The following is a 72,089-nucleotide window of genomic DNA, read 5'->3' on the forward strand; positions in this document are numbered from 1 at the left end:
CCTACAGTGGTGGTCCATTCGGGTTTGCGAGTTGTACTTGCTCACTATCTGTTGGATTTCATTTGGGAAATCCCCTAGATTGAGCTCTTCATTGCATTTGCGGTTTGTGCTGGTCTCTGCCATATCTACGGTCTCTTGTTTCACCAGGGTGTCAATGAGGCTGATTAAATCGAGTAGATTCACATTTGCAATGATGTCAGACCTCCGATTCATCTAGCTCATGTGTCGCGTCTTCCTCTCAATCCTACCACTTGGGGTTCTCGATTACCTATCCAAGTTTCAGGGTCTTCTCCTACTGGTGGGTTCGTTCAGTTTCCTAAGTCTGAGTGAGCTCCTTCTTGTTTACAGACAATCCTCAATTGAAGTTCACTCAGTGTATGTGGTGCTCTTTTCTGTGCAATGTGTGCAAAATCAAGCTTTTGGCTTTTCAGTGCACTTCAAGTGATGAACTCAATGTGGGATGCGAATGCAAAATGGAAAATGTGGCTCACACTATTTCCTTTTACATTCACAGCCTAATGTGGCTCTAAGTGCATTCTCTGGCTATTCCTAAGAATTGTCTAGGGCCTTTATTTCTCCTTTCTACTGGGTTGGTGGAATTGGGGTCTATGAGTTGGTTTTGGCTCTAAGTGGGGTTGGACTCTTGAGTAGGCTACTAGAGGTTGCCTCTAGGCCATAGTTCATAATTTTCCATGTTCTTGGCTTCTGTAAGCCGGGTCGTTGATCTCGATGGGTTTCAGGGTTTGATTCAACTGGTTCTGGTTAGAGGCTAGGTGATTTGTCCCTATTTTTGTTCTGCCCTGTTGGTCCAATTCGTAGAATCGGATGGTCTGATTCTGACTCTAGGAGTCAGATGGTCCGAGTCCAATTGGGTATGTCCGATTGGATGGCAGTTCGATTGAACCAAGGTGGTCTGATTGGGGTTTTTTTTATTGGTGGACACAAGGTGGTTTTGGGCTTTTAGAGTCTCGTCTAGCCACCCTTAACCTTCAAACCCCGAAGATCCCTCACCCTCACACACTCACACTCCCTCACACTCTCACACTCCCTCACTCCCTCACTTAAGCACAAGCAAGAAGAAGAAGAAGAAGAAGAAGAAGAAGAATTTTTGCCACACACCAAAGAATGAGCTTCTCATTCACTTTTTAGTTTATATACAAAACCCTTATCCCTTTTGGGCAGTCATCCCCTCTTTTACATGGCTATTGTCCTCCTATCTTCCTAGCTTCCTTTTTACCACCCATCTACCCTTACAATTTGCACAGGAGGAAGCTTGGCGCTCTTTTACAAGGATTTTGGCTGCACCTTTATATTCAAAGGTGCACCTTCTCTTTTTTAGCACTTTTTGGGCTTCGATGGTGGCTGCGTGTTGGACTTTTTGTGGCAATGCATGCACTTTTGGGCTCTTCCAAGTTCGATTTCCTTTTAGGCCACCTCTTTCAGCTCTAGACTTGTGCTTTTCCATTTTTTTCACTTTTTCTACTTTTTCTTATGCTGAGGTTAACATTCGTGTCTTGCTTGTGCTCGGGCCGTTGCTTGCACCTACTCCAAGGATGCCTCCTCATCCATTGCACGTGCTCTAGCTACGTGCAGCTAGGGCCATTATTGGCCATCACCACCCAATTGGTTCATTGCCACCTCGTCTCCTTGGCTCATGATAGATTTCAAGTGGGGTTTTTTGTCCCACATACAGCTTAGCTAGAGAAGGCAATAGAGGCAGAACCCACATGGTAAAATGAAGGGATGATTCATAATTCATGATGGGATGATGCGCATCATAGCTCTGCCATCACAATCACAAGCTTGAGCATGGTGGGGTCTACGTTGATAGAGTTCGGCTTGAAATTCAAGATGTTATGCGTTTTAGTGAGACAAAATATTAAATAATTAAAACCGAGCACTTTCAGAGTCTACCTAACCCAAAACTGAAATAGTTAAATTCTTCCTAGTTCTAATGAAGAAGATTCATTCTTCAAGCTCTTTCCCTACTCCATTCAGCAACATGCTTGCCTTCTCCATTCCTCTCCATTTTTTATGTAATCCTTTTTTCAAGTTCCCTTTTCTAAGCTTCTCCCCTTCTCCATTCAACAACATGCTCCCCCCCCCCAATGTAACATTGCAAAGCTATCACTTCTACCATTTTTTAAGCAATCCTTTCTTCAAGTTCCCTTTTTTGAAAGTCTTAGCAAAGTTAGCCTTCACATTTAAAGCTATTTTTGCATGTGTTTACACAATTCTTCATTATTCCTATCATTCTCAAACATGCCACCCCTACTATCACAAATCCAAAAATTAATGTTCAAAAATCCTCATCTGGTCCATTTGATGCCTCAAATATTCAATGGGAGGCACAATCCATCATCAAAGTTTGAGGTCCAAAACATTGCCTACATTCCATGGGATTGGTTGGATGATTTCATATGTGGTGAATCCCAAAAAGAGGATGCACCTACTGGCTTTTGCAAGCAATGGACATCAAAGAACACACTAGGTAAAATATTACATCCGACGACAGATAGTCACATGCAACTTATCAGGTAAATCCATACTTCCAAAGCACAATGTAGCAACCTTTGTGAATGTATTTCTTGAAGGAGTTTTAGCCTAAAGTTGCTTTGAGGGATCAAGTAGACCTTCCCTTTGTACCATAAAAGTCAATTATGCCATTTGAAGTTTGGATATTCTTCATTTACCCTTTGCTATAATTTCTGCATTATTGTGGCAGCATGCTCCTCCATCATATATTCCTCTTGTATGTCATTTATCTAATCTTTATATAAAGTGGAGACGGTAGATACATTACATGCCCACATCCTAGAGAGCGCATTTGCTACTACATTGTCTTTTCCAGCCATGTATGCTATCTCAAAATCATATGATTGAAGAGTTGCCAACCACCTTCTTTGCTTAGGAGACAAGTTGGGATGAGAGAGGAAGTCTTCAACACCCTGTGATACCTTTTCACTTTAAAGTGACTTCCATAGAGGTAATGATGCCATTTTTTTACTGCATGTAGTATAACTAGCATCTCTTGCTCATATACATGCATTTGCCTCTCTTTATCATCAAATTTTTTGCTCTCATATGCAATGACACCATGTTCTTGGGCTAAAACAGCCCCCAATGCTCTCCCACTAGCATTTGCATAGATCACAAAGACCTTAGAAAAGTCGGGACAAACCAATATAGGTGCTAAAATGAGGAGTTGCTTCAGCTCATTGAAGATTTTGTCAGCTACTTCATCCCAAAAGAAAACTTCTTTCTTTAACCTATCGCTCAATGGTGCAGCAAGCATAATTCTTTGGAGCCTAATAGTATTCGAAATTGCCACAAGGAGATGCTTTATTACAAATTCAACATATGTTTATCTTGGACTATTTGCAATTAATATCTATCTTAAAGTTTAGCATCTTTCATATTACCTTTACATGTTTATCATCATTAAGATAAACAAAGTTAACCATTCTTCTCGCATTTGCAATCACCCTCCAGCCACAAGAATGGCTATCATCCTGATGGGGACACTGCAACCACCAACACAAAGTAAAACTATAAAGAGGACGGATGGTAGTTCATAGAATAAACTTATGTTTCAATTATTTTAATGAATAACTTACCGCAACTTGTCTATATTGCATTGTTGCAAGCAAATCAGACGGCATAGGGGGTCTTTTCTCTAGCTCTTCAATTAATCTTTTGGCACCTCTATATATAAAATATGTTGAAATTTAGAGTACTTACAAAAAAAAGAATTGAAATATCAAGGAGCCCTTGGATAATATAACTTACAATTCAGCATTTCCATGGCTTCCTTTCATAGAGTTGATTAAAAAACATTGCTTATCCACAAGGTCTATTGCAATCAAGCTCCAATGAGAACTAAAAGCAATCATATCTCAACAAATTAGTAGGATAAAATCTCAAAAACTCTAATAGAATATTGAATCACTTACTTTTCATTATATGGAATTATAAGGAGCTCCAAAGTATCGAAGTCAATCAGATTGAGCCAGTGCTCAATAAAACTTGTATCAAGCTCGTTCCTCATAAAGAATGAGATAGATGGATCAAGAACCTCAATTTTTTATTGTATATCCAAAGGAAACTCATGCATTATATACCTAGAAAAGACATATAAATAGTGAGTATAAACAAGAAAAATCTTATTGTTAAAAAAATATCAAAAAGTATAAGTAATTATGGATGGATATACCTTAGGCCAACAAGAATAATACTGTCATTTACTTCTCTTCTTTTATCCTTAAGAATCTGAACACATATAGTATCAAAGGAGATAACCTCGGTTCTTTTACCTAAGTCACCAGGTAAGAAACAAAACACACTGAATCCTTTTGGATTACTGCTTCAAGAAGGGTGGCTAGCTCATTTTCAAAGGACTCTAGTTGCTCTGTTTCCCTTTCTTCAACCCTTTGCCTCCTATACTCTCTCCATTTATTTGTCTGTTCCTCTTTAGCTTTCTCCTCTTTTTCATGTTGCCTTGTATCCCTCTCATGGGTGACATCCTCAACCCTGAGACTAGAATCTTCTTTCTTTCTCTTAGCTGGGGGCACATTAAGGATATTAAATGTCTTCACATAAGTGAGGGGAATTGGCTCAAGGACCTTTGAAAATCTATATCTTAGCCTCCTAAGAATTACCATGTCCTTGTCCATGAGTGTGAGCCTATGAGCATGAGCAACACAAATATAAGCATCTTGAAAAAACTCAACTAAAAAATCCTCTGTGGCTTCTTGTATACAATTAAGAGCTGTTCTTGTCCATTTGAAACTATCCAAACTATATTTGTCACAAATCTCCCTGACAAGCCTCTGAAAAGATAACTTTGGAATTGCATTGTCAAGAGCCTTTACTGCCTTCCTAATCTCCCTTAGGCACCTGACATTTTGAGAAAAATTTCTTTTTGGCTTTGACTTTCTAGAGAGCTTCTGAGGCTTTGAAGACTGATGAATCTTTGATGTTAAATCCCTAGGATCAATCTTCTCCTTTCTTGCTATTGCCTTAGTCCTAGCCATCTGCCAAAAAAAGACATGTTACTTCTTCTCCCGCATGTCCAGCGAAACGCGAGTTTCAGATAAGAGGTATCCATGCTGCATGTCGTTTTCACGTTTCAGCTGAATTTTTCTCGGAGCGTGTCCAGTGAAACGTGAGTGTCAAGCAAGGCGCCTCCTTGCAGCTGCTTCTTTTCGCGTTTCACCAGACTTGTTGTCCATTGTGTCCAGTGAAACGCGAATTTAAGACAGGAGGCCTCCTTGAAGCACGTTCTTTTTGCGTTTCACCGGACAACTCATGAATAGCAAAGAAATCGACAAAACCAAGAAAAAAGAGCTTTGATCTAAGGAAAGCTTTTAAAATTACATAAAATATCCATAGAATTAGGGAAGAAGTTTGAAGATTTCCTTAAATCTCCACAACATTAAGGAATGCTCCCACTGTGGAAAAAATTCTTTTGTAGTACTGATAAGCTCATAATAACATAAAGGATTAAGGAAAAGTATCAAAAGAATGCATTGAATGGAGCCTGTTATTGAAAAGCAAGATGCAAAAAACCATACCTTCTTTTTAGCTTGTTCTTCACAATCTCAGCCTAATGACGAGAATATGCTCGAAGGTTTCCTTTGTTGGGGAAGCAGTGAAATGCTTGGAGATTGGAAGGAACACCAAAGGTAAAGGCGGAGTAGCAATGTTTTCTGCTTGCTGGAAATGTGGTGAAAGGCGAAGGCGGTGAATTTGCATGGACTCAACGTTCTTGGCAAAGTGTTAAGTAACACACGTGTGACGTATTCTCGCTTGCCGGAATTTTTTAATCCATGGTACAAGCATTACTTGGAAAAGTGTTATGTAACACACGTGTGACGTATTTTCCAAAAAAGGGAGTGCGCACTTCTTCTGAGGAGTTTGATACAGTGTATTAAGTGAGACACGTGTGCACGTATTCTGAGGCATTTTGTGCATGTAAAAATATTGGAAATTTCATCCAAATTTGCGGTCCTGTTTATTTTTTCATCATTACATAAACTTTTTGTTGGAACTATCACCACATGCTTAACGGTCAATATAAAAGCATTTCGAAGCCATTTCTCCGACATTGTCTTCTTTTCTACCGAAATTTCGTCTCGACTTCCCTTCAAGGTCCTTGCTTCTTGTGTGAAGAGCAGTTCAATAATCTTTGATAGGTAACAAATTGTTTTTATTACAAGTATTTTAACAAAATAAAATTGATTAATATAGAAAGAATTTTTAATAACACTTGAATAATTACAGATCATAAATTTCTGTGTTTCCATAGAATTAATTTATAGTTCATGTTTCTCTTCTTGATTTGCATATTTTGACCGGTGAAACGCGAAATAATGTCCTTGTTAGTGATATTTTGCTAAGTATCGCATTTCACTGGTGAGATATTGAAATAATTTTCATCTTCAAGGTAGTGTCCGGTGAAATGCGATTTCTTCACAGCATTTACCTTGGACACTTTAATTTTCGCGTTTCACCAGTCAACTAAAAAAATTTCTCCTTTTTTGATTTTTTTGTCTTGAAAAATGCAATTTTGGGGCCTCTTTCCATGGTTCCATCTTGTTTTATTGGATATTGTTGCCATTCTACTTTGTTTTCAAGAATAAATCTTTTCCTGGTCAAGATGACAAAGAGGAAGCTATCTCTGGAAGGAACGGATGAGGAGGAGCTAATGGAGACATCTGATGATAGGCTCTTTGATTTCTTACACACCACTGGAAATTCTTCCAAGTTTGGCTATATCAGGGAAATTTTCAATGTTCCTTTTGATTTGAAGGAGTTATTGGAGGATCTTGAAGATAAACTTAAGGAGTACAGATGTTTTTATGATAGACATGTGCAAGGTTTGGAAGTCAATGGATTTGTTCATTATAGTGATGTCATGGGAGCCACCAGTACATCCAGGTCAACTTTGCTAGGCAGGTTCAACCTCATTGATGAGGAATTCAGAAATAAAGAAACATGTTGCCCTTTCCACAGGTATCAAGACCAATGCCTTCTGATCCACAAGGACGTTGGATTTATTGTGTATCTTCAGTACATGGAAAATTCTTCTCCAAATATAGGCCAACAAGGAAAGCTAGAGGATATTGCAAGTATGGATAAGGAGGTCGAAGAGAAGGAGGAGATGTTCCAAGAAGATGTTGAGAATCAACTTGTCCAAGGTTTTGATGTAGGTTTGTTCAAGAGCGACAATATCACAATGGTGGAAGAAAAGGAGATCGAGCCAAGCGCACAGGTTGATGAAGAAGGTTCTCTTGTATGTGTTCCAACATTTCCCACTTATCTTATCAACAAGAAGAGATATGTGTTGCTAAATGATATTCAACATCTTTTTGATCTTAGAGAAGATTATTGCTTAGCAATCCTTGCAGGTTGAGGCAAAAATGACATGAATTTTATAGGTTATGAACAAGAACCACTAGCAAGTCTTGATGTTGAGGGAGAGAATTTCCAAGATAGCTCCATAGCCTTACATACATGTATTAATTAGATCATAGAATACGAAAAGGGGGGGCTACCTACAGAAGAAGAGTTCTTGCAGGTCCAGAAGAAACTTCATATTGATGATGTAGGGTATGAAGAGAGATTGAAGTCTCCATCAGATGAGAAGCCCAAGAGTTCAATAAATCTTTATGATGATAGTCTTCTTGAAGAAGACGAACACCCTAAGGTATGAAATATAATTCAAAGTTACCCATTGAGTTTATGTTAGACTTTATTATGCATTATAGATATCTTATATCTTGTACTGTTGTGGTTTGTTCTGTAGATTGAGATTGAAGATCTGGACAACTTTCTTGGAAGGGCCAAGGGCTCTAGGCCAATGAAGCTTGGAAAAAATCAAAGCCTTGGCCATTATATTGGAAACTTAAACAATCAAACAATTGTAATATATCATAGTAGATTGTCAAGCTCTCCAAGTCGACCAAGGATGGCTCTGAGAGCTATCTCAAAGGTAATTGGATCTCAAGTTTTCAGCAGAGGTTTGGACAAGATCATTTTAGTGGAGAAGGAAGAAGCCATAAGAGTTTTTGGCTTCATGCCTTGATACAGTGGATCTAGAGCTGGATATTTTGGAGTTCTTGGCTCCTATTTGCTCTCTTATATAGGAGATAGTAAGAATTTGAAGCTTCTTCCAGGCTATCGGAAACAAGAGTTTTTGAAATACAGAGGTCTTATTGAGTGGGATGAAACAAAAGATTCCTCTAGAGGTCGTGTCGAGCTACCTGAAACCAAGGACTCCTCTGAAGGCCCTGTTGAGGTGTCTGAAACTAAGGACTCTTCTGCAACACAATCAGACTAGAAGATGCCAAAGATTAAGGGTTTCTTGAAACCCATCTTTTCTCAACTCTTTGTTTGGTTTGTAACCATTCTGTAAATCTTTGCTTTGCGCAAGAATTTAAATATCTATCTTTTCTTCTTTCGGTAACAATTTGTATAGTCCTTGCTAAAGATGATGTATTGCTTGATGTGGTTGTATCTTTAAGCTTGAATTTATGCCAAATTTGTCGATACAACCATTGAAAGACCTCTAATAAACTGTTAGCTTTGTGACTTCCACCTCCATATCTTGTGTGTCTGAAATATTTTGTTCTTGCTTGATAATGTGATTTTTCCATACCTTGGGTTGACCAGATAGATAGAGATCCATATTGTTTAATAAAGTATGGAGCATGGTTGTATAGAATATGCTGCATATTCAACAAATAAAGAAAGTTATTAAAAAACATTATATGAGTTCGACAATGAAGAAACAAACATATACAAACTTCTTACCATATAGTGAGTAAAGTGTTGATCACCCCAAGCTTCTGTCATCGCCTTTTTGAAAAGGTTCAATTGGTTTTTAAAGTCTTTGAGATCATCATCATTCCATTCAGTCTTATCACAATAAAAAACACTTTGTCTAGTGTTTCCCAAACTTTAGCTTTTCTATTTCGAGCTTGTCCATTATCAGTGTGATCCTTAACTGCATTATGTAGGGATTTCCACTGATTAAATTTAATAGTGAGCCACCATTTCTCGAGTTTATCTTGCCAAGTCTCCCATGAAAGCCTAGAAACCTTCTAGCCTTCACTTGACCAATAGATGGTTTTTTTGGGACACAATTACCATCCTTAGACTTTTGAAGATATGGTTCAATAACAACATTGCCACCATGCAAACCAATTGTAGAGAGAACTTTTTCAACCTTTATTATAGCATTTGTTCTAGTTGATAATGGCTTCAACTTCCATGCAAATCCTATATAGAGATGAACAAGCTTTTCAATTATCCTGCAAAGTGCATGAAGTGTACAAATATGGGCATTCGCTAAAGGAATGTCCAAGACTGGTTTAAACTGTGGATCCTTATTGTGCTTAGAGAGAGCTCTATTCCAATTGCTTGAGTTTAACTCTGCAGCTGGTGACATGCAGTATAAGCCAGGAGATCTCGAGTTAGCTCCCTTTGATACATTATACATACATTTGAGTGTCTTTAGGTCACCAGCTATGTGCCACTCAATCCTGTAGTTCCCAAATCCTTCAACAAATAGCTCTTCTCCTGCTTGTTGCCTTTGAATAACATTAGGTATTGATGTTTGATGAAAAACCCAATATAGTATATCAAAATTCTCAGTATCTACCTCAAATGCTCCTAGCCACCATATGTTATATTTAGATTGAACACTAAATGATGTTGAGTGATTGCAATGACCTGACGAAAGTGCTCTATTCATCAAGGTGATAGAGATTCTCTCCAATTTTTTACATTTCAGAATCTCACTTTCATCAAGTTTAATCACAAATCTAGCCACTCCATGTGCCTCTGCTTACTGACAAGTCATAAAATTTGATCATTAAGCATTTTAGGGTAGGCAAGTCAAGGAAAATATTGTTAAATTCATTGAATGTAACCTCCTTTTTCTTGCCCTTGAAGCTAGCCTTGATATGAAAAGGCTCACCTAGAATCTCCATCACTTTGTTATTAACTCTCTGTCTGATAATCCTAACCACAAATGGATTCGGAAGTATGCAATTGCGTACCTGTCCTTGCTTCATATTTGATTGTAAAAGCTGGAAAAGTTGCATATAAGCATTTCGACTGATACCAATACTATCCAGTGTCTTCTGTACTAACTCAGAATCCAAAGAATGATCCTTTACAAATGACTCCAAGCATTTTTTCTTTGCCTTTTTAAATTTCTTCTTCTCCAAAATATCCTTTGAATTTACTAAAGGAAGAAGATGATAATAAAACTGAGCTGCTTTTAAAGAATCTCTTTCACTTGCATTTGGTTGTAGAAGAGATCTAAGCAAAATTAGCATCACAAATCAATGCAAGTAGTTTAAATAAAGCCATATTTAAGATTTTTCAAGTGAAAAAAATTATACCTTGCTTCTTGGATTCTTTTACCACAGCCTCCTCCTCCTTGTTTGAGATTCTCAATAATTTTAAGAGCTCTTTGTCGATTTCGAAGGCCTAATAAAGTTTGCTTTCATTGATAAGCTTTGATACGCTTTTCCAATGAATGAATTTTTTGTTGACAATCCTCTAGCTTCTGCAACAACTCTATATTGTATTTCATCAAAAGATAATTCTCTAGTCCAAGGATATCCTTTTCTGCAACAAGATTAAGTGTATAACCTAAAAATCCATTGTAGCCATCACCAATAAACCTCATTAATGATGAGCTATTATAGAAAGGAGGAGTGCTATTTCTGCTAGGATCTTTGGCATATAGCTTTCCATCTAACCAAAGATCAATATTCTTCTTTCCTTCAAACCTCAGTATATGTTTCATAGACTCTATAATCGTGATAGATTTTGTTCTCTTTCTTATTGGTTCATACTCACTATCTAACTCAATATGAAGATGATAGAGAGGTCTTTTATGAGAGCTACATAGATCATTAGATGATTGATCCATAGCTGAGTTACAGAGATCATTGGGTGATTGATCCATAGCTAAGGATATGATTAGAAGCAAGAACGAAAACAAAGAAGAGACTACTAAGGAGGAGAAAAAAAGAAGAGAGAAACGATGGAGGGAGGCAATCGAGTATCCACCAAAATTCAAATTGAATATTACTTTTCACTTTAATGAGGAGAGGTAAGATCTTCATTATGACAACCTTGCCAACTTTATGGCGACCTAGATTTCTAGGTTTGATGTGACCACGAGAATATCACGACAATGACTTATTAACGAATTTTGATATTTTAACTTACCAAAATATAAACCTTTTAAAATTCTATAAAATGATTTTATTTTTTAAATTGTTTTCTCTCTCTAGGATCTCTTACAGGGCATTTTCGAGACCTCAAAACTCCCCTAATGATAGCCAAGAGTACTCAAGTTTTTTCCTATTCTTCATTTTCTCTCTCCTACCATGGACTAAGTCTTTGTCACTCAAGTCCACTATCAAACCAGACCAACATCAAATCAAGGAGGGGATTCGGAAGATTTGGAGCAGATTTCTGAAAATTCTTGAAGACCTCAAGACTAACAAGGCAAGCAACACTCAGTTAGTCACAACTAGTATCTCTTGATATTACTCATCTAGTGTCTCTTGACACTTATGCACACTCAAGATCAACCTTTGGGCTAAAAATTGAGAATTCTTGGAGTTGATTTGCTGCTACCTTTGCAACTCCAACGTGGGAAAAGGCTCACCAACCATCAAGTTCAAAGGGGTTGGGTTTCATACCTGGCAAACTCGCATCAAGCTTATCCTAATGAAGAAGGGTCTATGGGCCATCACAAGTGGCAAAGAAAAGAAGCCTCGTGATGCAAACTTGGCAGTCACTTGGCAAAAGAATGATGATAAGGCTCAGGCCATTATCAAACTGGAGCTAGATGATAGCTATATCCACCATGTGGATAACTGTGATACTTCACAAGATACATGGAACAGACTTGACACTTTGTTTGGTACACAGTCTAAGTCATCAAAGTATGGTCTCTTGATTGAATTTTTTAGGCTTGAAATGAATTCCAGCACATCACTTGCCACACAACTAAATTACATGAAAGGACCTCTAACCTAGTTTGCAAGAATCAACATTAAATGAAAGAAGATGTTTGCATTGGTGTTCTACTCAAAAGTTTGCCTCCTGAATATAATAACGTGTCAACAACTCTAATCAATATGCCAAACCCTAAGCTTGTTGATGTCCAAGCATCACTGTTAGAGGAGGAAAAGAAGCTAAAAAATAAGGAAGAACCAACCACCTCTAGAGATGAACAAGCATTAGATGTTGGCAGCAGGTACAAAGGCAAGAAGGACCAGCTTTTCTATGACTTTTGCAAAAGGACTAGACACACTGAGAAGTTCTACCACACCAGAAAGAGGTCCCAAAAGTCCTATCTAGTTGCTATTAAAGAAGAAGAAGAACATGGAGCAAAAGAAGAAGAAAACCACCAGGAGAAGGACAAACCTCATCAGTCCTTCTATTCAGATAGACTTTTTTAGCCTTGTATTGCCTAGCCCTAATGCTTCAGACATAAACTTGTAAACTCCTCATGTAGCCTTGTACTACAGCCTCTATACACTTTGTGAGGCCCCTGTTACAGCCTCTAGATGTCCTCCATGTTTGTGGTACCCACACTTAGCCTTTTTTGCGAGACAGCCTCTAGTGTTTTGCCATGTTTATGATGTGCCCACACTTTGCGAGTGTTGCTCTCACTAAAGCCTCTACACACTTTGTACTTCTGGTTGTGATTGAGGAGGGGTGTTGAGATTTTTACAATCACACCTACTTAGCCTCTTTGTATGAAGCAGTGTGGGCTCAAGACTAGAATCCCATAAGCACAATAAGAGAAGTCCTACCATCCAATTTCCTATAAAGTATTGTACTTGCTCTCTTTTCTAATGCAATGTCATAGTACTTTTGTCCTTTAGTAAAGTCTCTATGTCATTGTCAGTCTATACACAAGATTGTGTTTATGAGTCCAAGCTTCCATCTTGGAACCTAATTCACTTGTGTAACAATCAGTCATAGTGTCTTCATGAACTCACTCTTTCTCTTCCAACCTCCATAGCTTCCGCCTCAAGCCATGTTCTAGATCCATGTTTTTATAGCTCCATATATTGTGGTACTACAATTGGCCATGGCCATCTAAATCTTGGTAGCAATACTTGGCTATTCTTGATCCAATAGATCAATAGGAACTCTATCGATGTTGGCAAATGCATTTTCCTTACCTCTCCTACCCTAGGAATTGAGGCGGTGCTTCTACTATTTTTGATTTGTAGATATCTTACCCAAGTACTCTTAGGGAGCTCCATCCTTTCCTTTGACCCTGTGTGCTTTCTCTTCCGATGATTGTTGATAGTTTTCCATTATCATCAACCTTCCCATTCTCATCCTTATTTGCTTGGCCTTCCATTTTCCTGCCAACTTTAGCCTTCGACCCAAGATGGATAATTAGCTTACATAGCATTATCTTCCTACTCTTCCTTTGTTTCAAGGCACTCCCTGTGGTAATGGCTTCATCGGCCACAATTGAAGCATGTACATGCAAACTTACTCCACGTGATTCTAAACTTGAGTTCTCCAATATGAGGTACATCCAACACAAGACACTTATGCTTTTCTTCTCTAGTATCCCAAAGTAGATAGACCCCATTTTTGAAGAGGCTCACAAATATTGGAATGCGTATTGTTCTCCAATGGTCTCTAGCAATTGTGGGTAGCATATTAGATATATATAGCATAAACATGCAAGGAGGTTCGGTATTTTGACCTAGGCTAGACAAACTTTCTTAATGCAATCACAACCCAACTCCATTAGTTGTTGCCATGGCATGTCATTTATGAGATCTAATCCCTAGAAAGTATGCCCCTTGAGCTAGTATTTTCTACACAACTTCACCATTATGAAATACCGCTTCATAAAAGCCTTCGCTACAGTAGTAGATTTGATTGATATTTGCCTTGCCCTTAAGAATTGTATTAAACCACCTAGGAGCATCCATGGCCTTTTACACCGTCCTATGAAAAAACCAAAGTTGCTTTAGAGTTGAAGTGCAACACATTTGCACATACCTTGTTCACATCAAGTGTGACCTTTTTGGAGGGCCCCTCAAGCTTCTCCATATTCTTGTTGATGTAGCTTGCTAGTAGATCAATGAGACTAGTAGGTTGGTTTCCAAACTAAGCTTCGCATCTCCTTCGATGTTGATCAAGGGCCTACCTAATTCTCATTTTTGCAACCACAACATAGTCTCACTTTCAATTGCATATAAGATATCTCTCTTTTCTCCCTCTTCGCCTTGAGCGAGTCTCCAAGACCACTTTTGGTTATGCTTGTATCCATCTCTTGATTCATGTTGCCTTTGGACATCCCCTCATCATCCTCTTACTTCTCCTTTGGTTTCTATAGGAGCTTGAAGGTTAAGTTCCATGCAAGATGTTGCATGGGCTACTTGTGCCACATGGTAGGGTAGCACTTAATGTGATTGTGCCACATGTGTAGCCCTCTAACCATGACTTATTCGTGTCATACTTCCTCTTCTCTCCTTACGCCTCTCTCTCTAGCAAAAACCATGGCCATCAAGGCAATTTTAGAAATTGGGATTTAAGTGGTTTGATTGCATTTCTAACACTCCAATACTCTAGTATGAGATTATGATTCTTTTATGTTTTTTGTGCTTATGGAGGTTGACCAAAAGACTTCTATAGGCTAGAAATATTCCCTCTCCTAAGCCTCAAGCTTAGCCACATTACATATGATAGTGTTCTAAGGGATTATTTATTTAAGATTCCCTAAAATTTGTCACAATTATATCTATTTGAAGAATTTTTAATGTGTAATATTTTCTCATGCAGAATAGAACGCTTGTTTAAAATTTCTTTACATGAAATAAGATGAACAATGACACCATTATAGGGTCCAAAATTTGATGTGTAGGTTGTTTGATGCTTTGCATTTTGGGAAGAATTAAAAGGTCTTTTTTTCCCCAAACAACCTAATAGGTTGAATGAAAAATGCCTCAAACCAAGCAATTGGATGTTTTTGTTGGACAACTCTATCCATAGCATATCTTCAATCCTAGCCTCATAATTGGCCACAAAAGTCACATTCAAGCAACATAAGTGGCTCAAGTCTTACTTTAGTATATTTGAAAATGCATGTGAAGCCAGCATTTGATGATACTTTACAAAAATTAAATAGTATATTTTTTTAAATGTAAAGGAATTTTTTTCAAAATCAATTAAGAAATAAGTTAAAAAGCACTGTTATTTGGCATATAAACAACCATGAAACCCCTCACTTTAACAATGATTGTTAGAGGTCAAAATATACTAAGATATGGATGTTTTTATGTGTGAAACACAAGAGGGCAATATGCTAACAAAAATGCAAAAACCTAGCAAGCCACACATGTGTTTGTGTGTCAACATGAAAAATGTATCATTAAAACTCCTGACAAACTCCAAACTCAATGCCAATTGTTGTGATGATAAGACAAGTAGGTCACTTACATTTAAGGCACATTATTGTCATCTCAAAAGAACTAGGTGGCAACACCCGGAGATCTTAAGGTGAAGCCCACTATGGGAGAATATTTACTTGAGAGAACTCCTCAAGTACTTGGGTGTCTTTTACTAGAGAAACAGATGTCAAGTTTTCTTCCCTTTGTCTCTACAAATCCCGCACAACTTTTTAGAGATTTTTTGGGCCTACAATCATAATTCTTTTGTTGCAATGCATTCAATATTTATTGAGAATGCAAATTGTTGAGAAGTATGTAGATGAGGCCTGTCTCTATCAACAGCAAAAGTACCCAGCTTTTGTATGGATGAGACCTTACCTTCTCACATATTTTGGTAGCATGAGAGTATGATCCATGGTGGTGATCCACCGTTTGATCATTGATGATATGGGTATGGCATGATTTGGCACAATTCCATTGGATAGGTGGTTTATCCCAATTGGGAAAGATAAGATGGGTGTGGAGCATGTTTGTGGCACAATTGAATTGGGTGGGTGGTTATCCCAATTGGGGAAAATAATTGGCAGGGAAATCGACAGCCCCTTGATAGAGACGTACACGAGAGCCTCGTGAACCTCATCGTGGGGACTGCACGTTCTACTTGCCAAAAATAGACACAGAAAACTGGCTGGTTTTTCTTGCCAATCCATTAAAAATAGCCGCCAGAGTTTCCTAATTGAGAAATTGCTTCTTAACTTGCCACAAATAGACACAGAAAACTGGCTGGTTTTTCTTGCCAATCCATTAAAAATAGCCGCCAGTGTTTCCTAATTGAGAAATTGCTTCCCAACTTCTTGTTCGGTTGCCCCCGAAAGGATGCAAATCTGTGACATATCATATAATCTTCATGTAAGGGATATTTATCCACATGAGAGACCGCAACATGCAGCATAATGCAGATATGAACATGAACCTTCCATCCACCATGAAGGCTTAATCTGTACAATATATCTGCCCACCTGAGTGGCAAACAATTCACTAACATTACTGACTTAAGCTCTTCCCTAAGTATGTATTCAGTTCTGATATAAGCTCCTTCATAATACTAGTGGGTTCTCTTAAGTATGAACTGTTTGCCATAAATAACAGATTCAGAACATCTGTCAGTGGGTTTCTTGTAAGTATGCATCCTTTGCAATAAATGACAGATTGAGAAACTTTTCCTCATAGCCTGCATAGATTCCTAACTGCAGAGGAAATTGCTGTACAGTCTTGCCAACAGCAGTAAAAATCTTGGTGTATCTTTACTAGACTGGTTATCAACAGTAAAAAAATTTGCTCCTTTTATTACAGAAAATACATATCCATGACACTGAATTTGTTATCAAATCAAACTGGTTATCAACAGCAGTATTAAAAAATTGGTGTTAAATCAGGCTATATCTAATTGAAAAAAGAAAATCAATTCCAAAAAATGGGCTTTACATTTGCATAATACAGAAGAAACAAGCAGTAAAGTATTCTTCAATCCTCAAGACTATCTCGCACGGGTATTCAATGAAGGGGAGAGTTGGGATCCACGGTTGAAAAAGCACCACGCGTCTCGAAGAGATCTAGGATGTTGAAACGGACGTCTGTGCATTTTATCGGCGCGGCCAAAGTAAACTAGGCCAGAAAATTGGGTGTTCCTTTTCGTTTCTCAAGATGGATCGTGGAGTGGGTTATATTAAGGGCTATTGATGCAATTTGGCTTTATTTAGCCTACTAGTCTATTGGTTTGATAGGTGCTACACTTTTAGTCCTTAAAGAAGTCAGGTCCTAGTTTACTAAAAGTCCTAAACTAGGACAAATTTCCTTTATGTTGTGCTCTTGCTATGAGGTCTTTGCATCCTTGTTTCCATCATGATATCATAGCTTAACAAAAGGTGAACTATCACTGTTTATGGGAGTGGAGTGTTGCATTCCAAACCTGGCTGTTTCGTGACAGAAGTCTTCTATGCTAGTCTTGTTTGCTTCTATAGTAGCTTTCAGCACTTCCCAAGTGTGTGGCTCCCAACCTTCGATGTAAGCAATCTAAAAGTGTAGCACCTATCAAACCAGTAGACTAGTAGGCTAAATAAAGCCAAATTGCATCAATAGCCCGTAATATAACCCATTCCACGATCTATCTCGAAAAACGAAACGAAAAGGAACACCCGATTTTCTGGCCTAGTTTACTTTGGCCGCGCGGATAAAGTGCATAGACGTCCTTTGCACATCCCAGATCTCTTCGAGATGCGTGGTGCCTTTTCAACCATGGATCCCAACTCTCCCCTTCATTGAATACCCGTGCCAAATAGTCTTGGGCCGGCCGCCGCCCCCCCCCCCCCCCCCCCCCTCTTAAGTTTGCCCAAATATCTGTCAGTACAAATTATATCATTATATATATATAGTACTGCACATTATTATTTTATTAAATCAAAAAGGTTAAAACAACGATGGGCTTGACAGATGCAGGTACAGGTGCGAGAAAAAGATGGCGTGTAACCAGAAAAAGATGATCATGAAAGAGAGAGAAATGCATGCCTTGCATTCTGACAATACGTACCTTTGCAATCAGCCTTTTCAGCTTCAATTATATCCAAAACCAACCATCCCGTCATCGTTTGCCAGCACTGGTCCCCTGGGCTTAATCGTGCAGCATTAATAGTTCGGGATTAGGAATTAGGATGATTTCCTGGAACAAGATTAATCAATGCGTGATTCGTACGATGCAGTAATCAATCAATTAAGCTGATCTACAATCAGCTGGTTAACCCTTTGATAGTGAAGTCTGAAGCTACTCCCTGGTACCCACCTAATTAATGAGCTTAGCTTAACTGCATTCTGATTGATAGAGTTCTTTAAAAAGATCACCTATGTGTATTGAAAGTATTTAAAGGGCCCAATTATCATTAAGTAGATATATTAATCCATCGCATAGTTAATTGCTGGGCTTAGATTAGCCCTTTGATTACTTAGTCTGAGGCCCTGAATTGAGCAGCTGCTTTCAATCATGGAATCAATATCATATCAATTAGGTGTATGCTTGTATGAACACACGTGGTGCTAAGATAACTCGAGAGCATCCATCATATCTACTGTAAAAAGCACTATATAAGTGCATCATGACTCGCTCCTCTGTCTTATGCAGACCACTATAACCCACAGGAGCCTGTGAAGCAGCTAATTGCAAGGCTTATCTGGACACCATGTATAGCAGCCATGTCTTCTTCAACAGCATTCCTCTTGCCTTTGTCTCGGTCCTTATGATTCTATCATGCAGCTGCAGCATTGCTGCAGCTGGGGGCTCAGCTGGCATTTCCTCTGGGGGCTCAGCTGGCATTTCCTCTGGGACTGATGATGGAACCGAGGAATGGGGATACATTGACGTTAGACCAGGTAATTAACAGCTATTACAGTCATGTCAATCAAGCATATTAATGCAGCAGACACATCCGCAATCTCCTTAATCTGTAGCCTACCATGAAATGCTAAAGTATGTAATGTGGGTCATCTGCTACTGACAGCTACTGAAGTTATAGTTCTCTCTTTCAAGGAAAATATTGGTTTATAAGATGGTGTTCTTTTGGTTGGTGATTAAGCTCCATTGTTCATCCCAGTAACTTATATCACTACTAAGGATTACATGTGTATTCATATTATGGTTGTAATCATATCATGCTTTATTAAGGAATACCTGTGCATTCACATTAGGTTTCAATTCAAATTGGATACTTCTATTGTAGTATCCATGGGCTTATGTGTGATAGAAGTTTAAAGTCTCTCTCTCTCTCTCTCTCTCTCTCTCTCTCTCTCTCTCTCACACACACACACACACACACACACACACATGCTTGTAATTGAGTGTTTAAACTTATTGTCATGGTAACTACTTGCTTGATCAACCCACGGACCTAGATTCAATTTGGTTTTTTATTCCCATTACTAGATGACTGTGCAGGTGTAGGAATTGAACTCAGGAACTACTGATCATCATGCATTCAACCTACCAACTGAGCTACAGCCATATTGAGTAATTATGATCATGGTTGCATTGGTTGGTGGTCTATAGACAAGTTAGCACTTGTTCCCCTTCTTCAGTAAAGCAATCTTGAGTCATTGTGATTCATGGTTAGTTTCATAGATCCTGATTCATATAAGAATATTCCAGCATCATGAATGAAGTCCGACTGTATTGACTCGACTGTTTGCAGGAGCTCACATGTTCTGGTGGCTTTATTATAGCTCCCTCCGAACCACCACTGAGTGGCCATTGGTGCTGTGGCTCCAAGGTGGACCAGTAAGTAGTTTCTTCATGCTGGTTGCATGGTTTATTATTTTATCCTGATCAACTAAGATACTAATAGCATGGTCCTGCAACAATTCTCAGTGGACTGCCAAACTAGATTGCCTAGGCAGTTCTTTATTAGATTTCAAACCGAATCACTGTTGCATCAGGGTGCTTCTGGTGTGGGCTTTGGAAACTTTCAAGAGATTGGTCCCCTGACAGATGAGCTGACTCCGCGGGAGTTTACATGGCTACACAAGGCAGACCTTCTGTTTGTGGTAAGTAACCCCTTGTCTCCATTTCTGATGTCAAAATACAATCTCACAAGAAGTTTTTGACAAATTCCCACTATAATTTCCACATTGTGAATTACGACAACATGAGTTTCTGTGAGGGAGGGACTGCGTACTTAGGTAGGTGTGGTTGGGGGTAGGGACCTGTCGGCCTGAGGTAGGGGCTGGCAGCCTGCTGCTCCCAACTGCACGTAGCTAGGTATGTGGTGCCTCCCGAGAAGAAGCTCATGATGTTGAACACTAAAGGGAAAAACAAGGGAAAGCAGCCCCTTTTCCCACATGGGAAAATGTCGGAAGCTTCTTGTGTATGCTCCTCAACACATTCTTGCCCTCGGGATGTACATGTTCAATTTCACAAACTGTGACTAAAAATGCAATTCACCATTCCTTTATGCTTATTAAGCCAACCAAACAGCTGTAGTCTGAGTTGGTATGCAGACTACGACACCATTACATGTCTGACATTTATCTTGGCTGCTGTTGTATGGACAACAGGATAGCCCTGTCGGTACAGGTGAGATGCAGAACTTGCACCCCTGATGCATTTCACATTGCACAAATATCTGCATATGAAATTGAGTCACCTTCATACGCTTATCCTGATGTACAATGGATCTCACCCTGCATATGCCAGGATTCAGTTATGTTGATAATTCATCTTTGCTGGCTACAACTGACGAGGATGTCGCCATAGACCTGGTCAGCTTTCTCAAAACCTTTTATGACAACCATGCAAACCTACTTCAAGACCGTCTTTTTATAGTTGCTGAAAGCTATGGAGGAAAGCATGCAACCCTTCTTGGCTTGGCATTAAAGCAAGCCATAGATAATGGGGAAATTGATGTGCAGCTGGGAGGTGAGTTTGTTTCTGTCTTGATAAGTCATGTTAATACTTCAAAAAGAAAAAGAAGTCTGTTGTATTAAAGGAGAAGAAGAACATATAAAGTAAGAATTCCAAGCCACATGTGCCGTCCAAATGAGCCTCACTAGCAGGACACTAGGCATTCAAAAGTCTCTGCAATGGCCCTTTTGCAAACTGATAATTACTTGTTGTTTACATGGCATATACAGGGGTTGCTTTGGGTAACACTTGGATCTCCCCAGAGGATTTTGTGGTAAGCATGCTCATTAAAACCTAGAGTTAGTGCAATTTACGCTCGGTGAAAAGCCACAGATCTAGTGCTAAGTCTTTAGAGCTTAAGAATTTATTACTAGAATGGCATGTGCAACTTAACTACAAAAAATTCAATGCACCAACTGCTTGAACTGATTCTTTCCAAAATATAACTCAAACTATTGCTTTGCAGCTGTCATGGGGGCCAGTCTTAAGAACATTTTCAAGAGTAGATGAGAGAGAAGAGAAGCTCCTCAATAAGTATGTCATTGAGTGTTTCTCGTCTCTCTTCCAGGATCATTCCTATTTTGAAATGCACAGTTATGAAGCATTATTAATGTTACTCATGATGCTTCTTTTCAGCCAAGCAAAAGTTGTGCAAGCTACAATAACCAATGGCTCGTATTATCAGGCATATGTGGAATGGTACACTATGGAGTCACTTGTGTTGGAGTACAGTAATGCAGTAAGTGGCCTGATTGCGTTAAGCTTTGTCCAAGATTGCCTAAATCTATTTAAGGATTGTTCATGTTGTCTTGTCAGAATCTATGTTAAAGACCTTGCAAAGGCAAAGGAACAAGCTAAAATTCTTTACATTTGTAATTGCCAGAGACCACCATTGTGGTGATAAATACTGATGAAAGCTCCTTGCAGCCATTGACATGAGCGAGGTTACTCTAGATGTCACTTTCCTGTCACATATTTAAGCCTCAAGTTATGGTGTTCTACATTTTTTACATTTACTTCCAATTGGGTTGTACACCCTCAAACAGTTCACTCGACTCTCCTGCCAGTAGCAGTGCCTCTGAAGCCAATACTCACCCCTAACACTGCTGCCCCCACTAGTCAGTCACTATAGTGAGCATGAAAAGTGAATGGAATAGACAGATAACATTTGTTACAGAGGTAGAGACACATGCCCAAACTCCCACAAGTGGGGTGCCTCCCTACCAATCTTAGCTGAGAGAGCAAGGCAAGAGCCACACTGGCTGATAGGATTGCTTACAGGCTGAAAGAAGAGTGGAACTTGATTGAACCGGGATCCTATCCTATCCTGCTCCTTACCAAGGAAAAGGGCCAACTATTTGAGTGGGCTAAGAGCTGAGCACACTGATGCACCCAGCAAGTCTTGACTCTGCAAACTTGTAATGAGCCCAAACTTTAACCTGCTACGATATCAGCCTTTCAGGGTACAAAACAGACTAAGCAGGATGTATTCTTGGATGGATAGAGCTAGAACTTTGGATTTTGTTGCATGAGTTAAGTCCAATGATGGGTTCAAGATGGGTATGAGAGATCAGCTTTCAAAACAATGCCATCAGTAGAACAAAAATGGCCATTAAGTGCTCTCTTACACTGAAATAAATGAGTGCCATAACAGAAGATGGCCGCTTGAATGGTTTTATATGGCCCAATAGTCCTTGGTTTGTAGTGCAGGCTTTTGGATGTTTCTTTCTTTTTGTCTTAAAATTTTGATAAACATGATGTTCGAAATAAAATCAGCTCTTGAACTATTTGGCATGGTAGCAGGAAATCTAGATTCCTACTGTTAGAGAACAGAACATTGACACAGTCCTTATGGGCTATGTAGATCACAATATAAGGGAATTCCAAATCTTGGAATGCTCCAAGACTGATTTCCGACAGCTCTCTAACAATGGTTCAGTCCATATTGATGGCCAGTGTGCTACCAATGCTCTAATGTGATAGGACCTGAAACCAATGCATTTCTTTATAGGCACTTGGCATATTCTGAGCAAATCATGAGCGCAGGAAAGGTTTAGGATGGCCATAGAAAGGATATTTTCTCTTCGAAGATGAGAGGGAGCCTCAATATACTTAACATGTATAAAAATGTATGGACCAGGAAAGCTACATTGACAGTGTTCTGCTTCAGGAAAAAGCAACTAAGTGCATTTATGCTTGCTGAGCCTGTGCTCGGAATGCTGTGGAAAACTAAAGCACATGGCCAATGGACAGCTACTCATGAGGAAAATTTTCTACATCCCATTTCATACTGCCTCCACATTTTAGGGAATCAACTGTCATATGACCATGCAACCATGACCAAATGCCATTGAGTGCGTGGACAGCAACAGAACCCGCTACATGGGCAACAAGATGCAAGAAGAGGGAAGAGTTGGAAGCATCCCCTTAGTGCATTAGGAGTGAACTGAGGTCCCTGAGAACTTATATGCAGTGGCTGCAAGGGAGCCACAGGCTTAAGACAAACTGAATCTAGAAAATGTAAACAAGTTAGTTGAATGTTTTCTTATTCAGATCACATATTAAGACATCGGTTTGAGTGCAGACAAATATAATTTGGAGCTTATACACTGTCGGTACAATAGCATGCATACATAAGCAACCTGGCAATGTTTGACTTAACTCTAGTCAGATTTTTTTAATAGTTGTACTGGAATTCCACCCTAGGAAGTGTATCACAATTTACCCATTTAAAGAATTTATGAAAACTTGCAGGATTTCTACAATTTGCTTATCGATGAAACAGAAGAGGAAACATCAAGCTCATCCCTAATGATGAACAGAAAGAATTCCTTCCAAAGATATGGTGATTACTTTAGGAAAGTGAAGGCATTGAAGGCAAACAGCACAGTCAATATCACTGCTCTTATGAATGGTCCAATTAGAGAGAAGCTACAGATCATCCCAGAGAATGTAACGTAAGCTCTCTCTCTCTCTCTCTCTCTCTCGTCTCAAGTGAAACTGAGCGGTGCATTAACTTGAACAAAAAATAAGGAACTGAAACTGAGTGGTGCATTAAATGGCCATCACTAGTGAGTAGAAAGTAACAAGCTCGCCTGGTTGTTCAAAGATAAAAAAAGATACATGGCATGGTGACAGTCCAGGGTGATAACAATGTCTACACTAATTGCTACACTGGGTCAGTCCATGATCATCACATGGCTGTTGGCAGGAAGGGGTCAGCATTGGCAGCTTTATATGTTTTGCTTCCCGTGAGCTGCCATGTATAGAACAGTTGTGGCGGGTTTATGCTGGTTGAAATCTGCCCCACAAAAATTGTACAGCTGTGGTCAGCTGCACTACAAGTTCAAGATATTAGGAACATAAATCATGAGATAAGATCAAGAATTAAAAATGGAAATCTCCCTTTTTCTCAGCACAAGGTGAAGCAGACAAGAAGACAGTGGTGATGCAGGTGATCCTCACTGAATCAATGAGAAACAATCTAAAGCTCTGATACCACTATTGCAGAGAGTGGCCCAAAAAAGCCATTGAGAAGTGATAGAGAGATGAGGAAATTTGTTAACAGCGCATAATCAAGTCTAGCAGGTAATAGTTAATAGTAGGAGGATTTGGAATCTTCAAAATGTAGTATGCTAGAGTGTCTCTGGCAAAGTATTAGTTGGGAACTGTCTTGCCAAGAGCCTAAAGATCAGCTGAACCATCAGTGAAGTCAATCTAAAGTGAACTTGTCACTAGAAACTGAGACTGACCTGTTCTGAGTTGCTAGTATATGGTCTAGAACTGCACTATTCTGAAACATCTGATGACTTACCCCTATGTATCTGTTCATAACAGAACTGTTCCCTCTGGGTATCTGCAATCTGAGCTGATGAGCTATCAACTGATCATGCAACTGTAAATCATACTGAAAAGCTAGGTTGCGTCCCTATGAGGATAAATCAAGCCCCTTTGGCTGAATTCCTTACTTTTGAGGGTTTGCCTTCAAGGGTGCCCATACCCTTATGTAGGGTTGACATGCAAGGAATGTAGATGCCTTTAAATCCTCATAAACCACTCTATCTGCTGCAATGTTGCTGCCAAGGCCTATGTAAGACAATCTCATAAGGCCGACTTGAAAGATGACCTCTAGGTTGTTACCTTCTGAGGATGAAGCATACCCTTTTGCTAAGGAAGCCAATATCATGGAATCATGAGTGTTGACAAATGATGGGCCTTGGAGTGTCCATACTCCTTAGAGGGGTTGACATGTAAAGAGCTTACATCCCTGTAACCCTCAAAAGGGGTCTAATCTCTGTCCCTGCTATAAGGTATTGCCTTTGATGATGAAGAGGTACAGAAGTTTACTGGAAAGGTTGATGTAGATGCTGGTTGAGCTGCCATTGGAGAACTTCAGACATATCATGCATCTCAAGAAGTTATGTTCCTAGGTCAAAAACTCCCATCATAGTTACGGTTTTTTGTATGTTGGAGAATCCATAAAACAAGAAAAAGGAACTTCTGAAGTGGTATAAGAGAGGAATGGAAGGATGGAAATGGAGAACTGACCACCAGAATATGAAGTTATGAGAGATTAGGGGCGCCTAGCTATGAAGTGGCAGAAGACTACAATGCAGTGCTGGGAGAACTATGTTGAGATTATAATCACTGCACTCCAAGCAGACTATGATCACCACAGCTGACGGAAGGGACGAGACATGAGCATTGGCATCAATGATCATGTAACTGATGGATGCAACTCTCGAGCTGAGAATCAGAACACACTTGAAAGAAAGAGAATCCAAGGGCACAAATTATTCTCCTACTCTGAAATATGGCAAAGGGGCCTTAACAAATCCCTTATTCCAAGCATATGAATATCTGAAGGGTAATGTCCATGTTTACTACCTAATACCATGCCATACACTAGGCTTTCTTGTTTACTTAGCCGTACAATCTACACTTAGATGGGGATTCTAAGTTCTGGCTCTTATGCATATGACAACACAGCAGTTTTTTTTTCTTTTTCTTTTTTTTGTCTGCTTGTTTTGCATGTGCTGCATGAAATGCAGACTTTCTTCAAAGAAAAGAAAATTGCTAGTAATAATAAAATGTAGAGCCTTGTGCTTCTGGCTATGGCATTGGAGAAGCCTATTGCTGGGTGTTCCTTCATTCTCAATGCCTAAATCATAGCTACAAGACTCTCACATAATGGAGTTTTTGTATGCAGTTGGGAAGAAATTTCTGCATCTGTCGTCTATGCACTCATCAATGAATTCATGAAAGATGTGATCCCAAAGGTAAACTTCAGTTGTATATATGGGTTCAATGATGATAGAGTTTTCTAGTATGTATAGACTGTATTGTGCTTATCAATGTCGTTCTGCAGGTAGATGAGTTGCTATCTACAGGAATTAACTTGACAATCTACAGCGGTCAGGTAATTTCTAACACAGTAGTGCTCTTAAATTTTTCAATGCTGATCTGAGGTTCTCCTACATCGTTGTCGGTCTGGCCGGCCAAGTAGGTCATTGGATATTCAGCTACATTCCTTGCTTCTTAATCAAATGCCTCACAGGATTGGGCAAAGCAAAAGCTACTACAACCAATAATATGTTGAAGTTATAAGATATCATCTCTCTCATGGCACACACACATCCTCGCTTTCGAGGCTGAATTAAATTGCATCCAAACTGAGCATGGACAAACATTCAAGTTGTGCAAAACAGCAGAAAAATTGATGTCAATATCTTTGAGGAAATCTAGCATTATGGAAGCTTTTCTGTGCATCAATCATCCCTGCCACTGTTCCATAGTCACTCACATGAATGCAAACAAGCTCTACTCACATTACAATTTGCAGAGGTGCTGTAACTGTGTTTAATCTCTTGTTCAATGCAGTTGGATTTGATATGTGCAACCAAGGGAACAGAAGCCTGGATGAGCAAGTTGGAGTAAGAGCTTCATTTATCCTACTGTGACTGCATAGCAACAATATATATATATATATATATATGGTTTTTCAAAATAGAAAAGAAAATCAGGGAAGGAGAAAATGTGCATTTAGATAACCCAAAATGCAATCAAATGAAAACAATCTGGAAAAAAAAAATTTGTGATTTAAAAAAATGTAATGAAAAACACAATTAAGAAGTATATTAATTGTGGGTTTTAAAATATTAAGTAAATAAGACTCATTATTAAGAACATGATGAGAGAACAGACGCAGCCATCATTGTTGGGGAAAATTAAATAACAGATGAAAGCAAGGTTAAATTAATAATAAAAAATACTTATGATTAAGTAATGGTATAATTAAATATTAATGATTAATTAATGTTATGATACGATCAACTATAATGGCAGGTGGCCAGGCTTGTCGTACTTTCATGATGCCAATCGAACGGCCTTGTTCTGCACTGGAGTCGTGAGTACGGCTGCCTACGTCAAATCGTACGACAATCTGAGCTTCTACTGGATCCTCAGGGCTGGCCACATGGTAATAGAGCCCCCCCTCCGCCCCCCGCCCTCTCTCTCTCTCTCATCATTTCATTTATTTATTTTGAATTACCATAATGTTATAATATTAATATTAATACAATCATCAATAATTGTTTTTCTTGTGATAGTTCATACCTTAATCTCCTATATCTCATACTCTCACTTTTCATGTGCTATTATCTTATGGTCCATGGTTTAGAGCTTGTATGTATGTATTATTATTTTACTTCTTCTTGTATCGCTAGCTATTACTGTTGTTTTGCTCATATTAGGGACACTAGGGTTGTTAAGAGTCCACAACTCTTCTCATGAAGATTTCATAATCCAATCTATTTTCTACTAGGGTTTAGAGCTTGTTTTGCTCATATTAGGGACACTAGGGTTTAGAGCTTGTATGTATGTATTATTATTTTACTTCTTCTCTTATCGCTATTACTGTTGTTTTGCTCATATTAGGGACACTAGGGTTGTTAAGAGTCCACAACTCTTCTCATGAAGATTTCATAATCCAATCTGTTTTCTAGGAGGTTTCTAGTTTTGTGTTTGCAAATGTGCATACAAGGGGAGGGGTAAACCCCTTTCACAAGTCTTTTAAAAACATGGGGTCCCCCCCTCTTCACTTAATTTCACTTAATTGTGAAGAACTACCTTTTGCTTTTGCCCCATTCCCTAAAGAGGCAGTGGTTTCTCCAAAAAACTATTGTGTTTTGAGAAAACTGGAAATCGATCTATGTGACCTAGACTAGTTTCTAATTTTCTCAAAAAACCATTAAGTTTTCCCCCACCAAACCACCAAAAGGAACAACTCTTGTCTAGTTATTAATGTCATAATTTAAATTTCAAGTTCTCTATTAGTCTACACCCCAAGATCAAGGCTATATTATTCATTTACATGGAATAAGGGAATTTCTACCATGTTTTTCATTCAAAATTTATAAAAGCAAAAGAAGTAGCTATGCAAATAGATCAAACTTTCTTTCTAATCTCTTGTTTCCAACTTTGTTTTTAAAAAATTTTATTTCTAGAATTTCTTTTGCAAAATGAGGAATTTATGAATTGTTGGATGATTAGGAAGCTATATAACCAAATTTAGAATCTCTAAATATTTTGTATCAACATTTAGCTCTTTGTTTTCAATTCCATTTAGAGCATTTTTTTCATTTGTAGTAGTAATCAATGGAAGCTCTATTAGGTAATGAAGAAATTGGATGTGCCTTTTTTGCATGTTGGTCAATCATTTTTTCAATTGGGTATGTTTGGTCATGAAAGGTGATTTCATCGATTAAGAGGTTGAAGAGTTGTTAGTTGTTACCTAGTAGCATAGCTAGGAGCATTAGCTTTGCTCCCACCAAGGGGGTTCATAGGGGTTGGGATGATTCACCTTAAAGATTGCTTAGATTAGGGGACCATGATATGTGGAGAGGCATTAGAGGTGAAACAAACCCAAGTCAAAAAAGGAATGAGACATGCAAATGAGGGAACTAAGTCAACATGCCTTGTTCAAAAGGAAAAGATTGAAGTATATTCCTTCTTTTTTCATCCCTTTAATCATGTGTATCTCTTAAAGTTTTGTAATCATAATCTTCAATGGTGCCTAGATACTAGCTCTTAACTAGGAAATATTAGGTTAATTCAAGCATAAGGTTGCAAGACCTGCAAATAAGAGTGGTAAGCAACACACTATGACATGAAGGTTTGGAAAGTGACCAAACATTAGAATTATGTAATCTCATCATTTCCTTCATATCTAAGGTCACATATCAATTGTCCATATTACCTACCTTATCCTTACACTTTTGGTAGAGTGCTTAGATTTAGAACAAGTACACAATGAGAAGACTTCAAAAAGGTCAACTTTCAAGGCATTGTGCTAAAAGCCAATGAATTCTTCTACTTTATAAAGTGATTATTTGTGGATTTTGCAGGTGCCCACTGATAATCCATGCATAGCGCTTGATATGCTAGGAATGATCACAAGCAATTCATCATGAGCAACATCATTTGAATTGCATGCAACAATGATGGAGTCTCAATTTGAACAAAATAATATATACACATGTTGCCATGTGGTTAAGTTGACTTTTGCCTAAATACTTTGCTCTTGCTTTGATTCTCAATCAATTATCTTTAAATTACCTCTAAGATCTCCTTTCCATTTGCACAATCTTTAGATTGCCTAAGATCTTTGTGGCATTTAGATTATGTAACATGTGCCCAAAAAGTTATGGATCATATATTATTCATTCATTTTGGACCACTCAAATCATATGCATGTCATGTTGAGTATGGTTCAGTTATTCTTAACTTTCTCATTGGTCAAGGTTACCCTTTAAATGATAATGAAAGGTAATTGTATTATGCATGAGTGCTATGATGTACTTGTGGGTTGCTTGTTTCTACTCTAGATAACTAGAACACATTCTAGACTAAGTGTATGGCCCGCTCACAAAATATATCCCCTATCCAGATGATGAGTGAGACTAGATACATATTCTTCCAACCATTGACTTGCCCTTCTCATACAAGGAAGATGACTACAAATGAGTTGCCAATAGAGTGAGCAACTATCCTCAATCCCAATTTATATGATGGCAAGATGAACAAAAGCAACTCGTTGCATGACTTACCATCTACCTACAAACAAATTGGACTAGATGAAAACTTTAGAATTTCTAAAAACCAAATTATGGAACAACCCTTGTGCAAACCTAAAACCACTTTAGGAGCTCTTGGAAGCTTAACAATGAAAGTGGACCAAAGTACATGACCTAAACCTACGCTACGATTGAGCCCTCCTAGAGAAAGAACACCATTTTAAACAAGATGTTAGGGGAGATTTGGACTCAAGTTTGGGCCTTGTAAGAGATTCCACCTCGCATGTAGCTTTTAAGGTGTCAATTAGCCCAAATTAAGAGTCTAGAGATCAATACTTGGAGTTAAGTACCCAATGCTCAAAATTTGGCGGCTCGTATCTCGATTGATTGGGATTAATGGCATAGTTTCTTTTTATCAAAAGATGAGTCAAAAGACTACATGAAGCCTTAAGTTGTGCATGTCACATTCTATTTTGAAATGTTCCATGTATACTCTCTCATTTTTCAAAAGCAACTTCACAAATAGCACAAACAAGGCTAGTTGGGACCGAAACAACATCACAAACCAAGATGGTTGGGGTGGAATCAATAAGAATGGGTGGGGCCGAATCAAGATCACAAATGGAGATGGAGGGGGTGGAACCAATAGGGATGCTAGGGCCCAAATCAATATCACAAATGGAGATAGCTGGGGTGAGATTAACATTACAAAAGAAGAAGGTGCTAAGATCATTATCAAAGAGGTACAAGAGAGAGGTATATCACCTCCATGTTGAGCTTGATCACAAGCATGAGCCACTATCTAAGAAAAACATCCTTGTCTCATGTCTCTTTCATCCAAATGGAGATAGCTAGGGTGGAATCAACATCACGAATGGAGAAGGCGGTGCCCAAATCATCATCAAAGACGTATAGGAGTATATCACCTCCATGTTGAGCTTGAGCGCGAGTATGAGCCACTATAGAAGAAAAACAAACTGTCTCTCATGTCTCTCACATCCAAAGAATTGTGTGGTCATAAGAAAAGAGGAATCATTTCCAAAAGATCATTTCATTAATTGCATACCTCCATTCAAGGATATTACATTCTTAGTAGGCTTTGTTGGAGGTATCTATAATGGTCTCTCAGGATACACACAACATTTGGATGCCATTAGTAATGTACATAAGTTAGAAAGAGAAGGAAAATGCTTTCTTGAGGCTAATATTAGAGCAATTTAAGTACAAACTAGTAACCAAAAGAAAGATTATTTTAAAGTTGGAGAAACAAAGAGATCAATTGCAGCTTAAAGAAATAGTATTGGGGGTTTGCAAACGGTCTAGGAAACTTTGAAATATTCAAGATATGAAGTAACGAAGTGGCGAAATAAGAAACGGATACATGTAGTAAAGTAAGTAAGCTGCTTGTTACTTCTTTCTCTATCACATAAAGTATTTGTGAAGTATTTTATAATAATCGATCTCATAAAGTATTTATGAATTATTTTATAATAACTGATCATTTTGATTATTGAATACAATGATATTCTACAACTTATTAAAGAAATGAATTCGAGCATGGAGGCATCAATTGCACACATTAAAATTCTTCTTAATAAGGAAGCTATCAAAGCATATTTGAAGAATCCAAAGTATCAAAAGATAACAAATCAAGATATTGAGGCCTTTTTGAAAGGAAACCAACTTAAGTTAGGTGACATGGAGGCCTTGTTAGATGAGGTAGGTATACCTAGCATTGGATACATAGCTATTTTCAAAATCCTTCAGTCAAAGACAATAGAATCTAAGCTACATGGGTCAATATTACCAAATCCACCATCATTGAAAAGAATGAGAAAACAAGTAAAAGATGAAGTTCTACAAGTCCTAGGATCTCCATTTCATATCATACTACGTTCAATTATTTGAGATAACTCTAGATGAATGCGATTGTGTTCTAAAATTTGTATTCAATCTCAATGCATGGTAGATTGTGAAGGATACAAAGTTAGTATGTGTCACCATCACCCCAATGAACTGGACACTTGATCTAACAATTTCAAAGCAATATCCAAAATGGTTTAGTGTCCAATTTGAGAACATTATATTCTCTCTACTAGGGTCCTTCGAGCTAAATAATATATTTATATTGAAATTTTATTTATGCTAATGGTTGTGTCACATGTTTGTACTAATATGTGTGTATTCCAAGTTACGTTTGAGAATTTCAAAACCTTGCATTGGATTTTTCAAAACACAATATACCCTAAATTACTAGTGAACAAAGGAATGGGAGAAGCTTAGACATAAAAGTGTTCAAAAGATTCAAAGTAGAGTGGCATCTAGCAAGTGATTTGAAAACCTTAAAGTGCATGTACAATGTTTGAAAAGGGGCCCATTCAAAGAGACCATGCGTATATTGCATGCTACAAACAAACTTGATAAAAGGAATTGGAAAACGGCACCTAGTAAGCACCTCAAAGATCCAAATTTCAGAGCAAATTTAGATAGTCCCTGTCTAGAGTCCATATTTTTACAATGCATGGTTTGTGAATAATTATTTAGAAATTAGTTTTCTTGTATATATGTTTTCTAAATAATGTGGCCTAAGCCTAGTAATTGTAATACTTTTGACAAGGTAGTATTAGCAGACATTGATTTGCATGGTGAAAATATGAAGATTAAAAAGGATGAGAAAAGGGCAAAGGATAATCTAGACATGCCAAAGAAACTTTTCATTGGAGGTGCGAAAGCAAGAATATTTTTATCTATACCACCCTTAGATAATCCTTGTCAACTAACACAAATCACTCTGAGAATTCAATTCAACAAGGATTATCTATACCACCCTTAGATAATCCTTGTCAACTAACACAGATCACTCTGAGAATTCAATTCAACAAGTGGAAGTGCATCCATAATATAGTTGTTGACCGTACTAATAGTGGTGGAGCACAATCATGCAAGGTAAATATTTGGAAGTCTTTAGATATAATCTTTAAGTTTTGTGATATGTGAGTATGGAACTCACATGACTATCAAGCCTTTGAAACAACATTGGAGCAGTTTAAAACGTCAATGGTTAGTGCATGGATAGATGAACATAGTATGCACTACATGGTATGTTGGCTTCATAATGTTTGATAAAGTATAATCACTTAATTGAAATTGCAATATATCATTTCTTATGCTTTGACAGTACATTATATATAATCAAACTCCCTAGTTTGCCAAGGAATGTGGAAGTCTATTTTAGTGTGGTCAACTCAAGGTATGGAGAAAATCTATTATCAAGCTTATAACACATGTTTCAACCATACAAGACATGGTGGAGGAGTAGAGAAAGCTAACAATTTGAAAGAATTACACTAATGGACCTATAAAAAGCTTATCCGTCGAGCGAACAGAAAAGAAGTACTAAAAACATCAGAAATCAACAAAGCAATGTGATATTTGGAAAGACAAAGAAGAAAGGAATTGTCACATAATTCTAATGTAGCAACAACGAAACATACTATGTGGGGACAAATTAGACAAAGACAAGGAAAGGTTTGGATACTAATAAACATTAAACAATTCCTCATAAGCCCATACATAATGGAATAAATACTTGAGATGTGGAGAAATATTGACATAGAGGAACACTAGTCAAGTTTTATATTGACCTTGCATAATAGAATACATCTCATTTTTTTGAAAAACATTGTTTCTTGGTAAAGTGACAATACAATGCTCAAGCTTACTCCTCTACTTGTGGCCCCTTTCAAGATGACCCAACTTCATCATCTAATTGTTGCTCTAGGTCTTTTAAAACTTGTCCATCAATTCTTGGAATTGATCTACTTCTAAGTAGGCACCATTTTCCATAATTTAGAAGCACATTTGGATCCTTAATCTCATTTATCAGGCCAAACATTCCACACAGTAAGTGATATTTACCACTTGTACATGGCATCAACAGGGCCTTGACCAAAAATTCGTAGAGCTTTTCATTTCTCCAAAAACATTATTACATTGTCCCTTGAGAAGTTGTGATGCAAAATAGTAAACTTCAAAAGGGTAAGGTCTTCGATAAAATGACCCAAGGCAAAGTCCTTGCCTAAACCTTCCTTTCATTTGCCGTGTTGCACGACCAATGAATGGGAAAACCCATCCTTATATACAAAAAGCTAAAAAATAGCAACATACCTAGTGAATTATAATAAATTTCTTATGGAAATCAATATGGTATACAAGTGAACATAGCTTGTTAGACAAATCTTTTGATTTTCATCTTAAACTAGCAACTTCTCACTCCAAATCTGGATGTTTAATTGGCTAATCTACAATAACTATGAGTCAAGTCTTTGTTTGATCTATTCAAGTTAGAAACATTCAGTTTTTCTTGTGTTTCTTTGAACCCTTCCTCTGAAGGAAGGGTTAACTCTTATCAGAGTGTGTCCTTGTATATCATTGTCAAAGACTCTATTGCGGAGTAGTATTCTCTATCCTTGACATTTAAATCCACAAGTAGATGTATCTCAATCAGGAACAATAACTTAGGATTTGTTTCAAGATTTTGTGCAATGATGGCTATAGGCAGTAGTCCTCCCTAATGTTAAAAAGAGCTTGGATATCAAATAAGAGAACATACTACAAATTGCCAGTAGGAAACTGCACAATAGAGTTGTAGGAACTTCACCATCATCCTCCTCAATCTCTTCTTGCTCATTAACTAATCCCACTTTAGTGTTCTTCCTTCTTAAAGCTTTAGCATCCAATTTACCACTTTGCTCCCTATCACTCGCAACATCCATTGGTTGGGAGACCTCTTGGACATTAGCCTTTGCTTCAACATGTTGTGTATCTTTTGGAACTTGGGCATGCTCTTTCCCATCATCCCCTAGCAACACATATAGAAAGCAAACAAACCAATGAAAGTACTTCACAACATAGCACTTTTGATTATGTGCAAGGCATTGTAAATTTACCTTCTTCACACCCTCGAGAACCCTCAAAACTGCCCTTTTGAACCTTTTTCTTAGGTGCTTTCTGGGAAAGACATTATGCATGTGAAGGTACCAAAAGGCCCTCAATATGAACCTTTCTTACTAATATCTACTCCACAAAAGTGGCCTTTTCTTATCAGCATACACTTGTGAGGCCCTAATCCATTTCTCCATAGAGATAGTAATGGAAAACACTTAGGACAACTGTGGTAGTAGATGTTGTCGTTCCACTCAAGAAAGAAAATCTAAAAGCATATCGCTAGCTTGAGTGCCTTCACTTATCCTAGGCTCTTGTGGAGGTGTTAGGAGTGCCTTCACTCCTCGTAGGCTCTTGAGACTCCTCTTCACACTGCACCTTATAGTAGTATCCACACGCAAACACATAACTGCATAAGAAACTTGAATGAACGTTAGGTCTAAAGATGGACCCACACAATGTGAGGAGGGGGTGGGGGGGCTTGCACAATGTGGGGGACATGGGGGGCAATGGGTGTGTGCCAAAATCTCAGGGTGCCTCCCTCTATGTGGGTGGGGTTTTACAAAATTCTCGATGCCCTCCCTCCTCTCTGCATTGCGCAGGTCACCTCAAGGACCCACACAATGCAAGGAGGGATGCAAAATCCCACGTTCCCTCTCACATGGTGCAAGTCTCCAAGGGTGATCCACACAATGTAACAAGGCGGAAAAAATCTTGACCCCTCCTTGTGTGACTCACCCTTGGGACCTACATAATGTGACATGGGTGTGCAAAAATCTCAACCCCCCCCTCCTGTTATACGGGTCACCCCCAAAATCCACACAATGAGAGAGGGGAGGTGCAAAAATTGTGACACCTCCCCTTGCATTGTGCATGCCCCCTCGCACAATACAAGGGAGGAGGGGTGTAGAAATCTTAAAGTTGTCCCTTCACGTTGTGTAGGTCACCACACTGCATAACATGAGGGCGAGTCGAGGGGAAGTGCCACATAATGTGAGGGCCTCAAGGCTCCTCGAGTTTTTTGGACCCCTCCCACACTTGCATTGTTCAAGTCCTAGGGGGGGAAAGGGTACCACACGATGGAGGGGGACACCTTGAGTTATTTGGGAAACCCTTTCTTTCTTGGTGCATTGTTTGGGTTCAAGGAGTACCGCACAATGTGAGGGGGGCACCTTGAGTTTTTCAAAAACTCCCCCCTCTCTAGGGGTGTCAAGAGTTACACAATGCAAGGGTGGGCTCATGATTTCAGAATCCCTCCCTCCCCCGTGCATTGTGTGAGTTTGGCCTCTTTCATCTAGTTTTTCTAGTTTTTTGTCATTTTCACCATTTGGAGTTCAAATACTATCCTTTTACTTTTCATATAGATTTCTAGGACAAAGCAAACTGCCAGACTGGTATTGATTAGAGACCTTCACATTACACGGTAGGGATCAGCCTCTAGGGAGATCGTGTAGTAGCGACTAGCCAGATTGGTACCACACAATGGAGGGGGACACCTCGAGTTATTCGGGAAACCCTTTTCTTCTTGGTGCATTGTTTGGGTTCAAGGGGTACCACACAATGTGAGGAGGGCACCTTGAGTTTTCAAAAACTCCCCCCTCTCTAGGGGTGTCAAGAGCTACACAATGCAAGGGTGGGCTCGTGATTTTAGAATCCCTCCCTTCCCCGTGCATTGTGTGAGTTTGGCCTCTTTCATCTAGTTTTTCCAGTTTTTTATCATTTTCACCATTTGGAGTTCAAATACTATCCTTTTACTTTTCATATAGATTTCTAGGACAAAGCAAACTGCCATACTGGTATTGATTAGAGACCTTCACATTACACGGTAGGGATCAGCCTCCAGGGAGATCGTGTAGTAGCGATTGGCCTCCAGTGTTGGGAAGAGCATGCCTACACTGCAAGCTAGAGCTTGACCAGCAACATGGGTCCATCCTCAAGGAATTAAAGAGAATCATGGATCGCCATGGATCTACCATTCCCAAGCTCCCATTCATGATGACTGTTAAAGATATATGCAAAGAAGCAATCTAGATTATCACTTGTATACCTCAACATTGGATTGCCTGCATAAATCAGTAGAAGACTTTATGATTGGGTTCTTCAAGGATGCATACATTCTTGCAGCTCACATGCACAAAATCATGGTTATGCTAAGGGAATCCGCATCCCTTAGGCTCTTGAGATTCAAATATGAAAATTTATTAAGCTCGCATGTGGCATTTCAAAAAATGAAGGGAAATTTGGAGATCTCTCCCCTTAGAAGCAAGAAGGTAAAGGTAACTGATGTCAAGGGAGAACCTTCACATTCCCACCAAACAAGGCTAAATGCTTAGAGGGTAACAACCAAATAAGAATGGGAGATGCACAAGATAGAGTCCAAGAAGACTAGTAATATTAACAAGATCGGTGAGATTAATGATATTCAAGATATACACATTAGTATGCTTGAGGATAATCGTCAAATGCTAGATATGCTCAATCCATCCTTTGATATTGTGCTACCTCTACAAAGGTTGCACCAATAGCAAGAATTGATTGCCATGTAAGGTGGATATTCTAGTGCTCGGAGACCTCCACAAGGAGGTCAATGATCATGTGATCAATGTCATCCTAAGGCATATTTGTTAAGTCATAATACTTCAAAAATTTTACATGATTTTCTTAGTATCATATGGCTTAAAACTTATTGTTTATTTAATTTTGTCGCTTAGCTCTTGTAAATATTCCATTTAATCAACAAGAAAAAGCTTTCATCCTAGACTCCTCACTATTCACAGTCTTGATCTAGGAGAGGACATCCCTTGTGGGTGTGTATCCATGGTATAAAGATTGCAATCTAGATCTCATATCATACCTTGTGATGGCATACCATGAAAGGTGAAAAACTATTTGGTATGTTATTTTAAAAATATGTTGAATCTATTTTTTTGTATTTCTGTTGTCCTCCTTGCCTTGTAGATCTCATTGGAGCTTAATAGTGTTCAATATTGCCACAAAAAGATGCTTTCTTGGCCATTTAACATATTGCATGATAATGTGAAGAAGTAAGTTCCTTTGGCCCATGAGTGGGAGAGGGAGAGAAAGAGAGAAAGGTACTAACTTTGTTTCATTTACCAAAATAGATTTATTGAAAAACTTATCTAAGGCTTTGAGTTTGTTACCTAAGACTACAAAATGATGGACAATATACATATAGTCAATTACAAAGTGTGCCAAAGCAAGGTGACAACCACAACTATAGATGGTGGTTTGCTATTATACCAAATTGCTCCTAAAGCATATGTTCAGGATCCAAATGTTGAGTGTTGAAATGACTTGTTTTTTGGCTGATTTTTGTTGTTTTTGAGAGCTGAATGGTTGATTTTATGAGATGATTGATTAGTTTGGAAGTGGTTTGAGAGTGTTTTGGATGATATTGATTATTTTTTGGAAGTTTATGATGTTTATTAGTGGTTCTGTGATGTTCTGATAGGTTCTGATTGGTATTGTATACCTTCTGTATAGCTTCTGTTTTGATCTGTTTTGTTCTGATTGTCTTCTGTAAGGAGGGATGGAGTATTGATTGATGAAGATTGAGATCTTTTGAAAGCTTATTGAATGGTTTGTGAGAGTTTGGAATGGTTTGAGTATGAGTTAAGTGGTTTTGATGACCTTCTGTAACCTTCTATAGGTCTTCTGTAGAGCCTCTGTTTCTGTTCTGTTCTGTTCTGTACTGTAGCTATTCTGGTACTGTTCTGTAGACTGTTCTGTATGCTTCTGTATGTGTTCTGTTGGATGAGAGTGTAGCTTGGGAAAGTTTTCTAGCCTTGGAAATAGGTGAATACAAGTGCAAAAGAGCTGAAAGAAGTAGCTGCTGAAGACTCAAGTGAAGACTAGAGTGAAGTGACAGTAGTGAGCTATGAAAGGACACTGTAGTGACTCTGATGACTCTTCATATCAGACATACCTCTTGGGAGGGGTATCCACGACCTAAGAAGGATTATTGAGAGTGATTTTGAGGGATTGTAGTGAGGATATGATGTATTATTGATTGAGAGAGAGAGAGAGTCAGAGATAGTCAATTCTACTGAACAGAGTGATTGTATATGAGAGATTGAGAGAGAATACTATGAAGATATTGAAGATGAATACTATGTGATGTATTTCCATTCAAAGATGGTGTATTCCTTTGCTTTCTTTGTTATATTAATGGATTTTGTGAAGATATTGAAGAATATGGTTGATTCTATCAAATCCGTGGGAAATCTACATGATGCTGCATGAAGATTTGTTGTGCATGGTGTTCTTTTCTTCATTGTGATCATATGAAACCTAATAAACAAGCTTGTTGATGTTACAAGATAGATTTTCTTGCAAGAGAATTCCCTTTTCCTTGGTGTTCCTCTTGGGGCTCCATGTTTTTGGTGCGCAGTCGGGGAAGCTTGCCATCAACAAGCACCAGAAGAGGCTGAAAATGAAGGAAATGGCATTGCCAAGAAGAGAAGAATTCAATGGATGTTTGTAAAGTTCCTTCTTCCACTGAAGAGTTGGGATTTCTCATAATCAAAGCCACTTTCCACAAGAAGTTCATCCCACAATGGCGGAAACACATCACCATCATGATGCATGCTCTATTTGGTGGACAATTTCCTCTTCATGTTGAAGCAGCAGAAACTTGCATCTTGGTGGCAAACTGTTTGGGGACAAACTGAAGAGAAGAAACAGAGAGAATGACCATCCATGGAAGATTTGGCATTCATTGAGAAGTTTCCAGACATCAAGTGGGAGATTGCGAAGAAGCTTCAGGAGTCTTGGTCTGTGGAGGTTCACATAGACAAGAAGGAAAAGAGTTGAAATTTGTTCGTGGATGCTCAACAGCAAGATACATGGGATGCTTGGTGCACTGATAATCTTCTGTTTGTTCAATTTGCAACCCACTGGAAGTTGGTAGACAGAGTGTTTTTCACAACCTACACTGTTGAAACCATCAGAAGCTGGCATTACTATGATGATGGCACCACAACAATGCTCAGACGTATGCATTTTGACACCTTCAGAACCGAATACCTTCCTCTGTGCAGTGGCATGAAAGCAGAATTCAGAGACGTTGAAAAGGAAGAAGTGGAAGAAATGTTGGCAAGACAATTCTCCAGAGACTAAAGCCTTTTGTTAACCCTCTGTGGAGCACTAACAACATAGTGGAGCCAACCCCCTCATGAATGACGTAATAAAGAGGCAAGCGTTAGAACGAGTCCAGAGGTACGTGAGAAGAGAGAAAGAAAAATCAGAGCCGAGAAAGAGCTTGCAGCAGAAGCCATCTTTGACGCCCTTGCGGAACTCTTTACAGAAGTCCTAATGGCACATCAAGCCCTTCCTCCTCCTGCTGGAGGTCCACTTCCAAGCCAGATCCGTCCTGGAAATATTGATGACAGGCCAGCGAATGTAGTTCCATTGCCAGTTTTTAAGGGAGAGTACAATGAAGACCCCGATCTTCATGTAGCAGAGTTTATGGTAGCATGTGTGGCTAATAATGCCCGAACCCCTGAGCATTGGTGAGCAATATTCCCTGCCACTTTCAAGGGCGCAGCATTTCAGTGGTATAGAGACAAGCAACATGAACTTTTGGCACATGGGACGACCTGAAGTTGGCCTTCCTCACTAAATTCAGGCGTGAAGGTTTTGAAGAGCGGATGCGAGAGGGATTTATGAACCTAAGTCAGTCCTCTGGAGAAAGAGTGGAAGCTTATGTCTCACGAATGGAATCCATCCTGAAGAGATGGACTAACCATAATCTAGATGATGGCATTCAGAAGGGGGTGTTTCTCGGAGGATTACAACCAGAAGTCCGTAAGTTTGTGGAGCTGCAAAGACCAGCCACACTGCAAGTTGCAAGAGAAGGTGCAAGACTGTACGATGAAGTGGAAGCTAGATTAGCGATGAATATAGGAAGAGGAGTCCTACCTCCTCTGATGCTAGGAATGATGTATCCACCAAATGCAGTTCCTGGGACTGTTCCGTACCCTTACCAACAGATGCCCCCGGTATCATAGTACAGTGCACCAAATCCACAGTGGCCACAATCAATGCCTCAAATGATGGTTCAACCACAACAACAATGGTCCCAACCAATTTCCTCAATGCCAAATCAGCAGCAACAGTGGAATCCTACCAATTGGAGTCGACAGTTCAAACAGGAGCTCTGAATCAGAATCAGAACAGAGATTCCTCTGCACCAGCCCAACCTGTTTATGCAGTTATTACAGACTCCTCAAAACCCTCCTGCCAGTACCTCCGGAGGAGAAAGCTTGAAGGATTACTTATCCAACTCAGTTGCAAATATAAAAAAGGAGTTGATTGATGTGATTACAGAGCAGCTACAGACGCTGAAAGTGAATACCGCTAGCATATCCAACATTGCAGGAGCAGGAAGAGATGTGATGCGGTCAAATACTTGGTGTGGTAAGTGTCATCAAGCAGGTCATTTAGCCACTGAATGTACACGAAAACCAACCATTCCTGGAGCCTTCTGTTCCTACTGTTTGCGGAAGAACCATACAGAGGACATTTGCTCTCTGAAGGAGATGCATGATAGGAGAAGGAAGGAAGAAGACACAAGATTTAACTTGCTAGAATCCAAAATGACAACACAGGATATTGGACCCAAGTCTAGAGAGTTTGGTTCTAATTTCGGACCCAGAAGATTTCCTTCTCAAAGTTACAGAGGAAGACAGTCTGGCGGTGGTCAGAGATCAGAAGTGGAGTGTTACAGATGCAGAGAAAAGGGATACATCTCACCAAATTGTCCAAATCCCAGAAGGTCAGTGGATTACAAGCCCTTATGCAGTCAATGCAAAGGAGAAGGCCACACTGCAAAAGATTGTCCAAGCCCAGTCCTAGTGAAAAATAGTGCTACTGATAGTCCGGCCAAGGCCCAAGAGCCTACCTCCAATTTAGTAGAAGTGGAAGTTGCTGCTATCACACGTGCAAGGAAGAAGGAACCACCTATCCAAAAAGAAAACAATCCTCCTGCCAGAACAGTGAAGTTCAATCTTCTACCAGAAGAACAGAATAGAATAGAGCCTGACAGTGCCGCACAGAGCACTACAGTGCCACAGAGAGTTATAGAGACAGTTACAGAGACAGGACCAGAGGTCTAGGAGACAGAGGAGGCGGAGGTGCCGCAAGTGGCAGAAGAAGTTCCCATGATTCCTCTATTGGAAGAAAGAGGGAAAATGAAAATGGGTGTTGCCCCATTCCCTAACCGGTTAGAGAAGCCAGTGGATCCTATTAAGGAATACGATCTGGTTAGAGATCCAGATACCTTTAAACCAAACCTTACATTCCGACAATTATTGATGTTGTCTCCCAGTTGCCGAAAAAGGTTCAAAAGTATACTAACAAGAAGACGTGGCTTAAGGATTGCTCCCTCAACAGCAACAAAGTCCAACAAAGCTTCAGAGCCTGTAAAAGAAGTGGACGTAGCTAACGCCTTCCTAGATCTGAGTACTCCAGAGACTGGCGTGTGGATTGAAGGCTGTTTCATTGCAAATGCACTGATTGATGGTGGTTCATCAGTGAACATTATGACAGATGTGACAATGAAGGATCTAGGCCTACAAGGTGTGCAACCAACCCAATGGCTCATCAGACTAGCGGATCAAAGCAGAATCAAGCCTTTGGGCATTCTCCCATATGTGAAGACTACAGTGGCTGGGAAAGATTATTGGCTAACCTATCTAGTGGTGAAGCCAAACTCTTATGGTACATCCTACCCTCTGTTTACTGGGCAGACCATGGCTTTTTGAAGCCCGAGCAAGGACGGATTGGTTCAAAGGAACCTTGACCTTGGGTAAAGGACCCAATAAAGTGGTGCTGAAGCTATATGGTTCTCAAAAAGGACATGGATCCACCTCCTCGGAATTATCTTCTGACTCTCCTAATGAGGCTACAGATGGAACATCAGCAGATGAAGATGCTGTCAAACAAATCATTCCCAAGAAAATAGTGGCACGTTCCTTAACAGTGGATACTGTAAGACAACTTCCAAAAGATGCAAAGCCATTATCAATGGGTGAATACTTCCTGCCTGAACCAGGAACGATTTCCGAAATCACTTCTGACAGTGAGATAGAAGCATGGATGTATTGCTCTCCCTGTTACATGGCCATAGCAGAGCCAGAGAGAGGCAGAAGATGAAACAGAGAACCTGTTCTTCTCTTACAGAGCTCCTACAGAAGCAGAAGCAGAGCCAGAGGCAGAGGCAGAAGATGAAACAGAGAACATGTTCTTCTCTTACAGAGCTCTTACAGAGCCAGAAGCAGAAGCAGAAGCAGAAGCAGAAGCAGAGACAGAAGCAGAGACAGAAGAGGATGGAGATGATATGGACGAAGAAGGTTATGAAAGTGAGCCAGAAGAATCTATCCCATCCGAAGAGGATACATTTGGAGAAGAAGTTTCAGAAGCATCAGAAGCAGACGAGCTCATGCTGTGGGACAAAATGGAGATGGTACCATTTGGTCTGGTAAATGGATCTTCTCATATGCAAAATCTGTATAAGAAATGGATTAAGAAAAATAAGCCATCTTTTAGCAGTGGCTCATGCCGTCCTAACCCATCCTTGCCAAAGAAAGATGATGATGATGCACCGTGCCAACAAGCACCAGTCCCACAAACCCAACAGGCATCAGAGAGTCCTTGTTATGTGACATTCTTAAATGTGTCATCGGAAGATGAGTCTTCAAGCCAAGAGGTAACTACTCTTGAAACCAAAACCGACACAGCTCTAACCCCATTCCAACATCTCAAGGAGCAACCTAAGTCTCCACCAAGAGAAGAAGTTGGGTCTAGTGGGACATCAGAAGAGGACATCACTCCCTTGAAGGATTCGGATCTGTACCCAGAAGCAGTCCGCGGGACCTTCATCCGTGAAGTAGAAGGTGAAAGGCAGTTAACTTTTGTTGGATGCAGATAGCACTGAACACCACTTGAAGGTGGGTAGCAGCCTCCCAGAAGAGGAGTTGTCAACTTTGTATAACTTGTTGAAAGAGAATTTGGACGTGTTTGCATGGTCCTACAAAGACCTAAAGGGGATTGATCCCACAATATGTCAGCATCATATTGACTTGGAGCCTGATGCCAAGCCAGTACCGCAACGACAGAGGCGAATGAACCCGAATTATTCCACATTGGTGAAAGCAGAGCTGCTGAAGCTTCTAGAAGCTGAGTTCATCTATCAAGTGGCAAATAGTGAATGGGTTTCACCCATCGTGGTTGTACCCAAGAAGAATGGCAAACTGCGAATCTGTGTGGATTTCCGAAAGCTCAATTCCAAGACGAAGAAGGATCACTTTCCTATCCCTTTCACAGACCAACTGTTGGACACAGTGGCAGGACATGAGCTTTATTCATTTCTGGATGGATTCAGCGGATACAACCAAGTGCAGATAGCAGAAGAAGACCAATCCAAAACAACCTTCACCACAGAATGGGGGACCTACACTTACCGAGTGATGCCGTTTGGGCTCTGCAATGCCCCTGCTACTTTCCAGCGAGTCATGATGGCCGCATTCCAAAATCATCTGCACGACTTTATTGAGGTATATTTGGATGACTTCTGTGTCTATAGTTTGATCCGTGAACACTGGGGACACCTGGAACAATGCTTTGACCGATGCCGGGAGTATGGGATTTTCCTCAACCCCGACAAATGCATCTTTGGGGTCTCTTCTGGAGTCCTGTTGGGCCACATTGTCTCTGCACAAGGGATATCAACAGACTCTGCAAAGATAAAAAAGATTGCAGCCCTGACAGCACCCACAAACCTCAAACAGTTAAGGGGATTCCTAGGCCATGTGGGTTACTACAGAAGGTTCATAGCCCATTTCGCAACAAAGGCAACCTCCTTGCACAAGCTTCTGAGGAAAGATGCAGAGTTTGTTTGGACGGAAGAATGTGACAAAGCCTTCACCACTCTGAAGTAGTGTCTGATTGAGGCGCCCATTCTGCAACCTCCTGATTGGACGAAGGAGTTTCATGTACATACTGATGCATTATTGAAGGTTTAGGCGCTGTCCTATGCCAAAAAGGTTCCTCGAAGTTGGTTCAACCGATCTATTACGCAAGCCGAAAAGTCACTGATAGGGAACAAAACTATACAGTGACAAAGCTAGAGTGTTTGGCAATGGTGTTTGCCCTAGAAAAGTTTCGCCATTACCTCCTATCCACCCACTTTAAATTTTATGTGGATCATGAGGCCTTATTCTTCTTGATGAACAAAGCAGATGTGAAAAGACGAATGATGAGATGGCTGCTTCTATTCTAGGAGTTCAACTTTGAGGTAATTACCAAACCTGGGCATTCCCATGTTCTGGCTGATCATCTGTCGCGTATCCCACAAACTGCAGACGAGGAGCAGGATGATCTAGATCTCCCTGATGCTTCCCTATTCTTGGTAGAAATTGTAACTCCCTGGTATGCAGACATTGCCAATCTTCTGGCAACCCAACAATACCCTCCTAGTATTTCTAGTCGGGAAAGGAAGAAGCTTATGCTAGAATTAGCCCCCTACACCCTGTTAGGCGGTGCACTGTACAAGATAGGCAAAGATGAAGTGCTCAGAAGATGTGTTGCAGGAGATGAGATTGGGATTGTTCTGAAGGCTCGCCATGACGAGCCATGTGGAGGTCACTTTGCAGGAGAAGCTACAGCCAGGAAGGCTCTGCTAGCAGGATATTGGTGGCCTACCATTCATAAAGATGCCTATGATTACTGTAAAAGATGTGATGCTTGTCAAAGAATGGGGAAACCCACCAAGACAAGTGCCATGCCACTGCAACCTATCCTTCCCCTAAAGCCGTTTGAGAAGTGGGGCATCGACTTCGTAGGTCTAATTGATCCTCCTACCAGAAGGAAACAGAACCGATACATCCTGGTATGTACGGATTATGTTACAAAGTGGTGTGAAGCTAAAGCCCTAAAGCGGGACGATGGTAACAGTGTGGCCCTGTTCATATACGAGAATATCATCACCCGTTTTGGTAGTCCCCTAGAACTGATAAGTGACAAAGGCAGTCATTTCATTAATAAAGTCATGGAAGAATTGACAGAGTTGTATAAGATCCGCCATCGTAAGTCCACTCCTTATTACCCCAGAGCCAACGGCCAAGTCGAAGTCACGAATCGCATCCTTTGTTCGATTCTGACAAGAACAATTTCCGCACATTGTTGTGATTGGGATGATCGACTTACAGAGGCCCTCTGGGCGTACAGAACCTCCCATAAAGCAGCAACAGGACAGACACCCTTCCAGCTGGTGTATGGTACAGAAGCTGTTTTCCCTGTTGAACTGGAATTACCCTCTTTGAGAGTGGCTATCAAAGAGCGTTTGGGGGACAATGATTCATTGCAATGCCATCTCCTGCACTTGGAATGTTTGGACGAAACTCGTAGGATAGCTCTACAGTGCATGGAAGCCACACAAGCTCGACGCAAGGCTTACCATGACAGCTTCATCAAGCACAAGGAGTTCAAAGAAGGTGATTTGGTCCTAGCCTATGATTCACGATTTGGAAAGTTTCCTGGCAAGCTCCAACAGCAGTGGATGGGCCCATATAAGGTACTTGCTGTCAACCCTAATGGCTGTCCAAGTGCAGACCGTTGATGCCTCTGATGATCCCTTCCTGATTAATGGATATCGTCTGAAGAAGTACTTCCCTCCTTGGGGATCCTGACAATCATGGTCACTTTATCCTTTCCCTCATTGGCGCGGCACTGTACTTCTTATGATGCTACTTCTGATAGCTGTTCTTCAGCCACTCTTGATGAAGTGGGCACAACCCTCTGTCCCCTCAATCCCACCTTCCGACCTTGATCTCTTATCCTCTATTTTCCACCAGCGACAGTGGCGAGGTGGGTTCTGACAAATGGTCTTTCTACCATTCCCTTGTTTAATTCAAATATGTATATATATATATATATATATATATACATATCGATCATGGGAGAAAAGGACTTAGGTCCCTGTCATGCCGACCTATTCTTCGAGAAAAGGTGGAAACACCCTCGGGAATAAGGGAAAACAATAAAAAAACAGAGAAAGAAAAAAAAAAGAGAAAAAAAAACTGTTATGAGAGAAAAGGAAGCAATTCCCTGTCATAGCAGGCCTCGTTCCAAGAAAAGCTGGCACACACCCTTGGGCGAGAAGCTGGCTGTGGAAAAGGTGGCAACACCCAGTAGTCCAGAAAGTGGATTCATCAGTTGATATCCTTAGGATCCAATTCCGAAGCTACCTCCCTTGGTACGCTGTGTCCTGGATCTCTCTGCAGAGCGTCTAACTGTCCTTTAGCAGATGACATATTCCTATCCAACACAATGTTTGATTTGATGGCTACCTCCCTGGGTACGCCTCTTCAGCAAAACTAATGATGTGATCTTCATCGACAAACAATCGAGTGATGTGAGCTTTCATCCTAACCGGATGGGGATGTGAGTATGGGTTGCCCTCTGTACCTATCAACAGAGTGTGAGACAGAGGGTGGGGCGAGTGACTAGTCTTTTCCCTTCAAATCAAATGAGAGGTGAGTAGTGTGAATGGAGTGTTTCACGCACAGGATGGACCTCTCAATGCACAAAGCACAATTTGTTTCTGTGCACTGCACTATAAGGCTCCGTGGCCTTCCTTCTCGCACTATATGCCGGCGCAGGGTGGGATGCACAGTTGCACCATCAAATGCGCAACAAGGCATACAACCTTTGCACAAGTGACCGTGAGGATTACATCAATGGGTTTCAAGAAATGGTTGCACCCACGGGATGGGTCTCTTTGCTGTCATCACAGGACACATCACCTTGTTTTGTACACTGCACTGTAAGGCTCCCTTGCCTTCCTTTTTGCACTTATGCCAGCTGGGTTGAACGCACTAATGCACCATCAAATGTGCACCCTGGCATACTCCTGCACCATTCCCCCTGTCGATTTCTAAACCGGATACGAGATATGGGTTTCAATCATTCTTCCTCGAGTGATATTAGTTATGGGGCGAGTGACAGTTCTTTCATTCCATTTGAGTGATTGTAAGTTGAGTGTAGTATCCCTCATCATCGACAAATTTCCTGCGATTCCTTCCATCAGCCACCTCCCTAGGTGCTGCTGCATGGTCCCTGCCATGACGGACGTGTGCCGAGAAGATGCCTTGGTATCTCCAGTAGCCGACAACGACACAGGACGTACCATCGACAATCAACCGTGATCCTCAACAAAATGGGCTAAGTTTTTCTAACCCTACACCTTTTGTTTCTCAATGACATTCATGTTTTAAGTGTGGGGACGTTAGTGGATGGTCTGTGGCGTGGTCCTAGGTCCCTGTTGCTTGGTTAACCCTATCCGTTAAGGTCTTAAGTGTGGGGACGCGTCTCTACGCGTCTACATTGTATACCCTTCTGCATATGCCTCAACCTGCTAATGCATCTATGCCATGACTTGTTTTTACCCTAATGGGGTCACTTCCCACCCATTCGTTCCTTTTTCACCCACCCTTGGGGCTGTTCCCTTGCAGTTTTCCTTCATTCCCTGATTTTGAGGTCCTGTCATGTGAATGCACCCTATGTTCCCCGAAGCCCCAATCCAACCTTCTAGCCATGTTCCCCCCTCTGAACTGACCATTTTTTCTTTTTACCTACCCTTGTTCTGGTGCACGGTTTTCGAGTTATTAATTTTTGAAGCATTTTACGCAAATTAGCCGGTTTTCCATATAAACGCACTTTTCTTGCTTCGAAACCGTGATCTGATGTCATAGCCCTGACAACCACTTTTCCTCTGACATTTTTCCTTTTTACTCCGAGTTATTCCGATGCACGGTTTGTCCAATATTAATTTTTCGGTTTTTTGATATTTTTCCATGTGAACCTACCCTGTTTGCATCGAAATTCCAATTTGATTTGACAGTCGTGTCCCTCGTGTCTTCCCTCACCTTTTTCCTTTTTCCTCCACCCTTTTTCGACTTCTGGATTTTTACTTATTAATTTTTAAATGAGTTTTCGGGCGTATTTTTGGTGTTTTTTGCATGTGAACCCCTCCTACAAACACATAATACAAATAAATGAAACCTAGACACCACCATGGCATGCGCATTCGCGCTAAACACACATTTTTTTAATAAAAATAAACTCACCGTTCACTTCGCACGCGCTAAGTGCGCTTAAGAAGCACTTTAATATTTTTAATTAAAATGAACCAGCCGTCACAAGAGCACGCGCTGGCAAAAAAGCGCTCCACATCACCTTAATTTGTAATCAATGAACTTGCATTTAGAGACCCCGTCTGGGTATCGAAGTCCGGGATTCGACTTAAAGCACCGTTTTCACCTCATAATTGGTAATTAAATTTTTAAGAAAGAACCGTCGTTTTTTTGCTAAGGTTTATCACCTAATAAAAATTCACCCATTCTTAATAATTTATTAAAATAAACATTTCATTAAATTAATTTCCTCCTCGCTGCACTTAATTCCCCTTTTTAACGAACCCGTTTCGTGGGATGGGTATGCGCAGTCATTGGAGTTATTCCCATGGTCAAACACTAGTTTATCCAAGTTGTAGTCTTGATATGTGTAGGTTGTGGTGATGTTTTGGTTTACTGTTTTTGTTACGATTCAGGGTAGGGTGTGTAGTTTTTTCTTTATTGCCTGATACGGGGATTTGGGTGTTTGTATGATGCATAGCATGAAGCTTTTGGTCGCATATGTCTCAAGGTCATGTCGAATTTTTTCTAGGTTGTGGTTTGCTTGGGGTTAGTTGGTCGAGTCATGTTTTATTGTTTTGGTTGTTCTCTTATCCTTGGTTTTTTGTCTGTTGCTTTGCAGGCATTCTCCTTGATTGTCTGTGTTTGTGGTGTGTGTGTAACCATCTGAATGGTGTCTTCTCACGCTCCTCCTCCTATCTAGTATGTCCCATTAGTGAGTAGGGATTATTCTTCCCTACTCACTTTTGAGCCTCTCACGAAGGCGGGACTCGCTACTTTTGTGGCTACCTCCTTTCCATTGCTTCCAGAGGATCCGTCGTTATGTGATGAGTTTCTGGCCTCCTACAGCAAGAAGACGGGACTAGTCCAGGGAATTTCGACACCTCGAAGCCTAGGGAAGGCTCTGTCTCTTCCCTCCAAAGGTGTATTCCTTTGCTTTCTTTGTTATATTGATGGATTTTGTGAAGATATTGAAGAATATGGTTGATTCTATCAAATCCGTGGGAGATCTACATGATGCTGCATAAAGATTTATTGTGCCTGGTGTTCTTTTCTTCATTGTGATCATATGAAACCTAATAAACAAGCTGGTTGATGTTACAAGATATATTTTCTTGCAAGAGAATTCCCTTTTCCTTGGTGTTCCTCTTGGGGCTCCACCAAACTGACAATTTAAGTTTAATTTTCATAAATTAACTTATCATAGTGTTAATGACTTTATAGTTAGTCTCATTTTGTATATTTTTGTGCAAGGTGACCATTAGGAAAACTACATAGATGATTATCTTCTTTTGTTTAGAGTAGAGCCAATCGAAAATCTGAAAAAAAATGCAACACATAGAAATATCTCAATACCACCTCCCTATGTACCTCTGCCACCTTGCCCAATACCTAGAGAAGTTAGAGTGTCATAATTCCATCAAAATACCATAAATTTGGATTATGTGGAGCTAAGTGATGAAGTGGACAACACCACCAATGGTTTTGAGAGCTTAGATATAGAGAGAATGCACAGATTGTAAATATGCCACAATTTTGTATACAAATAAGAAATTTCTCTCTTGTAAATAAAACAATGTTTTGTAATCCAAATTATTTTTGCGTTACATTTGTCCTTGTTACAACCATTACTAGTGTATTCTTAATATCAAATAGGTTAAGGCAAGAGGAAAACTTGCTTTGTAACTGTTCCCACACATAAAAGTGTTTCTCTCTTCTCTTTAGCACACCTACACATAAGGTTCACCATAATTAACATCATTAACAAATTTAAAAATGTGCATCTTAGACAATGCAACACAATTTTAAATTACATATTCTACTTACCACTTGTAATCATTGCACTTGAATGAATAAGTAGCAGGGATATTTATATCCTCATTCTCTAGGTTCATTCGTACTTAACACAAAGAGGCATTTGCCCTTACTCTAAGCATTCGTCCTCTAACCAAACCTCTAATATCATCATAGGATTATCAATGTCATCTTGTAAAACTTGATCAATGGTAACAATTTTTCCATTTACATAATGCCATCTCATGTAATAGAAAGTCCAAATAAAATTTTGTGATGCAATCATATATTTACAAACAATGGATTCTATTGCAGTTTAGACATAATCCCACACACTTCTTTTGTATCACAACTTCAGATCTAAGAAATCCATGCATTTCTTTGATTTCCATATAAACATTGACTATGTTTTCTGTATTTCTTCATCATAAAAGGAGTCAAAAAAACATGCAATGGTATGAAGATTGTGATCTTCATATGGTGATTTGCCACATTAAGTCACATATATATTTGAATATCTCCATAAGTCTTCAATCTAAAAGATACACATGTTTTCGATTTCAAAATTGGCCACTTGTTGTGTCTATCTTTGGGAGACTTGCAAATGGGCATATGATGGAGGTTTTCCAAACCATACTTCCTTTACAAATCTACCACCAAGAGCACAGCATGTGGATCTATTGATCAAGTGAATGGCCTTAGCCCAAAATGTGTGTGGTAAGCTTGCATGATTAAGCATTCTATGGACTCTTTCTTGAATAATCTTATTCATGTGCTTTGCAATACCATTTTGGGGTGGAGTGTAAGGGAAATTCAATTGATGCTTAATACCCCTCTCATCACAAGACTTCTCAAAAGCACGTGAGACATGTTCACTTTCATTATCACATCTTTAGGCATTTCAACCTACGCCTAGATTGGTTCTCAACCATAGCAAGAAAATGTTGAAAAGTAAGCAAAAATTTTGACTTCTACTATGGGATAAGCCTAGACTTTGTGTGAGTAATCATCAATGAATGTAACAAAATACTTTGCACCATCCAAGGACCGATAAGGCACAAGACTACAAACATCTGAATCAATAAGAGCCAAAGGCTCACCTATGCACATAGTGCTAGACTTTTTATGCATGTTAGGAGTATACTTGCCATATAAGCAATGACCATATGAATCAAAACATGAAAAGCCCAGGGGTGGGAGATACTACAAATGTGTGAAAATTTTCATTTCTTTGAGGGACTTTTAGTCAAATCTCGCACATGGCTTATATCATGAAAAAAAAAAGAATTATCAATAACAAACTACAAATGAACATCCCTTGATACCAACAACATTATAAACATGATCATCTCCCAATATGATAATGTTGAGATGTCAAGCTTAGCATAAGTTAACGCTCACACATGGATGACTGTTTTCGCATTCAAATCATGTACCACCCTGTGAGACCCAAAAATCCTTGAATTTCTCTAACACTCGGGGGTGGTGGCCAGTCTTGAACATCCTTGACTTTGGCAAGGTCCACTAAAATGCCTTCCTTCCAGATGATGAATCCAATATGTTTGATCATCTTCTTGAAGAATGCACACTTTTTCTTTTTGGCAAAAAGCTTATTTTCACAAAGATTTTTTAAGACAATCCATAAGTAGACCAAATAATCTTCCTCTATCTTAGAGTAAGTGAGAATTTCATCAAAAAACTTGAGGAAATATTTATCTATGTGAAGGGGATGCAATGGCAGTGGAGAAGGAGAAGAGGAAGATGTGGGAGAGAAGAGCACACACAATGTAGGTGCTGTCAAGAATGATATATGACCGCCTTATTGCACTATCTCATATATATATATATATATATATATGAATAAAGGCCCAAGGGCCTTTTACCTCAACAACTTCCCAGTAAAAGGCCAATGAGCCAGGGAGTGAAAAAACAAAGAAAAAAGAAAAGAGACAAGGTGAGGAATCATGACATCTCACCCAATGCCCAATTGAAAGGCGAGCTGTGTAATAAGCATCAGGAACCTCTGTAGAAGAGTGAAGCATCTCCAAGTCCATGATATCCAAGAGACAAGCAATCCTGCATGTCCATACAACAAAGCAGTTCGAGAATGCTTCTCATGAGTGCAAGGTTGTAATGCATAAGCATCAAAGTAGCACATAGCATCAACCTGGCACATAGGAGACAGTTGAGAGCACATAGACTCTCCAAAGTAAATCATAGAAAAAGGGCCACCATCCTAGACACAGGGTCTCAAGATAGTATACGGTCTCAGCGAAGCAAAAGACTAACATACAACTGTAGCATCAACCATAAAGCTCACTGAACGCACATCAAGAGGCTTGAGAGATGTTTGTGCCTCATAAAAGACAGCATGACAACTATGTATAACCTACTGGACATCCAAATCCCATAACCTATAAGCCTGAAAGTCACCATCTATATAACCAAGGAGGATACATCTGTGTGACATAGGCATATCTAACATACATATAAATGCTTGGTAGCCAAACATCCTCAAGTAATCATAGGAGGGTCTCATGCCACTCCATACCTCGTGTGGTGTAATACTAGACACGACATCCTATTAAGCAAGTAGACTGCCGTCATAAGCGCCTTAGCCTAAAAGTGATAAGATAACCTAGCTATGGTAAGCATAGAAGCAACCTTTGCCTGTAGAGTCAAGCACATGCCATGAGTAATCCCGTAATACCATGGGCATAGAAAATCAATGCCAGATTGCTGACAATAGGACTGAAATCTGGGAGAGATGGCATGACTCTCATAATCCATCAGCAAAAGCACCTAGGCTTGCAACCAACAGAATTCATGAACATGTAAAGCATAAGTGCAACATCCTCAATCTCTACCAAGGGAAAAGCCCAAACATAGTGGGTACCACAATCCACAAAGGTCATAAAGTATGACGCTCCACCAAGTGATTGGGTAGGCATAGGTCCATAAACTACACAATGGACAAGATCTAGAGGGTCATGCCTCTCACGATCGCCATGAGCCAAAGCAGTTATGCAGGGACCATAAGTACAATTAGGGATAGCATCAAGATCTGCATGTGACAAAGGAGGCAGCAAGGAGCCCATACAAGACAATAGCTCCATCTCTCTGTGGTGCATATGGCCTAGGCAGTAATGCCATAACAATGCATGTTGTATCCCTACAACCATAGAATCTCCCACATGAGAGACATGCACTGGGTAATGAGAACCATCTCTAGAACCTATGGCCAAAACCAAGCAACCACAACAAATCTTCCATGACCTATCATGAAGAGAAACAAAATAACCTGCATCATGCAACTGATGGATAGACATCAAAGCATAGGAACATGTAATACATCATGGAGCACAAGAGAAGTCCCATCAAGTAAAGCTAGGTGTATGTCCCCTGTACCAACAATAGCATAAGTCTACTCAAGGCCAAAATCAATACATCTGTCAACCTCCCTATAAGAAGAGAACCGTGCTCTATGAGGGGTAACATAACAAGAGGCTGAAGAATCCAACATCCAATCAAAGTCATAGGCATGATCATTGAGCAAGTAAGCTGTAGGAAAACTAGATGATAGGAGGGCATGCTCAACTACATCATCATGGGTAACTGCATGTAGCTCACCACTAGAAAGAGTGGTAACACCTCCTGCATCCCTAACTCTCTGCTCATGTCGAGTTTGTCTCTGTCTCTACTACTCTCTAATCCATTTGAAGCATTTTCTTTTAACATGCCCAAGCTTTTCACAATGGAAGCATACAACATTTGTAACTCAATGACCTATAGAAGACAACAAAGCATCCAAGTCATCATGATGAATAGGGCTATCCATAGCATCCATGGAGCTCAAGAAGTTGAGGGTTGTCCCAACAGAGGGAACCCACTCACAAAGACTATCATATGCAAGTACATCAATGGTAGAAGCATGCTACAAAGGCTTATGAAACCTTAACGGATGGGAGGACATAAAGGCATCAACCAAGGATGCAAAAGCTCCCACATGAAGAAGGGTTGTAGCCAACTGCATGACATAACCAACCACAATATGGTAAAGCATAAGACATCTGTCATAAGAGCATATAGTATTGAGCCATGAAATCAGCCCATAACCATAATGGAAAACATGACTCTATAGTACATTAGACCACATATTAGCATCCGAGTCAATGCAAGACTGGTAAGTGTGGGGCCCCGAGAGGAACACCAAGGAAAAGGGAATTCTCTTGCAAGAAAATCTATCTTGTAACATCAACAAGCTGGTTTATCATGTTTCATATGATCACAATGAAGAAAAGAACACCAGGCACAACAAATCTTCATGCAGCATCATGTAGATCTCCCACGGATTTGATAGAATCGACCATATTCTTCAATATCTTCACAAAATCCATCAATAGAACAAAGAAAGCAAAGGAATACACCATCTTGAAATGGAAATATATCACACAGTATTCATCTTCAATATCTTCATAGTCTTCTCTCTCAATATCTCATATACAATCACTTTGTTTGAGTAGAATTGGCTATCTCTGACTCTCTCTCTCTCTCTCAATCAATAATACATCATATCCTCACTACAATCTCTCAAAAATCACCCTCAATAATCCTTCTTAGGTCATGGATACCCCTCCCAAGAGGTATGTCTGATATGAAGAGTCACCAGAGCCACTACAGTGTCCTTTCATAGCTCACTACTGTCACTTCACTCTAGTCTTCACTTGAGTCTTTAGTAGCTACTTCTTTCAGTTCTTTCAGCTCTTTTGCACTTGTATTCACCTCTTTCCAAGGCTAGAAAACTTTCCCAAGCTACACTCTCATCCATCAGAACACATACAGAAGCATACAGAATAGTCACAGAACAGTACCAGAACAGCTACAGTACAGAACAGAACAGAACAGAGACAGAAGCTCTACAGAAGACCTACAGAAGGTTACAGAAGGTCATCAAAACCACATAACTCATACTCAAACCATTCCATACTCTCACAAACCATTCAATAAGCTTTCTCAAGATCTCAATCTTCATCAATCAATACTCCATCCCTCCTTACAGAAGACAATCAGAACAAAACAGAACAAAACAGAAGGTATACAGAACCTATCAGAACATCACAGAACCACTAATAAACATCATAAACTTCCAAAACACAATCAATATCATCCAAAACACTCTCAAACCACTTTCAAACCAATCAATCATCTCATAAAATCAACCATTCAACTCTCAAAAACAACAAAAATCAGCCAAAAAACAAGTCATTTCAACACTCAACATATCCCCACACTTAATAAGGAAGCGTCCTCGCGACCTAGGAAAAAGGGAATACAAGTTCAGGGAAAAGCTTAACTTTGATCTTCAATATCGCTTCTCAAAAAGAATCCATCCATTATGACCCCAACTTATAACCTGTATGCTGAGATAAAAATATAAAGAAAGGAAAACCCTTTATATATTAACACCTCTTATCAAACTAAAAAATCACAACAAATTTATAAAGGATATAAGAGTTTTCTTCTTCTTCATCAGCATCAGCTTCAACTCTGCAACCACGACCCCATCATCACAATTCTCCAAAATGTAGCTCGCACACAAAATCCAATAGGAAACCACCACGTTCGGTTGACATAAATGAACTCACAACACAAACACTAATACAACACAACCATCTGAATGACTCCTCCAAAAAGAGAGATTTTCATTAAAAAGCTTCCACCATACATTGGAAAGGTATGAGTGAAGATGATCCCTCTTGAAAGATTGATGTTGTCGGAAACGATCCATAGACAAGGATTCATCTACAAAGGTTTTGGGAGGATTTTGAAAAAACTGAAGACAGCACATCCTTTCCAACAGGACCAGGTATCTGCTAGGCAAACAAAGGGCATGAAAATACAATATATCCACCTATTGGGAATCAATGCTCACATTGACATTCATGCACAACTTTGGAATAGGCTTGGAATCATTATGAGAGTGCCTATGCATATACGCCAAGTACCAAGCAAAGTGAGCAGCTAATCTTACTGAGGGATCTGCAAACTGTGAATACTGCTAAGCAAAATGAACATAATTCTGATAAGCTTGACTGGAAGCTGTCCATTCTCCTGGAATTACTGGCCAATTGATCTGAGGTCCTGTAAGACAATCATCCGAACTCCATCCCCTTCTTCTGGAAATCTGATTATCAAACCCGTCACAGTCACTAACCAACTGAGGTGGTTGAGATATAGAAGTGTTAGGAGAGGGTAATGGAATAAGGAAAATTGGATGAAGTGAGGGATAAGAAAAATCATAAAAGGAAGAAAAGGTTAAAGAAGGAGTGGCAGAAATTTGGAGGGAATCACTAAGGAAGGGTGTTAACTGATAAATAGGAAATGTGGAGGGTACATGAATAGATGGAGAAAGACAGGGTGGAGAAGGGGAAAATACCCTATCCTCAATAAAGGAACAGTATGTAAAAATTGGAATTTGAAGGAAAGATGAAGGTTGGAAAAGAATGAGTAAAATAGTTGTGGAATTAGATTGACAAAGGGAAAGATATATAGCATAGCGGTGAGCCATTTGTTGGTAATAGAGGAGGGTAGGAACAGAAGGTCCTAAGAGAGATCGTCGATGATAGGCATCAAAGAAGGTAGCATCAAATGGATTATGTTTTAAAATAGGCTAAGAGATCCATCCTCAGTTGATTAGTACTCTGGGCAGAGATAGGAGCTGTGTTTTGTCTTTGATTCAGGACCACAGAATCAATCATGGGATGCCAGGAATTATCATGACAATTAGCCACTTTGGAGGAGTAACTCTGGAACATGTCAGCTATGCGCAACTCCAAATGATTGACATACAAAACAGCTTGTAGAACCGCATCCCCCACATACCATGCCATATCCACCTCATCTGGAATTAACAAGTCGCCTCGTAGATACATGTATGACATCAACATGGTATCTGGCGTGACAGAATCTTCAAACACCATCCTTACTACCTCTGTCAACAACTCAACAGACCAAGCCCCACTCCATCCATCCTCTGGAAGAGGTAAATCCATCGTGGAAAGCTTCATGTAGAAGACCAACTTCTGTAAGTGGTAGTGGACAAAGAAAGAATAGTCCGGTAGAACATATTCCTGAAACTGCTCAAAGGTAGACCATAACAAGTCCATTCTGGATTGCAATCTTTCCACTTTATCTTGGAATAGAGGACACAAAGTAGCCTGTCTCTGAAGAGCAGCCAAGTCCTGCTATGAAAGAGAAGGGATCAAGGGAACATTAGGGCTTGGAGGAACAGATCGTGACTTTGCCAGTTGATCTTGCAGCTGCTGGATTTGGGAGGCTTGGGATGCCACTGTGTCATTAGCAATTTGTAAAGCTAAAAGTTTGTCATCTAAGATAGCTTGGAACTCCTGTGCTTCTCTGGACATCCTCTCCTTCTCCTCTGAAAGGCTAGTAACCTGTGATTGAGCCTCTAGTAACTGGATCTTCAAAGAAGAAATCTCATCTCGTTGGGTGGCAACCAGTTGGGTTTGTTGTTCCATTTGCTTAAACAAATCTGCTAGGGTATCCTTAGCAGAAGCTAACTCGAATGTTGCCTTATGCAACTGGTCCTTAGACTGCATGAGTTCTTCATAAAAGGACGCGTATAGCTATTGAACACAGGCTGTCACTGACAATTCAATGGAACTTCGAATATCTTTGCAGAGGAAAGGAATTGCATCTCCTGAGATTAGACTGTGCAGGGAGGGAACTGATATGTCCAAGGATCCTTCGCGATGTGCTCTGAACAGGTTATTACAAGTGAGATACCCAGGGAGATCACTGCCAGAGGTAGTAGGGATGGATACTGAAGGAAGTACTGAAGGAGCTTTATCCGCTATCCGCTTCAAGCGTTTGCGCTGGATGACCAGGGGAGGCGGAGAATCATCATCCTCTATGTCAATAGGTTCTGACTCATCTGAAGGTGGAGGAGGAGGTACTGGATTTGATGGAGGAGGTGAAGGCATAGTCTTCTGTAAACCTGAATAAGTTAAGAAGGCAGACAAATATAATCCATATGTGACATTGGTAACATTACCCCGGGTGACTTTGATGAAATGTTGATCCATTTTAGTGAGGAGGTAAGTGCTCCAATCAATAGCAACTCCTTTCAACACCATCCGGGAAGCTGTAAAAAGCTCTTTGGACAAATACTGGGATGGCGTTTTGGCAGGCATAAACCTGTCCTAAAGAAACTGACAGATCGTCTTCCATACGGGATTAGTGATCATAGAAAAGGAAACTCCTGAAGAGTTGATCACCTTCTTAACATCCAGCATTTCCCTTGTCTGCTTTTGCAACAGCTTCAGAATCTCTTCATTAGAGAAAAGCTGACGAGTGGTAACAAAAGGTTTACCTTTGAGGGAAGAGACAGAGCCTTCCCTAAGCCGCGAGGTGTCAAAGTCATAGAAATGCCCTGGACTAGTCCTACCTTCTTGCTGTAAGAGGCCAGAAACTCATCACATAACGACGGATCCTCTGGAAGCAATGGAAAGGAGGTAGCCACAAAAGTAGCAAGTCCCGCCTTCGTGAGAGGCTCAAAAGTGAGTAGGAAAGAGTAATCCCTACTGACTAATGGGACATACTGGATAGGGGGAGGAGCATGAGAAGGCGCCATTCAGATGGTTACACACACACCACAAACACAGACAATCAAGGAGAATGCCTGCAAAGCAACAGACAAAAATCCAAGGATAAGAGAATAACCAAAACAATAAAACGGGACTCAACCAACTAACCCCAAGCAAACCACAACCTAGAAAAAATTCGACATGACCTTGAGACATATGCGACCGAAAGCTTCATGCTATGCATCAGACAAACACCCAGAATCCCGTATCGGGCAAGAAAAGAAAATACTGCATACCGTACCCGTAACCGTAACAAAGAAGTGGAACCAAAATAAGACCACATCCGACACATATCAAGACTACATCGTTGATAAACCAGTGTTTAACCATGGAAATAAATCTAATGACTGCACATACCCATCCCACGAAACCGTTCATTAAAAAGGGAAATTAAGTGCAGTGAGGGAGAATTAATTTACTGAAGGGTTGATTTTAATAAATTATTAAGAATTGGTGAATTTTTATTAAGTGATAAACCTTAGCAAGAAAACAGCGGTTTCTTATTATAAATTTAATTACCAATTATTATATGAAAACGGTGCTTTAAGTCGAATCCCGGACTTTGATACCCAGACTTGGTCTCTAAATGCAAGTTCATTGATTACAAATTAAGGTGATGTGGAGCGCTTTTTTGCCAGTGTGTGCTCTTGTGACGGCTGGTTCATTTTAATTAAAAATTAAAGTGCCTCTGTAGCGCACGTAGCGCGTGCGAAGTGAACGGCGGGTTTATTTTAATTAAAAAATATGTGTGTTGAGCGCGAATGCGCGTACCATGTTGGCAGTTAGGTTTGTTGTTCATGGTTGTGTGGTATTTTTATATTAACCGTGGGTGTTGGGGGAGCTTTTGTTTGTTATTTTTTTTTAAATAATGAATAAAAGGGAAATACCTGGTAGTGGGTGTATGAAAATGCAAAGAATGCGCTCTCCTCAATCCAAAAATATCTTGATTTTTTTAAGATGTTGAGTTGGCGTTTGGATGAAAAATGTGTTGTTTATATGTTGTTTTTGTGTTGGTTTAATTTGCAAGGAATTTAGGTGTGAAATAAAAGAGTATGATAGCTGAGAAAAATATGCCATAAATAAATAAAGATGTTAAGAAAAATGTTATGAATTTTTCAAAAATTAATTTGGATTTTTTTAACATTTTTAATGAATTTTTATCATATTTTTGGGTATTTTGAAAAGATTTTGGAATTTTAAAATGGGTAAAAATATTTTTGTCTGAAATTTACAAGTTGAGAAAAATATGGCCATGGGTTGCAAAAATAAAAGGAAATTATCCTAGATTTTTCGGTAATTTTTTCAGAATTTAAAGTGGTTTGTTAATGAATTGTTTGTATTTTTCAATGTTTTTGTGTTGTTTTGTGTTTTTGTAAATTGAAAAAGAATTTGCGGGTGTGTTAATTAAAAATCTAGGAAAAATACCCAGCAACAGGCTGCGTGGCAGCAACCAACTAATGATCGTCCGCACATGCAGCAACCAACTAATGATCGTCCGCACACGATCCCGCACAATCACACGATCAAGCACGAACAATCGAACAATCACACACTCATGCGTGTGGCGGCGTCTCGAGGGAAAACCAGGTTTGGGTAGGGTTGTTTGTTGCGGGTCTTCAGGGTAGGACAGTGGGCTTACAGGGGAGTAGGGGGGTTGAAAGTGATGGTTGCGAGTGTGTGGGACGGGGGCTTCTGCAGGGGTAAGGTTGTGTGTTTTGGGACAGTGGGGAAAAGGGGGCTTGGAGGGTAGGGTGATGTGTAATGGTGGGAAGGGGGATTTAGGTGGGGGAAGGGTGTGGGTAATGGTGGGGGGAAAGAGGGGGCTTAGATGGTGGTAGGGGTGTGTGTTGGTGACAGTGGGGGGAACAAGGGCATGTGTGGGGGTTACTGGGGGGTGGTGGAAAAGGGTGGTATAGTGGGGGGTAAGTGGGTTAGTGGGTTTGCAGTGGGGGGATGGGGGTTTAGAGGGGGGTGTGGGTGGTGGGGTGAATAGGGGCTTGGAGGGGGGGGGGGGGGGGGGGGGGGTTGGGTGGTTGGGGGTTGGGGGAAGGTGTGAATGGGGGTAATGGGGGGAAAGGGGTGAACAGGCGGCCGAGGAGGCCCGACAGGAGGGTAGGCGGCGGGAGCTAACGGCTGCCAGGAGGCGGCGCTAGTCGCAGGCGAGCGGGGGGACCGGAATGGGTGTCGTCAACGGGCGGGGGCGGGGGCGACACCGTCAGGCGGCGAGGCGGGGCTCCATGATGGGCAGCGGCGGGTCGAATGGCACGCGTCTGGGTCCCAGGCGGGGGGTTCTTCCTACCGGCGCTGCCCAACCAACAGCAGGCCACGACGTTGATGGCGGTGGTGGACACGCTGGCGTGCGCCAAGGGGAGCCGGCCGGCCGACGGGCAGAAGAAGGGCAGGGCGGCCGGAACGGGCGGGGCAGGGGACGGCTTGGAGGAATGTGGCAGGTGACGAGGGGATGAGGCGGCCTGCGGGGCGGAAGGGGCACGCAGAGGCGGGGAAGAGGGAGGGGAAAGAGGGGAGAGAGAAGGATGGGGAGGAGGGAGGAGAGAAGGGAGGAGAGAAGGAGGAGGGGAGGAGAGGGAGGAAGGAGGAGAAGGAGGAGGAGGGGGAAAAGGAAGAACGCAGAGGAGGAAGGGTGGAGGGAGGAGCAAGAGGAGAAGAGAAGAACGCAGAGGAGGAGGGGATGAGGGTAGGTGGGAAACGGTTATGGTGGGGAGGGACGGGCTAGGGGAAAGGAGGAGGGGTAGGGTAGGGCATGGGGGGGGGGGGGGGGGAAGGGGTGGAGGGGATATGGGCAGGGGCCCAGAGGGTGCCCGAAGGGTGGGCATAGGGGAAGGGGAAGGGGCCCATAGGATGGGGGGTGCCCGAAGGGTGGGGCGCCCAAGGGGTGGGGTAGGGATAGGGGGTAGGGTAGGTAGGGGCCCAAGGGGGGTGGGGTTAAGGGTGGGGGGGTGCCTATAGGCGCCTGAGAATAGTCCATGGGAAAGAATGGGTGGGGACAAAAAATTTACCGTGACGAGATTGAAATAGCGCCGGGATGACGGTACGGGTCACGCGGATGCGACCGGGGCACGTGAAGACGCATAAAATCGAAAACAGGCGCGTTCACGCACGGGACAGGCGTGCGTAAAAACACATAAAAATAAAGAAAAATTAATATCTCCCAATCAGATCGTCAAAACAAAATGGCGTAAAAACAAAAAGTGGGCAGGACAATAGGGGGAAGACAGGAAAAATGTGCAACAGAAGTTCCGGGGGGGGGGAAAAGGCGGTCACGCGCAAAAAACACAAAAAACGTATTAAAAAATGCAATTAAAAATTAATATCAGGAGATCCGTGCATCGGAACGAGGTGCAAGAAAAAGGAAAACTAGGCAGAAAGACGTGCCCGACAATCCTATCACGTCAAAACATAGTTGCGAAGGAGATAAGACGTGTTCACGTGGAAAAAACCCAAAAAACAAGCCCGAAAATGGGATCGGAAATTAATATTGGACGAACCATTCACCGGAATGTCATGTAGTAAGAAGGAAAAATGTCTGTAGGAAGGGGTTGCACAGGGTTGTCACGTGAAACTGCAGTTCCAGTGGAAGTAAAAGGGGTTCTCATGAGAAAAACACCAAAAAGACGCCCGAAACATATTTAAAAATTAATAATAATAAATCCAGAAGGCGAAAGAGGGTGGAGGAAAAAGGAAAAAGGTAGGGGAAGACATGGAGAACACGGCTGTCAAATCAAAGTGAAATTCCGATGCAAACAGGGCAGGTTCACATGGAAAAATGTCAAAAAGACGCACGAAAAAGTCGGTAAAAAACCGGAAAATTAATATTGGACAATCCGTGTATTGAAATGGCACGGCGTAAAAAGGAAAAATGTCAGGGGAAAAGTGCTTGGTAGGGCTATGACATCAGATCACGGTTCTGAAGCAAGCAAAGTGCATTCACATGGAAAACCGGCTAATTTGCGCAAAATGCTTCAAAAATTAATAACGCAAAAACCATGCACCGGAACAAGGGTAGGTAAAAAGGAAAAATGATCAATGCAAAGAGAGAAACAGGGCTATAAGGTTGGATGTTGACTTTGGTGAACGTAGGGTGCATTCACATGACAGGACCGCAAAAGCAGGGAATGAAGGAAAACTGCAAGGGAACAGCCCCAAGGGTGGGTGAAAAATGAACGGGTGGGTGGGAAGGGACCCATCAGGGTAACACCAAGGCATGGCATACATGCATGAGCAGGTTAAGGCATATGCAGAAGGGTAGACAATGTAGACGCGTAGGGACGTGTCCCCACACTTAATACCTTAATGGATAGGGTTAACCGAGCAACAGGGACCTAGGACCACGCCACAGGCCAGCCACTAACGTTCCCACACTTAAAACATGAATGTCACGGAGAAACAGAAGTTGTAGGATTAGAAAAACTTGGCCCATTTTGTTGAGGATCAAGGTCAATTGTCGATGGCACTTCCTGTGTTGTTATCGGCTTCTAGAGTTACCAAGGCATCTTCTCGGCACACGTCCGTCACGGAAGGGACCACACGGCAGCACCCAGGGAGGTAGCTGATGGAAGGAATCGCAGGAAATTCGTCGATGATGAGGGACACTACACTCCACGCACAATCACTCAAATGAAATGAAAGAACAGTCACTCGCCCCATGGCTAATATCACTCGAGGAAGAATGATGGAAACCCATATCACATACCCCGTTTAGGAATCAACAGGGGAATGGTGCAGAGGGAGTATGCCAGGGTGCACAGTTGATGGTGCATTAGTGCGTCCAACCCGTCTGGCATAAGTGCAAGGAGGAAGGCAAGGGAGCCTTATAGTGCAGTGTACAGAACAGGGTGATGTGTCTTGTGATAATGCAAAGACCCATCCCGTGGGTGCATAGGGAAACGGGAACATACATGACTCCAAGTATCGTAATGTCCCTCAATCTCACCTCTCAGTAATTGATTGAAGAAACTCTAGTCACACTCAGCCTACCCTCTGTCTCACTCTCTGTCGATAGATACAAGAGGGCAGCCTTTTCCTGAAACCCACTGAGGTAATCCTCACGATCACTTGTGCAAAGGTTGTATGCCTTGTGCGTGTTTGATGGTGCAACTGTGCATCTCGCTCTGTGCCGGTATACGGTGCGAGAAGGAAGGCCAGGGAGCCTTATGGTGTAGTGCACAGAACAAGTTGTGCTTTGTGCATTGAGAGGCCCATCCCGTGCGTGCAACACTTCGTTCACACTTCTCACCTCTCATTTGATTTGAAGGGAAAAACTGGTCTCTCGCCCCACCCTCTGTCTCACTCGTTGTTGATAGTTACAGAGGGCAACCCATACTCACTTCCCCATCCGGTTAGGATGAAAGCTCACGTCACTCGATTGGTTGTCGATGAAGATCACATCATCAGTTGTTGAAGAGGCTTACCCAGGGAGGTAGCCATCAAATCGAACATTGTGTTGGACAGGAACATGTTGTCTGCGAGAGGACAGGTAGACACTTTGCAAAGAGTCCCAGGACACAGCGTACCAAGGGAGGTATCTTCGGAATTGGATCCCAGGGATATCAACCAATGAATCCACTTTTTGGACTGTTGGGTATTGCCACCTTTTTGTCAAGATTGTGGGAGAGAAGGAAGGAGTCTCGCTTGAAGCTTTCTTGCTTGCACAATGGGGGAAGACACACAAGGTGGAGGCTGAAAACAGTTTTCCTCTTCTTAGTTGTGTAAGCCAAAAGAACTCTAATACAAAGAAATAGAAGAACCCTATATATGGGTCTCAAACCAAACTCAACTAACTAAGGTGGCATACTAACTGAGCCACGAACTAGAGTAGATAAGGATAGCTATCATGTAGCTATTATTCATGGGCGGTGTACCAACCGCATCTGCAACTGACACGTCGGTGACATAAATGCACAACGGTCACCCTGGCGTATCACGAGTGGAGCTCGATATCTCAACACTCCCCCTCGAGCTCAATCCCAATTCCTGCACACCAAGCAGGTCTCTGAACTTGCGCAGCTTCTCTGCGCCCAATGCCTTCGTGAATATGTCAGCTACCTGATCCTCTGTGCTGACATAAACTAGATCAATAAGACCTAGTAAAACCCTCTCTCGCACATAGTGATAATGCACCTCAATGTGCTTTGTTCTAGCATGATAGACTGGGTTATTTGCCAAGTGTATACTACTCATGTTGTCACAATAAATGACAACTGGTCCATCTGTAGACTGATGCATATCATAAAGTAGCTTATGCAACCAAGCTACCTCGCATGCAGCCATTGCTGCACCCCTGTACTCAGCCTCTGTGCTCGACAAGGCAACTGTAGGCTGTTTCTTGCTGCTCCAAGTGACTGCAGCACTCCCAAAAGAGAACACATATCCACTGGTAGATCGTCTATCAGAAATACTACCAGCCCAATCAGCATCAGTGTATCCATGCAACTGTATCTGAACCCCAGTCTCATAAAATAGTCCATACTGCAATGTGGACTTCACATACCTGAGTATGCGTCTAGCCGCATCCAAATGTGGTTTCCTTGGAGCCTGCATAAATTGACTTACCAATCCAACAGCATAGCTCAAATCTGGCCTGGTAATAGTCATATAAATCAAGCTTCCTACTATGCGTCTGTACATAGTAGGGTCTTCTAGAAACTCACCTGCATCTGTGCTCAGCTTCACATTCTGCTCCAAAGGAACTGAAATAGGCTTACAGCCTGTCATCCCATATTTGGACAGCATGTCCAATCCATACTGCCTCTGCAAGAGCTGAATCCCACTTGGTGATCTAATCACCTCAATGCCCAAGAAATAACGCAGCTCTCCCAAATCCTTCATCTCAAACTTCTGCTTCAATAGCATTTTCACATGAAGGATATCTTCATCACTGTCACCTGTCATAATCAAATCATCAACATAAATGACAAGTAGCATAATACCTTTCTCTGTTTTTCTCACATAAAGTGAGAAATCTGCCTTGGAAATCTGAAAGCCAATAGTGACAAGATACTGTCCTATCTTGTCAGACCATGCTCTAGGTGCTTGCTTCAAGCCATACAAGGCTTTCTTCAACCTGCAAACAAACTCAGGATGAACAGCATGCACATAACCTGGTGGCTGCTCCATATAGACCTCTTCTTGCAAATCACCATGCAAGAAGGCATTCTTTACATCCATCTGATGTAAAGACCATCCCTTTGATGCAGCCATAGCAATGACTGCTCTTACGGTTGCCATCCTTGCAACCGGACTGAATGTTTCTTCATAGTCAATGCCATATGTTTGTGCATACCCCTTGACTACTAATCTTGCCTTGTATCTATTCACAGAACCATCTGCATTGTGCTTCACCTTATAAACCCACTTACAGCCAATTGCATTTTTACCTTTAGGCAAAGGTACCAATTCCCATGTAGCATTTGCTTCCAAGGCATCCATTTCTTCATCCATGGCTTTCTCCCATTTTTCTTTTCCCATGGCTTGCTCAAAAGAAGTGGGTTCTGGTTCCTGTATCACTTTAACCATATATGCATAGTGAATGGCTGTAAATCCATCATATTTCAGCCTATCCACAGGATACCTAGCTCTGGTAGACCTGCGCAAAGTAGGTTCACTCCCAGGTGCTCTCAAAACATCCCTGGTCTTCCTTACTCCAGGTGTAACAATAGAAGGAATACCCAACTCATCATCAATGCTCTGTTCTGAGCCACTGGATTCACCATCCACATAAGAGTGACCTGCATTCACATCAAACATGGGCTGATCAACCTTCTCTTTTCCTTTTCGTGATACCTGCATACCACTATCTGCATTACTTTGAGAAGATTCTCCTGATCTCAATCTGCCTGTCCATGGCGAAGAATGTGAACCACTGCTAGAGGACGCTCCAGGTCCACTAATATTTTGTGACTGCTGCTGTGAATTCTGTGCAGCATTACCATTTTGTGCATCTACATCATCAATCACATTTACTGGTTTATACCAGCTACTCATCTCATCAAAAACAACATCTCTGCTCACTGTAAACTTACGAGTAGAAGGGTTATAGCATCTATACCCTTTTTGCTGCAGAGAGTAACCAATAAAGATGCACTTCTCAGCTTTTGGATCCAACTTGGATCTCAGCTCATCTGGCACATGTACATAGGCAATGCAACCAAAAATTTTCAAATGAGAAATATCTGGTTTCCTACCAGTATACCTCTCCTCTGGAGTCATTCCATGTATTGCTGCAGTGGAAGTCCTGTTCATTATGTAGACTGCTGTAGCAACTGCTTCAGCCCAATAAAAATCTGGCAAGTCTTTTTCATTGAGCATGGCACGAGATACCTCTCCAATATGCCTGTTTTTCCTTTCTGCAATTCCATTTTGTTGTGGGGTATAACTGCATGAATATTGCTGCTTTATGCCATGCTCCTGCAGGAACCTTGCAAACTCATTTGAGAGGTACTCTCCCCCTCCATCTGACCTTAGGCATTTTATCTGCAGGCCTGTTTCTTTTTCAACCATAGCTTTAAGAGTTTTGAAATGCCCAAAAACTTCACTTTTCTTTTTCATAAAATACACCCAAACTTTTCTGCTATAGTCATCAATAAAACTGACAAAATAATGACAGCCTCCAAGAGATGTAGCTTTAGTTGTCCACACATCAGAGTGGATTAATTCCAATGGCTTCTTACTCTCTTGAACATGTCTAGGAAATGGTTTCCTTGCCTGTTTTCCAAACTGACAGGCTTCACATACCTTATGCATTTCTGCAACCTTGAATTTCGGCAAACCTGCAACAATATTTTGGGCCTGCATTGATTTAAGTCGCTGTACATTAACATGACCAATGCGTTTATGCCAGATATCAATATCTGCAACTACACCGGTCCCATGTGCAAACATTGCTGCACTCAATTCAGACATGTCTGCATCCAATGTAAACATTCTGCCCTTCTTCTTTCCTTTTGCTATCAAGCGACCTTTATTTTTCATATCCTCAACAAAGCATCCATGAGGATTAAATCTGACCTGCAAGCCCTGCTCAACCATTTGACCAACTGAAACCAGATTCTTGGTGATATTCGGGACATGAAATACATCGGACAAGTATTTCTTTTTCCCATCCTGCATAGACAAGGGAATTTTTCCAATCTGCACAATAGGATGTGCAGTATCATCACCAGTCTCCACAAATCCTGGTTTTTCCATTTTCCTTGCATCCTCCATCCATTCTGCATGACCTGTCATGTGGTTTGATGCACCTGAGTCAACATACCATACATCATTGCTTTCTTCTACACTTGTCACAGAATTGTTCATGTGCTGCACCATGAACAAATGCTCATTTCTGTCATCACCCTGTCTGCTAGAAGATGCATAATTCCCTTGTTGCAGTTTTCCATTCATGATGTCATTCTGCTTTTTATAGCAGTCTTTAGCCATATGACCCATTTTACCACAGTAGTAGCATTCAACATTACTGTTTGCATTTTGACCTCTTTGCCATCCACCACGACCTCTTTGGCTCCCCCTGCCTCTAGAGTTACCACGTCCTCCTCCATAGGACTGGTTTTCTTGAGTTTGCTGCATATTCTGATTTCTACCACGGCCTCCAAATCGGCCTCCTCTACCTCTGCCTCTACCTCTTCCAGCATTTGAGTAGAAGACAGCTTCTTTTGAAGTTCCTCCTGAAGAAGATGCACCACCATTTCTCTGTTCCTCAGAAATTAGAAGAGCAATCAACTCCTCAAAATCAGGAAATCTTTCACGAACTGAAATGGATGTCCGAAACTGTGCATAATCCTTTCCTAGACCATTCAAGGTCACAGAAACTAAATCATCATCTTCCACTGGCGACCCAATGGAAGCAAGTGCATCTGCAATCTTCTTCACCTTCATGTGGTAGTCATTGATGCTCATATTTTCTCTTTGCACATTGTGCAACTCTTGCTTGAGCTGCATTTTCCTGGCTTGCGTATTTGTGCTATACATCTTTGACAGAGTATCCCATGCCTCCTTTGGCGTACTTGCATCCTGAATATGCACAATCATAGAGTCTGAAATGCTGATAGACAGCCAGTACATAACTTTCCTGGCTCTCTCATGCCATGCTTTGAATGCCTGCATTTGCTGTTGATTGGGAACATCAGGAAGAACTGGTTCTTCTTCATTTCCTACAACAAATTCCCAATATCCTTTTCCCATAAGGAAATTCGTCATTCTAAACTTCCATGCCTGGAAGTTGTTCTTGTCAAGCTTTTCAGTGACAATCTGTGAAAGAGAATCAGACGCCATTACAGAATACTGCAAGAAATTCTGTCACTGCAAAAACACAGCTTCACCCTCACAAGGGCAAATCTGCAAAACTGGCGAAAGTGGTATTTGACCACACAGTCACTTCCTAGTGACGATTTTGCATCAACAGGCAACAGGGATGATTCTGTAACTCCCAATGTCTCTGCACACAAGCATACGATGCAATCTCTATGGTAACTTTTCACCGACCTGTAGAACGGTGGTCGCACAGCATAAAACAGGGCCTTTTCCTGAGTGCGTGCAGAAAACTTCCGCCTTCAAAACAGGGCCCGAAATGGCCTCAAATCAAAAAAATAGGGTCGCCGAGAGCTAAAGCTCTCGCCCGCAGCATATACTGCCCTCTTGCTTCACCGCGAAGGGCGTCTCAACCTGAGACAATGCACTCCTGCAATTTCCGACTGTGCTACCTGCAGAGATCTGCTCCCAAAACAGAAAATGAAAGCAACACTGCTCCTCTTACCAGAACACCGCGAGCTTGGCTTGCTTTCTTGAGCTCCTTACCACGAACAAGGCTCTGATACCATGTCAAGATTGTGGGAGAGAAGGAAGGAGTCTCGCTTGAAGCTTTCTTGCTTGCACAATGGGGGAAGACACACAAGGTGGAGGCTGAAAACAGTTTTCCTCTTCTTAGTTGTGTAAGCCAAAAGAACTCTAATACAAAGAAATAGAAGAACCCTATATATGGGTCTCAAACCAAACTCAACTAACTAAGGTGGCATACTAACTGAGCCACGAACTAGAGTAGATAAGGATAGCTATCATGTAGCTATTATTCATGGGCGGTGTACCAACCGCATCTGCAACTGACACGTCGGTGACATAAATGCACAACGGTCACCCTGGCGTATCACGAGTGGAGCTTGATATCTCAACACTTTTCCACAGCCAGCTTCCCGCCCAAGGGTGTTTACCACCTTTTCTTGGAACGAGGCTTGCTATGACAGGGAATTGCTTCCTTTTCTCTCATAACAGATTTGTTTTTCTTATTATTTTTTGTCTCTTTTTTTTTCCTCTTTTTTTTTCTGTTTTTCCCTATTCCCAAGGGTATTTCCACCTTTTCTCGAAGAATAGGTTGGCATGACAGGGATCTAAGTCCTTTTCTCCCATGACCAATATGTATTTTTTCCTTTTTTTTTCCTTTTTTTTTTCGAATTGAGCAAGGGAATGGTAGAAAGACCATTTGTCAGAACCAACCTCGCCACTGTCGCTGGTGGAAAATAGAGGATAAGAATTCAAGGCTGGAAGGGGGGTTTGAGGGGACAGAGGGTTGCATCCACCTCATCAGGAGTGGCTGAAGAACGGCTATCAGAAGTAGCATCATAAAAAGTACAGTGTTGCGCCAATGAGGGAAAAGATCAAGTGTCCGTAATTGTCAAGATCCCCAAGGAGAGAAGTACTTCTTCAGGCGATATCCATTAATCAGAAAGGGATCATCAGAGGCATCCAGGGTCTGCACTTGGACAGAGCCATTAGGGTTGACGGCAAGTACCTTATAGGGGCCCATCCACTGCTGTTGGAGCTTGCCAGGAAACTTGCCAAATAGTGAATCATAGGCTAGGACCAAATCACCTTCTTGGAACTCCTTGTGCTTGATGAAGCTATCATGGTAAGCCTTACGTCGAGCTTGCGTGGCTTCCATGCATTGGAGAGCCATCTTACAAATTTCGTCCAAACATTCCAGGTGCAGGAGACGGCGTTGCAGTGAATCATCGTTCCCCAAACGCTCTTTGATAGCCACTCTCAAAGAGGGTAATTCCAGTTCAATAGGAAAAACAGCTTCTATACCATACACCAGCTGGAAGGGTGTCTATCCTGTTGCTGCTTTATGGGAGGTTCTGTATGCCCAGAGGGCCTCTGTAAGTCGATCGTCCCAATCACGACGATGTGCAGCAATTGTTCTTGTCAGAATCGAGCAGAGGATGCGATTGGTGACTTCGACTTGGCCGTTGGCTCTGGGGTAATAAGGAGTGGACTTGCGATGGCGGATCTTATACAACTCTGTCAATTCTTCCATGACTTTATTAATAAAATGAGTACCTCTGTCACTTACTAGCTCTAAGGGACTACCAAAACGGGTAATGATATTCTCATACATGAACAGGACCACGCTGCTACCATCGTCCCACTTTAGGGCTTTAGCTTCACACCACTTTGTAACATAATCTGTACATACGAGGATGTAT

General features: G+C 40.8%; 1 protein-coding gene across 2 annotated transcripts; it reads left to right on the plus strand.

The window, feature by feature from the left end:
* The first annotated feature begins 18,154 nt into the window (after positions 1 to 18,154).
* On the plus strand, positions 18,155 to 29,519 carry LOC148015407 (serine carboxypeptidase-like 51). Of its 2 annotated transcripts, XM_087666031.1 has the most exons (15): positions 18,155 to 18,289; positions 18,634 to 18,881; positions 19,697 to 19,782; positions 19,941 to 20,048; positions 20,559 to 20,577; positions 20,698 to 20,919; positions 21,135 to 21,178; positions 21,371 to 21,438; positions 21,541 to 21,643; positions 23,659 to 23,861; positions 26,114 to 26,183; positions 26,273 to 26,323; positions 26,785 to 26,837; positions 27,250 to 27,382; positions 29,310 to 29,519. In XM_087666031.1, exons 2-15 carry the CDS (start codon positions 18,692 to 18,694, stop codon positions 29,373 to 29,375), a joined length of 1,416 nt encoding a protein of 471 aa, XP_087522157.1. In that variant the 5' UTR covers positions 18,155 to 18,289; positions 18,634 to 18,691; the 3' UTR covers positions 29,376 to 29,519. The 2 variants fall into 2 exon arrangements, with proteins under 2 accessions (XP_087522157.1, XP_087522158.1); XM_087666032.1 differs by lacking the exons at positions 18,155 to 18,289; positions 18,634 to 18,881 and adding an exon at positions 19,471 to 19,613.
* Positions 29,520 to 72,089: the final 42,570 nt, after the last annotated feature.

This window comes from Lygodium microphyllum, chromosome 24, assembly GCF_053477565.2.
Source record: "Lygodium microphyllum isolate KBCC chromosome 24, Lygodium_microphyllum_v1.1.10, whole genome shotgun sequence".
NCBI classification, from domain to species: domain Eukaryota; kingdom Viridiplantae; phylum Streptophyta; class Polypodiopsida; order Schizaeales; family Lygodiaceae; genus Lygodium; species Lygodium microphyllum.

Excerpts from the sequence above, each read along its gene's own strand:
- LOC148015407 (XM_087666031.1), top strand. The coding sequence starts at position 18,692 with ATGTATAGCAGCCATGTCTTCTTCAACAGCATTCCTCTTGCCTTTGTC. Across the intron at positions 18,882-19,696 it reads ATACATTGACGTTAGACCAG|GAGCTCACATGTTCTGGTGG; the intron begins GTAATTAACAGC and ends GACTGTTTGCAG. Across the intron at positions 21,179-21,370 it reads TCTCCCCAGAGGATTTTGTG|CTGTCATGGGGGCCAGTCTT; the intron begins GTAAGCATGCTC and ends ATTGCTTTGCAG.